The 71,340-nt window shown below is 48.3% G+C and overlaps 3 protein-coding genes across 5 annotated transcripts in view; all 3 read right to left on the bottom strand.

Annotated features, from left to right (window-relative positions):
• The window catches only part of LOC133137525 (clavesin-1-like), a 9,507-nt gene extending 6,795 nt beyond the window's left edge, over positions 1-2,712 (bottom strand). Inside the window, exons 1-4 of one of the 3 annotated variants that reach the window (XM_061255850.1) lie at positions 2,458-2,712; positions 2,023-2,141; positions 902-1,439; positions 243-417 (exon numbers count right to left, since the gene is read on the bottom strand). In XM_061255850.1, coding sequence (XP_061111834.1) covers positions 243-417; positions 902-1,302 — 576 coding nt within the window. In that variant the 5' untranslated portion in view covers positions 1,303-1,439; positions 2,023-2,141; positions 2,458-2,712. Of the gene's footprint in view, positions 1-242; positions 418-901; positions 1,440-2,022 lie in introns of all 3 variants that reach the window. The other 2 variants (XM_061255851.1, XM_061255849.1) reach the window with 2 other exon arrangements.
• Positions 2,713-8,222: 5,510 nt separating this feature from the next.
• LOC133136535 (chromodomain-helicase-DNA-binding protein 7-like) lies at positions 8,223-49,393 on the bottom strand. Its single transcript, XM_061254104.1, has 37 exons — positions 47,959-49,393; positions 39,608-39,990; positions 36,862-37,003; positions 35,387-35,506; positions 35,156-35,218; positions 32,264-32,319; positions 31,476-31,590; positions 30,588-30,671; positions 30,215-30,352; positions 29,720-29,841; positions 28,921-29,164; positions 27,806-27,982; positions 27,188-27,331; positions 26,192-26,474; positions 25,663-25,873; positions 24,809-25,004; positions 24,116-24,283; positions 22,560-22,739; positions 22,244-22,354; positions 21,435-21,640; positions 20,707-20,906; positions 20,223-20,382; positions 19,008-19,097; positions 18,709-18,812; positions 17,814-17,943; positions 17,637-17,706; positions 17,487-17,535; positions 16,810-17,038; positions 16,108-16,310; positions 15,069-15,878; positions 14,608-14,753; positions 12,869-13,078; positions 12,152-12,496; positions 11,723-11,950; positions 11,339-11,479; positions 10,622-10,726; positions 8,223-10,263 (listed from the first exon to the last, which is right to left on the bottom strand). The coding sequence occupies exons 1-37, from the start codon at positions 49,249-49,251 to the stop codon at positions 9,235-9,237; spliced, it is 8,685 nt and encodes a 2,894-aa protein (XP_061110088.1). The 5' UTR covers positions 49,252-49,393; the 3' UTR covers positions 8,223-9,234.
• A 12,982-nt stretch (positions 49,394-62,375) lies between these two features.
• The window catches only part of LOC133137795 (ras-related protein Rab-2A-like), a 13,674-nt gene continuing 4,709 nt past the window's right edge, over positions 62,376-71,340 (bottom strand). The window contains exons 2-8 of the mRNA XM_061256141.1: positions 71,222-71,293; positions 69,251-69,318; positions 66,408-66,490; positions 66,007-66,099; positions 65,370-65,481; positions 64,575-64,643; positions 62,376-63,748 (exon numbers count right to left, since the gene is read on the bottom strand). Of these exons, the coding sequence (XP_061112125.1) occupies positions 63,653-63,748; positions 64,575-64,643; positions 65,370-65,481; positions 66,007-66,099; positions 66,408-66,490; positions 69,251-69,318; positions 71,222-71,293 (593 nt within the window). The 3' untranslated portion in view covers positions 62,376-63,652. The remainder of the gene's footprint in view (positions 63,749-64,574; positions 64,644-65,369; positions 65,482-66,006; positions 66,100-66,407; positions 66,491-69,250; positions 69,319-71,221; positions 71,294-71,340) is intronic.

Raw genomic sequence — 71,340 nt, forward strand, 5'->3', positions numbered from 1 at the left:
AGGCAGGAACACAGTACATTTGTCAGTGTTAATTCAACTGTAATGTTATGTAAATGGTAATGGTGAATGGTTGGCATTTATATAGCACTTTAATTGCACTTTATCCAAAGTGCAATTGATGCTTATCATTCACCCATTCATACACACGCTCACAACCAATTACATTTTAACCAATGTGAGTCCACATGTCAATGTATGATACAGATTTTACACTCAGCTCTCACTGCGCCAGGCTGACCCACCTGCAGCCCCTCGATGGCCAGCTTCAAGATGCTAGGGGTGAGCTTGGAGGCCTGTTTGAAGGAGAAGTCGCTCCAGTCGATTATTAAAATGAAGCCGTTGATCTGCAGCTCCGGGTCCTCGATCAGCACTTCCAGGGAGAGGAGGATGGCCCGCAGGATGTCCGAGAAGGAGTTCCTGTGAAGGGTAGGGAGAGAAGTGTAACTCTCTGAAACTCGCACATCTAAGAGGAAGTCTCTGTCATATTCCTGTTCAGTAGTATAGAACAGTTAGTCACACTCTTATCAAACTGCTCACAGGAGCTGCAAGTCACAGCAGTAGCATTGTATCACAGAGCTAAAAACATCCTAAACAGTCATACATGGTCACACTCCTGTATCTCACTGCCTACATTAACTATTACATCATTGCAGTGCAGTGCAGGGCCTGATTCACCAAGACCTTCAGCAAAACTAATAACACAACCAACGACTGGTGCAAAACAACTACCATGACATTAAATTGATTAATCAAATGAATGTGAACTATCAGAACAGAAACTTGATCTAAGAAATCTAGAGGACCTGTGGTATGTGTCTGTTTGTATTCTTATGCCTCAGATGTCTGCAGTGCAGTCAGAATGAGACAAAAACGGAGAGGTAACAGTGATGTAAGCATTTACCTACTCTGGTCCCAGTTAGAAGCGAAGAGAATGAGGATCTTTCTCCCGTACTGATCCGCCGTTTCGAGGATCCCAGGAAACCCATCCATCAGTGCGCGCTTGATGCCAGGGTCATCGGCCTTGAACCCCTGGAACATCTCCAGGTTCTGCTGCCGGTACTGGAAGTACTGGGCCAGGAGCTTGAAGGTCTCCAGCTGGTTGAACTTGCGGGCCCGGAGGAACCTCAGGATGAAGGCGTCATCCGTGCGCAGGAACCCGATATCCGGCCGGGTTATGACCATGTCCCGTACCTGCTGGATGTCCTGATGGAGCGTGTCTGGGTTCTCGTTCAGCTCCAGGCGGGCTTTCTCTATGGTTTCGGCACTGAGGCCAGCCTGTAGGTGGGCCATTGCAATCCTCATAGAGGATCCAGTCGGTTCGTACTTGGAGAACCAGGCTCTGACAGAGATAATTAATATCCAGGCAGGAGGCTTCCGTTCATTTTGAAGTAGGTTCCCGCTATAAAGCAAGGAGGTGATATGACTGTGAAACCTGTTACCTGTGCGAGGGAGGAAGGAACGGTAAATGCCGGCGCATGTAAACAGTAATAGCGGTGTGAGTGTATCAATCTATGAATAAGTATGTAGTTGAACAATGAACACAACCAAGACAGCATGAATGATGTAATGTGTGTAATGGCATGCGAGTAGGCTACTCATCATAAAGTCATTCAGAGAGTCTGGTGTGTTTGAGATAAAACTGGGCTTTATCACAGCAGCCCACTAGTCAGACCTCAAATTTGATTCAGCAGCAAGTATTTCACATTTAGCAATTGCAGATTGTGTGGCTATTACCACACATGTCTTAAAACAATTGGTGCAGGTTTCGTTAAAGATCTCCATTTCACTGGCCACCCATTAACAGGGAAGTTTATCATTGTATATGGTAGCCCATTTTCACCGTTTTTAGGACAGCCGTTTAAAACGATAATACAAGCAACTCCTTGGTTTTAAAAATATTGTCTTGGACATCACTGAACACGTATAGCCTACATTATTATTTTCAGGCAAACTTGGTGTCTTACATAATTTTGGAAAATGGTGAATATGAAAATCACGTCATTGATAGTCTGAATGACTTACTATTGACAGTTTCCCTCTCGGATCCACTAACAGAACTTGGTGTCCAGACGTTGGAATGTACTTCTGAAGCACAGGAAAACCATTTTGTTGTCCAAGGTGTTGTTCGAAAGCGTTGTATCCTATAGCAGAAATAAGAGAAATAGCCTTTGAAACCAGCTCCTTCGCCTTCCGTAGCGAGCGCACGATCAGTCCAGTGACACCAGGTGATTTATTTTATGAATAAAAAAAAACAAACAAAAGTTAATAAGTGTCTCTGAAAAACAGAGAAAATGAATAATAAGATGTTAAGAAATCGACGCTAAGGGGTGGGGGAACGGTCGAGGAACAAGCATTGAAGCGTTGCAGATAGAGCGTTAATGGGAGCTGTCTGTTGGTGAGGTGCTGAAACAGTCCGCAGCGACACCAACATCCTCCGGCGGTGGAAATGGTACAAACCTGTTATGTCCTCGCTGAAAAAAAAAAGAAAAAAGGAAAAAAAAAAATCACCATCAGCTATTTCTCCCCACTGCGATCTTGCCTTGCCATTATTTGAAAGAAGGTATTTTGAACTGAAACCTTTTCCATCCCGAAGCCGAAAAAAATGCTACTGGCTGTATGCTATTTGACGTTACGTTATTATTATTATTATTATTATTATTACTTTCAAGGACACTACGATATGACCGTTTCTAACATGGACGGGAGCAGGTAGGCGTGAGCAATGCAACGCTGATTCAGTCCTCCAATTTATCCAGTCCTAAGGATGCTCCGAAGGTAATGCTTACCCACACAGCTATGTTACGTACATGAGTATACGTACTAACTCAGGCAAGGCAATAAACTAATAGACTACGTAGAAATACTCCAACAGAAAGAAAGAATATTGGCTATAGAATATATGCACAACACAATGTGAGGCAATGCAAGACAAAATGTGATTAACTGTGATGATGATGACGACGACGATGATGATTATTATCATTAGATTCATCCAAAATGGTGCTGCATATGCAAAAAATCTTTTAAATTTTTTTACATTTTTATTTATTATTATTATTATTTTTAATCCATTGTTGCCATTGTGAAGGAACCAGCCATTTTTCCCAAATACATATGGGGTATTAAGAGCAGTAAGAGCAGTCGTCTGGCAGTTGGAGGGTTTCTGGTTCGATCCCCCGCCTGGGCTGTGTTAAAGTGTCCCTGAGCAAGACACCTAACCCCCAAATGCTCCTGACGAGCTGGTCGGTGCCTTGCATGACAGCCAATCGCCGTTGGTGTGTGAATGTGTGTATGAATGGGTGAATGAGAAGCATCAATTGTACAGCTTCTCAGGATAAAGGCGCTATATAAATGCCAACCATTTATATCTTTTTTGCACCGGAAGGCATCTGTGGTTATCCTATGACAGGGCCAGAATGGACCAATAGGTCAGCTACCTGCACTGTGGGTCATTACAATATGTCAGTCGCTTGCCAAACAGCAGGAACTATAAAGGGTAACCTTGCATGACATCCAGTATCTGGCAGCCCAAGTTCAAGCATTCATGTTGGTCCTTTGGATTACTGTCACACAAACCTAACATTGGCCCACGGCTAACCAGTGTGGGGCCAGCTGCGTCTGCGTTTCGTGGGTAGCTAGTAGCTGAAACCCGAAATACTACATATAGCAAGCCAGCCAGCATTATTCTGTTAAAGTCAAAGTACCATCTGTGCCTTTGAGTGATACAGCAAAAATAAACAGGAAAATTAATGGAGCTTCTTCTCCTTCTTTCATGTTAATGTAGCATGACAAGACATCTGCTGCTTCAGTACTGTCAATGTGTGTTCACAGCTTTAAGGTGACAGCAACCAAGTTGTAAATCACAGGGGCAATTTGACATCACCATTGTAGGCTTGTAGCTACAGCAAAATTAAGCATAAAGCTTCCTAAAAGGGAAAATATTTTTTTCACACTTTTCTGAAGACTGCTTTACATACCCCAGTTTGGGAGCACCAGCTCTAGAGCTGAACCTGTCCATCTTTCAATTGTTCAGCCTGCAAGGACTGCACGTCCGTGGTGGAAGCCAGGCATTAATAAGGAGTAATGAGGAGTCCCATTAGTGTTCAGCCCTGCATTTTCACAAGTTCCTATCACACATCACCTCTTTTCACATTGCTCAATGTACATTTTTTGTGATTCTAGATAATGAGTTATGTGTAAGAAAAATAAGTGTTGGCAAGGATAGAAGACCTGGGGCTCATTCTAAACTGTTATTGTCACCTCCTTCTTCCTTTCCTTGTTCCAAACTCCTCTAACTCCTGCTCCTCTTACGGGCAAAAGGAGGTGAGGACAGGGAAATCGAGAACAGAAGCTGAAGTCGTGGAATCAAGAAAACGTGAAATAGGAAAATAGAATGTCCTTGATCCTTCATACTTCAGTTTGAAGCAATGTCAGTTACAGATGTAGCATATTAGTGGTAGATGGGGAGAGTTGGATCCAGAGGTTGATCATTTTTACGTCACGTATTACGGAAAAAAAAGAGGATGCGTTCGAGTTTTCTTGCTCAAGAAAACTTTGGGGGCATCCTTTCTCCTGGCCTGTAGTTCTTTGAAGGAACATTTAATGGATTTCAATTTCTTTAAATCTTTAAAGATGGTGGACCTCGATTGATTTCCAGGTCAGTCAGGGAAGGAGAATGGAGGTAATAAAGTAGCGATTTGACTGAGCCCCTGTACTTAACTAAGTGCCTCACTGCATATGTGCTGATCTAAAATGGGGTTCTCACCAGTGTCATAACCTTTTCCGCTATGAGTTCAAAAATAAAACTGATCCCAGACAGGCACTCTTACTCAGACCATAATTATGTCTATGATATGTCCATAATTATGTCTATGATATGTCCATAATTACAATCAGTCTTGTTGCTGTCTTTGCTGATACACAAACTTTGCATACAGTAAATCAAATCAGCTTCCAGTGATGAAAATGCTTAGGTTCATATTCATAACAAGTATTTTCCAGCACTAACAGGTGTTCTCTCTGTCCCAGGAGCATAATTAGGCAATACTTTTTTCCCTTGTTTATTGTTTTCCAATGTACAGCAGGCAATATAATGCATGAATTGCCATTTTAGTTCATTGCCACATTTAACCAGCAGAGGTCACCATAACATAGCACTTGCCTGTGGCAATGGCTCAATATCTGGAAACACACCCCGTGTCTTCACCACAGCTCTTTAGAAATATTGAGCACCAAAACCATTGAGAAAATTATGTAAATAAACACCTCAGTCCAAATGGCCCTAAAAGTCCCTGCACTAGAGGGAGGTGTGGACATGCTTTTCCCTTGCTGACCACCAGGGGTCTCTATTTCATAAGACAGTCTACAGTAAATCATAACACCACCAAGTTCCCCAGGGCTCTCAACCATGAATATCAATGTAAACACCTACCTAGCTTTGGTCATGTGACTCATGAGGCCTCAAATATAAGTATGTGGACTCTGCAGTAACACAATACTTAAAGCTGGCAAGTGCTTCCTGGTGGTTTATATCTACTTGTCAAGTGTTGGCTTTGATCTCAGCCACCATACAAAAAGACACCATACTAAAACATACCACGAGACCGTGAGAAACGACTGCAGCATACTAGCACACCATGTAATAGAACTGCTGCAAGTAAAATAACTTTGAGGAAGAATGTTCATTACATTACGTTACTGGCATTTGGCAGACGCTCTTATCCAGAGTGACGTACAGCTGATTAGACTAAGCAGGAGACAATCCTCCCCTGGAGCAATGCAGGGTTAAGGGCCTTGCTCAAAGGCCCAACAGCTGTGCGGATCTTATTGTGGCTACACTGGGATTCGAACCCCCGACCTTGCCTGAGTTCTGTGCTCCTCTTTGAGCATGAAAGTTAATTATTGCTTACTTCTAGTGTTAATTGGCTCTGAGTTTTAACTAGAAAATATCCTGGCAGGATGTCGTAGCTAACCAAGCCCCTCTCACTGACTCTGCCCCACCCACCCAGGCAGTGGATTTGGCAGGAGCCACTCCAGAACTCCCAGTTCACCCAAAATCAGAACCACCTGTGTGCACAGTAGGAGGGAGAGAAAGAGGAGCAGCTTCTGTTTGGGAAGCGGCAGAGTCTGCATACACACACACACACACCACTGAGGTATCGCTGGTCATAAATTCCTCACCGTTCTATCGGTTTCTAAACAGGAGCACTCAAAAGTACCATTAGCTTCCTCAAAACCATGCCCGGACAGTGACCTTCTGTGGAGTAGTAATTGATCATCCCCATTTGCTCCAAATGTGAGTATTGTAAAAGACCACCACGAAAAAGGAGTGTGCATAAACCCAAAACCCCCGAGGAACTGGGAGTGCTGCAGTCACCTAGGGCACGGATAAAAGTCCCGTCCTGTCATATTTGCCTGGTCGGTGAAGTTCTGGCCTCCCCAACATGACCTGTGGAGGGAAAAGAATGCACCCACATATGGCTTCCACACTCCCATCTATTTACTAACAAACGAGACATTACAACCTACTAATCTCCATTGTGTTTAGAGCAGTCTGTAGCCATTCTTTCATCTCAATTTGCAATGAGTTTAATTAACATTGCTCATCACTGAAGTTCAACTGCTAGCTATTGATCATTTTGCTCTCAAATTAAATGACCGTTTCTCTGTTTGTGGATGGTCCCGTAAAATAACTGCAAAAAAGTAATGTTCACCTGCAGCAAGGTTCAGAAATATATTCACAGTAGACAGACTAATAACTGAAGGCTGTCACTCATCCTGTGGTATCAGTAGGACCTCATCTGGAGCAGGCAAAGCAACCATCACCATAGCAACTCCCTCCAGATGCGTGGATACGCGCAGCGCAAAGATAGTGGTTACACGCGAATTGATCTTTATTATGGACTCATCCGTTAGCCATACATTCTTCCGTCTTAATTTGTCTAAATTAATGTCTTGCGGATTTGCGTTTTGGGAAAACTATTATTAAATTATTATTATCAAATTATCAAATTATTAAAAACAGCGAAGGGTTTTGATTAATGTAGCCTACACTATAGCCAACTAAATACGGATCCAGATGACCCACGTACAAAAACATTTGCATAAATTTGCTTCCGTATTCCAATAATAGCAGCCAAGGAAGTCTTACGGGCAAACCAGTATCAGCGAAATCAGATGGATTCAGGTGGCAACCAGAAGCCAGATATTTGGGGCTCAGCGCGATTCATTACTGCAGTTTTCCATTAGGCTAATTCGACTCACTTTACATAATTCTGGTAAAGTTTATCAAATTGACAGATTAACAGGACATCCACATCTGCGTCATAGTAGAATTACGGGGTCTGTAGTCGCACTGATTGAGCCTTGACCGTAACGACTCAAAGCCCCTCTTCCCAAAGCCAGTCGTCATTAATTATTGAAACCCTGGAAGAGTGGCCGGCCAGCGGTCAAGAGCCAGACTTTTGTCTGACTGGCTTTCCGTTCGTGCGCGAGAAGGGTCATTTGAAATCTGAAACGGCTGGACAGCCAAGGCTCATTGAAGAGCGCGCAGCACAGACGATGCCGAAGCCACAGACGATATGCAAGCTGAATAAAGGAGTAACGGAGACCGCGGCGGATGGTCTGAATGAAAAATCATGCTGAAGGCACAAAGCAGTGTGGATCCAGGCAGACAGCCAAAACGATTAGGACTCAAACACAAGATAATTCACTCCTCAGGCTTTCTTTATGGACAAGCGCCATTTTACTTTAAAAACCATATTAGGATGGTACGTGCAGTCGGGTTAAAGTTTACAGCAGTGTCACTCTGAAGGCTTTTTGTATTACATTGTTATACGCACAGTACAAACAACTGTCCTGAGAAAATTGCCTGTGCCTGGGTCATTTTCGAAACATCACCAAAGTAAAACTGAATAAAGTTTAGTTGAAATGGAAAAGAGGAAAGTAGATGTCAGGACACAGTCTTGGTAAAATCAGCAATGTAAAGATGTTTTTGGGAGTTATTTTGCGTGTAATGAAGGGACGAATGATTTGAAACAGCATAAATGGGCGAAGGTAGCACCTTGGTAACCAAACAAAATGGGTTTGCTTTTAAAAATGAAGATATAATTTCATATAACTATTCCGTCCATGAGAGTGATTTACTAACGGCTAAATATTCATTGTGCTAAGACCCTGCCAGTATTTTAAGTAATGGAAGGAAATCGACACTCAGAGTCCAGTTTGGTATCCTAGATGTATACGATGTGTGACTTTTTATTAAAAGTAGCAACATTACTACAGCATTTTACAGTTTATCATACAAAACGGTTTCAGAAAAAAAAAAAAAAAAAAGACGAGAACAAATCCAGACCCCTTCCACACACACAAAAAAAAGTCACGTCTGTAAACTTCAAGGCTAGTTTAAAGTTGAGGTAATGCTGTGCATCTTTGTGGCTAGAGTAACAAAACAAGTCCTTTCAATAGATAAATGTACCTGATTTATTTTTCATCAATAGTTATTACCAGTGCATAAACGACATTATCATGAGACAAAATGACTGTACTTTTTTCCCCCATTTTTAATATTTCTTGGTCAGTGTCCCGGTGGGGAGCCCTGAGGCTGGTGGGACATTCAGCAGCTGCCTGTATAACTTTATTCCTTATTGCCGTTTCCACAGGACAGAGGGGATTGTAGGATACCCGAGGGCGGTCTGAGCAATGCGTGAGAGACGTGCATCAGACATCCTGACCTTCACAGCAAAAAAAAATAAAAACTACAAAAGAACAGCAGAACAGAACACAAAACAGAACTTGACAGGGGGAATCAAAAATAAAGACATAAAAAGTTTAAATACACACATCTTGGTCGATCCTCTGCTTTAGAGACGCTGGTTGACAATGTCAGAGGCTCCCTCGACGGGAGGAAGAGCAGGTCGGAGCAGCAGGACCAGAGCACTCCTCCATGAAGCCCCGTTACAGCAGTTCAGTCGACTCTCTGTGGTTAGAACACGGCTGCGCAGCCCCTTGTACCCAGAATGCCGCTTTCTGGCATGTTGCGCAACAGTGATGCATCATCCGCTACAGTGTATGACAGTGGCTTTTCATCAGGCAGTTCATTTTGCTTTGGGAAAAGTTTAAAATAAAGAGAGTAAAACAGAAGGATAAACAGTGTCATGTACACAGTAGTGATTGGGTCTTGGGTCTTGGTGGGGTAGGGTGTGGTTCTTCGTTTCCTCGGTTACAGACGGGGTCCTACTCCGCGCTGGCGTCTCCGGGGGCTTCGGCGGTGCTGTCCGTGTCGGCGCCTGTGCCCGTGGCGCTCTCGGCGTCGTTCCCTGTGCCCCCGCCTGTGCTCCCGCCCGGGCTGCTGCCTGCGCTGCTGACCGTGTCGTTCTCCGCACCGGAGCCAGCGCAGTCGTCAGTGCCGTTTTCGGCGTTGCTCTCCGTGGACGAGCCCGCCGCGGCCTCCACGGCCACCCCTGCCATGGCGCTCTGCAGGCCTGCCAGGGCCTGGGGGAGGCCCAGGTTACCTAGGTTACCAAGGTTACCCAGATTAGCCAGGTTGGCTAGGTTACCCAGGTTTCCTAGGTTACCCAGGTTACCCAGGTTGCCCAGGTTACCCAGGTTGCCCAGGTTACCCAGGTTGCCCAGGTTGCCCAGGTTACCCAGGTTACCCAGGCCAGGGGGCAGGAACATGGAGGGGTAGAAGAGCCCAGGCGCCATGGCGGACAGCAGGAAGGGGTTGAAGGCCAGGGGGTTGGCGGACATGCCGGCCATGCCGGCCATAGAGGCAGAGATGGCGCTGGCGGCAGCTCCTCCCTCCGCCTCGGCATTCCTCTCCTCCTCCTCCTCCGCCTCCCCCTCCTCTTCCTCCTCCTCCTCTTCCTTCTTCTTCTTCTTCTTCTTCTTCTTCGTCTTCTTGGGCGTGGCCGTGGCCTCGGGCTCTGCCTGCCCGGCGGGGGAGGAGGCAGCGGCCGTGGCCAGGTTACCGAACAGGCCGCTGAGGCCCAGCATGTTAGGCAGCATGAGGGGCAGCAGGGCGGCGGCCTGCTTGGGGTCCGCCTGGGGGAAGCCCATGAGCCCGGCCAGCTGCAGGCCCTGCAGACCCCCCATCAGCCCCCCCATCAGCAGGGGGTTGAGCCCCGCGGGGGCCGGGGCCGACATGGGGGCAGGGGCCCGCACCCCCTCGCTCTTCGGCCTCCGCCCACGGCGGCACACCCCCTCCTCTCTCACCACGGGCCCCGACAGGAGCCCCCCAAACATGGTCTCTGGAAGGAAGCCCTGCAAAAGAGGGGGCACACACCCAACATTACCCGTTAATCACTACGCCCCCCTTTCTATTCAATACTCCAAAAGACGCTACAAATTGATTTGAAAAAGAAACTCAGGAGGTCTGTATAAAAGAGGTCCGCAACCCTGGTCCTAGAGGACCATATGGTCCTGAAGTTCTTGGTCTTCACTTTAAAAGGACCTAAATTGATCCTATTCCACCCAAGAAAGCAGTTTCAATGAGCAGAGATGGGTTCACACACAGCAAGCATCCAGAGCAGCAACATAAAGCAGCAGGCCCACCAGCTCTCTCCACATCCTGCTCCATAAGAATCTGAACCCAGAGAAAACGCTGGCTCATTTCACTCACCGACTGCTTGACAATGTCAGTCCAATCCGGAGAAACTGCGAAATCCGGGTTTTCCTTCAGCCAACGAGGCAAGTCCTTCATCGGCGGGGCAAATGACCCACCCAGCTGAAAAACAGAACACAAACCACTCAGCCAGCACCCTTTCACTGTGTGTAAGATCATTTTATCTGAGAGCCTTTCATGATTTCAACTATTTACCAAAGACATCCCATCTACAAAAAAACATTTATTTAGCCAAATTTTGAGATGGCGGCACAGATGGTGCAGTGGGTAGCACTGCCGCCTCACAGCAAGGAGGTCCTGGGTTCGAATCCCTGTCTGTGCGGAGTTTGCATGTTCCCCCCGTGTCTGTGTGGGTTTCCTCCGGGTACTCCGGTTTCCTCCCACAGTCCAAAGACGTGCAGGTTAGGCTGATTGGAGAGTCTAAATTGCCCATAGGTATGAGTGTGTGAGTGAATGGTGTGTGTGCCCTGTGATGGACTGGCGACCTGGCCAGGGTGTATTCCTGCCTTTCGCCCTATGTATGCCGGGATAGGCTGCAGTCTCACGGCGACCCTGTTCAGGATAAGTGGGTTAGGATAATGAATGAATGAAATTTAGAGATTTTTGTGGAGCCTTGATTTTTGTTCTGAGACTCCTCTCCCCTCTGGGGGGTGTTAGTGGGCTGAGGTTGAGGCTCCTCTCCTCTCTGGGGGCAGCAGTGGGTGGAGCGCTCACCTTCCTGCCACTCCGCCGGTTGACCACGGGCACCCTCTCCTCCCCGGTCAGGGTGTTGACGTCGATCTTGCTGGGGTTGCGGCAGCGATGTCTCTTCTGCTTCGGAGTGTGAAACGGCGAGAGGGGAAGCTCGTCCTTCTTCTGAGGGCAAGGAAGTGGAGCAAGAACGAAAGCGATCAGGTATGGAAACTACGCAATTAAACAACACCCATTTTAAGAGCATTTACTCCTGAAAATCGATGTGCGGCAACTGGAAAAAGTTAGGGAAGTTAATTGGGATGCATTAGTGTGCTCCTAACATTTTGGAGAAAAAGTCAGTTTAGAGCCCTGCACATAAGAAATGCAGTAGGCAGTCTCTGGATTGAGGGGAGAGGGGATTCTTACTGGCGAATAGCTTGCTGTGTCGCTGGAGTAGGCGGGGTGTCGTCCCAGCCACTCTGCCAGGTTCTTGTTGCCGAGGGCGCTGCCTCCAAGCACCCCGTTTCTGTCCACCAGGCTGTCCAGGGCAGCCTGACTCTTGGGGTCCTGTCCCGCTAAGGCTGGAATGTTCGGCTGTGTTTGTGGGGGCATCCGCACCCCTTCCAGGAAAGCTTTGGTCATTTCGGAGTCCTCCTGGGGGCACAGATAAAAACACACCTGAGTGCACCTGAATCAGAAGAAAAACTGAAGAGGCGAGTTTCAGTTGCACACATTCCAGGCAATGCTACTTAGAGCTGATTTGACCTTTTTCTGTCGAAACGCGACTATCACCACAGCACACGGCAAGCGGTTCACACGCACACCCAAACCGTGAGGTGAGAAGGGAAAAGGTACCGGGTTTGGAGCTGCCTTCCTGTGCTGGGCGAAGAGCAGGTCCAGCCCCTCCACGTTCCTCCGCCGGCCCCTGCGCCTCTTCATGGGCAGATCGTCCTCCAGGAAGGCCCCGTTCGGGCCGGGGGACTCGGCCCGGCCCCTCTGGGTGTCGGAGGGGGTGGAGGAGGAGGGCAGGGCGAACGCAGCGGAGGGGTGCGAGGTGGACAGGGTGCTGGAATGTGACTCCCTCAGCTGGGCCACCATGTCCATCAGGTGCCTGCGCTTGGCCACCCTCTCCGCCTCCACCTCCATCTTCCTCCACCCGCGCCGCTGAGAGGGGAGGAATCCCGCACTCAGAGCCTCGTCCTGAAACGCAGAGAGGCGCGTCCATTAAAACGAGCTCCCAACAGGACAAACGGGCCTGTGTGTTCACTCTCAGGGACAGAGATCAGCAACTCACTGTCCCAGAGGTCCAAGAGCTGCTGCTTTCCCACCCTCCCTTTACCTGGGAGGTGTGAAGACAGACTGGCCAATTAGTACCACTAATTACCTGGGAGAAAATAAGAAGGGCTGGATTTGTATTCAAGGGCCAGAGTTGATGATCCCTGCTCTGGGAGGACAAAACCTGGCAGTGACTCTCAGTGTGAGTCACATTAATGTGGTGTGTCTCACATACGTAAGGCAGAGTGTACTAGAGGGGTCAGGGAGGGGGAGGGCAGGGGGGCCTGTGTTACGTACCTGGGGGGGCAGGGCCGTCTCCTCGCTGCCGGACTGGCCCGCTGTGGCCAGATCGGCGAAGCCTCGCGCCCCAGGGCTCCCCGCCGCGGCACTCCCGTATCCAGGCAACTGCGTCGGCGGGAAGTCGAAGAGCTGCCGCCTGTTAGCGGGCCACTTCCCTTTCAGCACCGTCTCACAGATGACGTCCAGCCGGTCGATCACCACTCTGTCCTAAAGGGCACAGCAGAAACGCAGGATGAGGCAAACCGCAATAGCTGGGGGACTTGCAGTAAATAATAAATAGACATCCATTTTAAGAGCACAGTTTTGAGAAATATATATAACTATGTATTTCAATTCAACCATTTTTACATAGCTGTGGATTTCCCCGTTTGTACATAGTTTTGGATTTCCTTCTTTTAAACGTCCAATGATGCACTGCGTAGTACGGGATCCGTGTCAGGAATAAAGCATTGCGAACATTTTCTAAGCGCACTCCGCATGCTGCTTCGTTCAGGGAGCTGGGTCTGACGTGTTCACCAAATGAGATTACAGCCAGACGCGGCGCCTCCGAGCCCGTTTCCGAATTAATCAGCCGCAGCTATCTGATGAATCCTGACCTATCTGTCATTACTCTCCGCAGTGAAATTGGCTCCCCGCTGTGAGCCGTAATGGCTGCCCCACTTACGGCCTGCCATGTTCCATTAGGCTCAGCGGTGCTGGCCTTTTCAGAAGCCTGGCGCAGGAAATGTTTCCAGGCAGTTAGAATAGCGTTAACAACCAGTCAAGCCCGCACAATCAAAGCTCAGCCCGTCTGGTTTCTTTATTCTGTTGTTTTTTTTATTTTTTATGGCGTAACGCGAGTTGGGCACGCTCCCAAAACTGCTCCTTCATTTTAAAGGGTAGCCAACTGAAAAAGAAAATGTGCTTTTAATATGAAAGAAATAAAAGGCGGAGAATTCAGCCGGTGGGCGGTAATGCAAGCCCTTCAGTCTTAATAAAGAGTTTTTCCAAATTCACAAGGGATTTATAAGGTGATCTATAATATAATTTGTCAGGTTAAGTTCGGGGCGCAGGTAGAAATCAGCAAAAGGTATATTCCCAGGAATTTAGACAAATACCAGGAATACCAAGTATTTCTCTTTACTTATTTATTTTCAAAAACTTTGCACAAGTTCCAGGTAATTTCTGATCCACCACTCTTGGGGAAGCAACATTTAAGCAAATCTTAACTAACATTTACCAGCAAGGGGAATAAGTGATTTACAAACCTAGGACACATTAGAGAAGCATTTGAGGTGTTGTACTGGTCAAGAGATGGAGGCCAGTTGATATTATACTAACCTTGGGTGAGTTTGAGAGGTATTGTACTAAACTAGTACGCAATAGAGAAGCAATGGAGAGGTGCAAGGGGAAGCATGTACTCAGTGCTGTACAAACCTTGGGCCAGTGGCAGAATGTTAGTATGCAATTAGTGCTGTACTAACCTTGGGCCAGTGGCAGAAGGTTAGTATGTACTCAGTGCTGTACAAACCTTGGGCCAGTGGCAGGTTAGTATGTACTCAGTGCTGTACTAACCTTGGGCCAGTGGCAGGTTAGTATGTACTCAGTGCTGTACTAACCTTGGGCCAGTGGCAGAATGTTAGTATGTACTCATTGCTGTACTAACCTTGAGCCAGTGGCAGGTTAGCATGTACTCAGTGCTGTACTAACCTTGGGCCAGTGGCAGAATGTTAGTATGTACTCAGTGCTGTACTAACCTTGGGCCAGTGGCAGAAGGAGAGTGACCGGTCGTAGAGGACAGGAGCGTCCTCAGAGGGGAATCCGTCGCGAGTCTCGTCTAGCGCCGTGCTCAGGGAAGCGTTACTCTCCTCGTCAAAGGTCTTCTCCTGAGAGGTGGCGCTTGCTGTGAGGGACAAACCAGCCAAATGTAACTGAGCCAGCAAAATAACACATACACTGCTTATGCTGCTGTAGGCACCATATTCAACAGCTAGCTTTAGCTAGAAAACAAAGAGCGACGTTGTTTAGCAGTAGACTTGTGAGTAATGTGGGCAGCAACACAAATGGCTTATAAATGAGAAAAAAACATGTCTGGTTTAAATGTCGAAATCAAACTTTTTTTTGTTGTTGTAATAAACAGGTGGAAAAAAAACAAAAAACCACAAATTTCATACTGGCAGCTAAACTCTGTTCTGTACATGAACCAATCCTAAAGTACCTGCAGCCTGAGAGGACTCCGATTTATAATCTTCCTCCATTTTGTCCTCATCGTCATCTTCAGACCCTTTCTCGGAGCGCGGCTTGGGTTCAGATTTAGGCTCCACCTCCTCCCGTTCAGCTTTAGGCTCCTCCTCCTCTCCCTCAGCTTTCAGTCCCTCCTCCTGTTTCTCAGCCTTGGGCCCCTCCTCCTGTTCCTCAGCCTTGGGCCCCTCCTCCTGTTCCCCAGCCTTGGGCCCCTCCTCCTGTTCCTCAGCCTGGGGCCCCTCCTCCTGTGTCTCAGCCTTGGGCCCCTCCTCCTGTGTCTCAGCCTTGGGCCCCTCCTCCTGTTCCTCAGCTTTGATCTCCCCGCTCCCAGGGCCCCGCTTTCCACCGCCCGTCCCCTCGTCGCTCAGCTCCTCCTCCTCCATCTTCTCCTCCCCCCGACCGCAGCCGTCCTCCATCTTGCGCGAGCGCGGTCTGGGGGCGGTCAGCTCGTCTTTAAGCGGCGGGGCCGCGGCGGCGGCGGCGGGCCGCTGGGTGAACTTGCGGTGGGCCTCCAGGAAGCCCAGCTCGGGGTCGTTGAAGATGTGGTAGTCGGTGCGGCTCAGGCCGTGCTTGGAGGCGCCCAGCAGCAGGGCGCGGTCGTGCCGGGCGCACTCCCACCACTCGGGCAGGTCGGGGCTGGGCTGGCACAGCTGCAGGCGCTCCGTCGCGGCGGCGTGCGGCAGCACCTGCTCCCGGATGCGGCGCAGCAGCTCGATGCGGTACATGGTGCGCGAGGCGCGCTCGGCCGTGATGGGCTCCACCCACACGCTGGGGTCCAGCGTCTCTGCAAGGCAAGGGAGGGAGGTCCTCGTGAAGAGCATCGTTTATACCGCTTCCTGCGCGTCTACCGCCCCCGGAGGTTTTCATTTCAACACCAATTTGGCACACCTGACGCTACTAGTTGGGCAGCCCTGTTCTAGACATTTTGACCTAGACTAACGGTGTGGCCTACAGCGCATTCCCTGGATCGCCCCCCACCCCCCCCCCCCTCCCCCAACGGGCCGGCTCCTCACCGTCCTCTGGCCGGAGTGGCAGGTGACACACCCGTCGGCACATGGCCACGAAGGACAGGAAGTAGGCCTCCAGGTTGTGGTCGGAGCGGCGGTCGAGGCGGGCGAAGGTGCGGAAGTGCCTCCAGTCGAAGCGCGAGCCGTCGCGCAGCACGCCGAAGGTGGACACCACGCGGTAGAAATCCGCCTCCTCCCTCCGAGTCCACCTGCAGGGGAGAAGCACGCCAGTCAGCAAGAGTCTGGGGCCTTCAGAGCAGGAACCACAAACAGCAGCCCCGTCTGCAGGGTTTCAGAGCGTTTCTACGCTCCGATGTCACTGACTGCCTAATGAATCCACACCTCTTTCATGAGTGGCCTAAAATGGCTGCTGATCGAAGAGAAACAACAAAACTGATCAGTATTAGCCTCCCTGGCTAACGCTGGTGCATTTACAGAAAAGTTATTAATGTACACTGGTCACATCAACTGAACTTAAACTTTAAACCGGCAGATACTGTAACCATCCAGGACTGTAGGAGTTTGAGATGAAGAAGCCAGAAAGTATTTTGCATTTGGATATGTCATGTCACACTGTGTTCTAAAAAAGTGCGACACGACCTGCGCGTGACACCAAAAAAAAAAATTTGAACAAATTAGTCATAAATGAGAGAACAACTGGGGAGAGAGAAGTGAAGACTCATAGCTGTTACTCAGTGCGTGACTCACCTCTGCCGGCGGTCGGGGGTGACGGTCTCTCTCTGGGGAGCCATGGCCCAGGCAGGCTGCTGGGGGTGGTGTCTGTGGGCCTGGAGCATGAGCAGGGCCTCCTGTCGCTGCTGCTCCCTCTTGTGGCTGCGCTGGTACGCCGCGATCAGCCTCCGCAGCCGCCCGGTCAGAGCCGAGGTGCTGGGCCAGCGCAGCTTCCCTGGACCGCCATTTTGGCTCGACTGCCCGCCTGCATTTCAGCACGAGAGATAGAAATGAATACAAACCGTTTCACGAAACATTAAAAACCAGCGGTTCCCAGCCATGCTCCTGGAGGTTTTCACTTCAGCCCTAACAAAGCACACCTCATGTCGTTGAGCTGCAAATTAGTAGAATCAGGTGTGCCAATTTAGGGTTGAAGTGAAAACCTACAGGATGGCAGATGTCCAGAAATAGGGGTGGGAACCAGTGCATTAAAGGAACCCCAATATCACCAGCACCATTCAGAGAACCCCAATCTCCACTTTCTGTTGTTCAGTTTTTCAGCATGCACTGAAACTTGCCTCTGGCTCCGTTCACTATCAGAGATTCATAAATCAGCAGCTGATAAAGTTGGCTCAAAAACCCAAAACACTGACGATACATTGTTCCAAAAATATGTCAGGGATAAAATTTATTTTGGATAAAAGAAAATATACCCAGAGCATCCGTAGCCTCTTCATCACCCAGCGAGGAGTTTGTAAATTCCTGTAAAAAAGGAGGAGCGGGTAAATTCAGTGTTAAAGTGCAACCCTCCCGAGTTATCCAGACCTCAAACGGTGCCGTGATTGTGTGTGCACCAAACTTGCCTCCATTTCCTCTTTAAAAGCCATCCTGGCAGGTTTGTACTCAGGGTCTTCATCCGGGTCCAGATCTCCCCTGAGAAAGACAGGAGGCACAAATCAGGAAGGAGAACGATGGGAGGGGGTCATATATGTCATGTGATTAGTCATGTGATTAAGAGTCGGCGCCCCTCCCGCTCTCACCCCTCGGCTCCGTCGGCCGCCAGGTCTGCACCCCCCTGCTCCGCGGCGACAGCTTTGGGGTCCGGGGGGCCCGCCTTCTCCAGGAAGTGCAGCGCGGGGTCGGCACGCATGGAGTTGTACTTCTCATAGCCTGAGAGGGAAGAGCCAATCAGCTTCTCACACATGCCATCACAAGCCAGTCTTTATTATACATAAACAGCCAGCTAATACAACACTTTCTCACAAAGTTACTGGAATGTTTTGAATCAGCTGGGTAACATCACATCGCTGGAAATGATTTATTTCCTAAAAAGCTCCTGGCCATAGGCCAAGTCTGGGCCGTAAATGTGTCATGGACTCGCTACATTTGGCGGTTTACAGCAGCGGGATGTGGCTAGGCCTCGGCCTGCTACACACAGGAGCACTGAAGTTGGCCAGTGCTCCACGGAGACATGCCTGCTGGTGCTAAATCTCCTGTAGTGCGGTACAGACTGCAGCATGTGAAAAGGCGGCTGGTTTGCATGCGACTGCATCGGGTGGGGGTGGGTGTGAGCAGCGTGGGGGTAACTCAAAGGCACAGCCACCGATTCCAAAAGGAAGGAGGGGGGGGCAGTCACAAAGGCTTGCCAGCCGGACAGCCAGCTCAGCCAAAATGGCGCGCCATTGTTGTTTTGACCGACGGCCAACACCACATAGCTGTCTACATCAGAAACAACAACAACATTCATCTTCAGTGAGAAAATCTTCCTGGAAACAAAAGCCTTTGGACACATATGGGGCCTTTATGGCAGAATTCTCACTGTTAGACATAACGTGAATGCACACATTTCTAACTGCACGCTGTAGAGCGTGTACACAAACCCCAGACTGGTTTAAATGTTATCAGTGAGGTGAGGCAAGGTGTGCCGAGGCTTACCGTGTTTAAAGACACCAATGAGCAGGGACCTGTCCGCCTCCCTGTCCCACCAATCGCAGGGCATCTCAGCCAGGAAAGGCTGCGGGATCCAGATGTCTATTTCACTGTGAGAAGAGTCCACAACGGATTTCTCACACACAGAAGGCTGTTGATGTTTCACAATCAGATAATTTCATCTCAGGAATGCGGCTCTGATCGGTGTGATAACAGAGCTTTTAAAACAGATACAGAACGCCAGGCTGGCCATTCCAAATGAGGAAAAACAAGAGCAGAGATCCAATTCAGGACAAAATTCCAACCTGGAATCAGCCCCCTCCAGGATCTTCTCTGCCTGGCTGCCGATGACTTCCTGTCTCAGATAGTACAGCATTCGCACCCTCAGCAGCACTCTGGGAGAGGGAGAGATGGAGGGAGAAACAGATGGATATGAGAGGGAGAGAGACAAAGAAAAAGCAAGGGTGAAAGAGGAAGGTCACAGGGATCAGGGTGAAAGGTCAAGGAGGAGGGAAACAGAGTTGCAGAGAGAGAGAGAGAGGGGAGAGAGATGGAGGGAGAGAGAGAGAGAGAGAGGTAGAAAGAGAGAGAAAGAGGAGGGTAGAAAGAGAGAGAGGGAGAGAGAGAGAGCCTGGTTTTAAACTTTGCGGATGGTCACCGGTGGCAGTGTTTGGGCTGCTCACACCCTCATCCATCACCGTGCTGGAGCAGATGAACTTCACTGTGCGGCAGCCCGACAGATGGAGCCCCCCCCACCACACCCCGTACCCGTACCCCCCCCCCCCCCCCACACCACCCAGCAGCACTGCCTGGTAACCGGGCCAGCAGGCTCCAGCACCCTGAATTTGGGAAGCGCCCGGCCCCCTCCCCTCTCAGAGCCTGAGGCAGGACTGTGAAGAAAAGAGCAGATGGCGGGGGTGCTGCACACGACTCTGGACACACCTCAGACTGAGAGAGTGCGGACCAATCCCCTACTGCAGCACCGATCACCTGACCAACCATGTTTTTTTTCTCCTGAGAACAGGGAAATGGGAGCGTGACACGATTAAATCCAGGCACCAGCTAACTAGAGATATCAGCTCCATGCCTTTTTGTCAAACCCAAGCTTTAATGTATACGGTTTCAGTAAATCAATGGGGGAATATAAAATGATGCAGGCCAGCTGTCGCTGAGTAAACAGAAATGCGGTGCAGGGGGCAGCACAGCGCGTGTCCACCAAGAACTATAACCATAACTATAAATATAACTTTATAAATCGTTCTAACTGAAGTGGAGTCCTCATCACAAGTATACGGACAATGACAGTGATGAACAATATCGTTGGGATCACTTTCAGAGCGATCTTTTCCAGCTGTATGAACGATCGACAGCCAATCAAAATCAATCTGAAGGCTTCAAATTCTAAATGGCTATTTACAGGACGTTATCGCTCATCAATTTGGAAGCCCACGTGGTTATAGTCATCTTTTATGGGTATAGTTGTTGTGGAAAGGCACACAATGGGAGGAACTGGGGCTCACTTGTTGCAGTGGTGCTTGAGGTGCTTCTTGTAGCTGTCCTCCTGCAGCAGGGCGTTGGGGTTGCAACGGGCCAGCCAGTCAGCCTGCTGCAGGGAGGGCGGGGCCCCCTGGGCCTTCCCCTTCTTACCCTTCCGCCCCCGAGGGACAGGGGCCGACAGACCTGAGGGGACAAAGGCCGAGTTTAGGGATATACAGGTGTGGTTTATGCATGTCATAGGGGAGGGTTTAATTTGAAGCTGAATTCAATGTTGAGGTTTTGCTTGCAGGATATAGGGACAGGTGGGCATGGTTTAGGGGCAGGGGGTCGGGGATTATGGAGACGCAGGCGCATGGTTGAGCAGGTCGCAGGTAGGCAGGGTTTAGAGACAGGAGGGTGGGATTTATGGACAGGGGGGGGCTGGGTTTAGGGACAGGAGGGCGGTGTTTAGTGACAGGAGGGAGGGGTTTAGGGAAAGGAGGACGGGGTTTAGGGAGACGCACGCACCGGAGTGGTTGAGCAGGTCGCGGGTGCGCCCATCCTCGGTGGGGGTGATCAGGTCCCAGATGAAGCTCTTGATGTTTTCGTCGCCCCTGTAGTGCTGCACACAGTACACCAGCAGAGCCCTGCAGATGGTCTCCACATCCCGCAGAGACAGGGGCCGCTTGTACCGCCCGTGGGACAGAATGTCAGCCCAACGGCCCCAGCTACACCACGGGGAGGAGGGAGAGGGAGAGAGAGAGGGGGGAGGGAGAGAGGGAGAGAGTGAGGGGGAGGGAGAGAGGGAGAGAGTGAGGGGGAGGGAGAGAGGGAGAGAGTGAGGGGGAGGGGGAGGGAGAGAAGGAGAGAGGGAGATAGAGAAGGGGAGATAGAGAAGGGGAGATAGAGAAAGGGAGAGAGCGGGGGCAGGGAGAGAGACATAAATAGAGAGATGTCAGGTGCAATACAAAATGCAAATTTATTGGGTTTGTGAACCACCTGCATATCCTGAGACTCTGTGGTGACACCACATCCTCTCAACAACCCCTAATCTTTGTCATATTCTAACACCGTATTGCTACTCCATATTTCCTCTGTGTAGAAGAGGATAATAGGATATGAACAGAGAATACAAGAGCTTCATTGAGCCACCTGGTAAAACACCACCCTGCCCTAACCACTGGCAAACATACCCCACCCATCTCACCCTACCCCACCGTAAACCTTCTCCCCCCACCACACCCCCCCCCACTCACCCATACACCAGCAGGTTCTTCTCCACCCTGAAGCAGGCGCTGCGGGGGTACCCGTGGGCGCGGTCCTGGGGCCGGCGGGTCCTGGGGGTGGGCTGGTCCTCCCCGTCGCTCTCCAGGTCAGAGAACTCCAGCAGGTCGTCCTCCTTGGCGGCGCTGAAGTGGCGGGTCTGCTTCCGCACCCTGGGCGTGTCGATCACCAGCGTGTTCTGAGCACAAACACGCAAAATTACAACCACATTACGCACCTCTGGGACCACGACTCACTTTTAAACAAAGGAGGCATTGTTTTAACCTGCTGTATGTGGATATAAGTGCACAAACTTGAAAAGCAGAAGAAGCATTTCATCACCCCCACCCCTTCTTAGTGTAATGCATAACCTTTTAAAAGGATTCCCCAAGCCAAGATTAAACCCTCTCTCCCTTCCCCAGGTCTACGGCTTGTGGGGAAATGCATACATTAATTTTGATCATAGAGCAGATTTATGAGTATGGCACCTCTCTGTGTGGTGTACAAAATGCCCATGGGCTTCAAGCACTTCTACCTTCTGAAATTCCCCTGAAAGCCGTGAAAAATGCCAGAACCTTCCACCGCAAATGTCAAGCAGAAAGCCGGCCCGGGTTCAAACGGTAGCCGTGTCAAACCAGCAGAGGTCTGAGCTAGCTGCTGAAAGCATGCTCCATGACACCAAACCTGGCCTTTCCCCCACATGCCCCTCCTCCAGGGTGAACACGCCAATCCTGTCCCACTCTGATATCTCCGCCTCAGAGCCCCGCCTCCACACACGAGCCGCCCCAGCGGCGCCACTCACTCGTCGGTTTATCACGCTCATGTCCAGCTCCGCCTTCTTTGCCCACTTCTGCCAGAAATCAGGGTCCTCCAGGGAGATGTCCGTCCTGTTCCCGGCAGACACGAAGCTGGCCTGGGGGGGCGGAGAGAGGAAGGGAAAAGGGAGAGGTGAGAGGGCGACAGAGAGGACGGAAGAGAAGGAGAGGGAGTAGAGGAGAGGAGAGCAGAAAGGAGAAGAAGACAGAAGAGGAGGAGAGGGAGGAGAGTGAGTCTCACAGCAGAAACCGCCACGCGAACCGAGCGAACGGCCGGTCTTGGCGCTGAAACGCGGTCAGTACCTTGGCGAAGGTGGAGCCCTTCCCGTCGCACTCGATGGTGATGGTCTGTGTGCGCCGCTGCAGGATCTGATCGATGTCCTCCTCGCAGAACTTGGAGCCCTCGTCCTCGTTCTCCATCAGAGCCCCGTACGCCCCCTTCCGCAGGAGGTCCTCGATCTCCTTCTTGGAGAGCTGCTGGACCTGGAACAAGGAACAAGCACCGCCTTTCACACACCCCGAAAAGCGTTTTTACACACAGCCGCATGCGCGCACACAAACGTACACACAGCAAACTAGCTATAGAGCAGATGCGACATTCACATCACATATTTATCATTATCAAAACACAAATGAGCTTTGTTATCATTTAGAAAAGCAGAAATCCAATAAATACAATAAATATAATAGCAGGTTTGCCAATGCATTACATTACTGCAGGCAACTGACTGATGGGCCTTCAGTAGTAATGAGATGAGACCTACACATTAAGGCACATTTCCACCTCGACAAATAATCTAATAGTTTATATTTAATCAAAATATTCATTTGAATGGTGAAATGTACACACTTACTTCCAGAAACATCCAGCTATCAACACATCAGTAAGGTAATTTGCGGAAAATGATAAGACCACAAATCACCAGGGATGGTCTTAAGGGTCATTAGTGGTACACAGAGTCACTGCATTAAGGCATTACTTTTCATCCACTGTCACAGTAATTGCTTAACTCTCCACCCCAGCCACAGTGTGCTGAATGCTGGGGTAAAATGCTTGACGTGCTTCATGTCACAACGGTGCCGGTTTGAGGCGGTTTTCCCCCACTCACTGAGATGAAACGCACTCCATAAACGCAATCCTTTCCCATCCTCTGGTTGCTGAGCTATGTGTTTTCTAAGTAACAGGGAGGCAAGCTAACCCTGTTAGCATGTGGCTGAGCAGTGCGTTTTCCATTTTATTTTTTAAGCCTTTATTTTACCAGGAAGTCCAATTCAGATTCAAAATCTATATTTTCAAATGGAGGCCAGGCTATGCTGTAGGTCTGCAGGCTAACCTGGTAAGCATGCTGCACAGTAGTGTATTTTCTATGGTGTGGAAAAGCATGCTAGCCCTGATAACCTCACTCGGAGCTGTATGTTTTTCTTCTCCAGGGAAACATGCAAATCCTGTTAGCACATTAAAGAGCTGCGGTTTCTATGGTTTTCAAAATGCTGATGAGCTATGCCTTTTCTAGGGTGAGGGGAAACACTAACCATGTTAGCATGCTGCTAAGCTGTGCGTTTCCTATGGTGTTGGTATACATGCTAACCCCGTTAGCATGCTACTGAGCTGTGTGTTTTTAAGGTGAGGAAGCGCGTTGCTAAGCAGCGTTTTTCATGGTGTAGGGACGCATGCTAACCCCGTTAGCAAGCTACTGAGCTGTGTGTTTTTAAGGTGAGGAAGCACGTTGCTAAGCAGTGTTTTCCATGGTGTAGGGACGCATGCTAACCCCGTTAGCATGCTACTGAGCTGTGTGTTTTTAAGGTGAGGAAGCACGTTGCTAAGCAGTGTTTTCCATGGTGTAGGGACGCATGCTAACCCCGTTAGCCACGTTCTCCCGGCCGCTCATGGACTGCAGCACGGCCTTGTCCAGGCCCAGCTTCAGGCTGGCCTTGTCGAACATCTCCCTCTCGTACGAGTTCCTGGTGATCAGCCGGTAGATCTTCACCGCTTTGCTCTGTCCGATTCTGTGGCATCTGGCTTGGGCCTGATACACAGAAACACCACAGCGTTCAAACACCTCAACGCGTACAATTATCAACATTCACAAACCTATGCGCATTGTGTTTGCCATCATTCCTCCACATTTCCTGGGAACGACCCCTAATCAAAGTACAGCTTAACAAATGTATGAATCAACAAAATGTGTTCTTTATTGAACACATTTATCAAAAAGACTACAGGTAAATGACAACTATACATATATACAACTATATGTAAAATATACATCAGAAACATTTCTTTCTCAACATAAATATGCTGACCTGTCCCAACCCCTCTAATTAGGGAGACTCTCCTATACTTACCAGACAGACACAACCGATGCGTACTCCTAAATTTTGCTTTGCTGTGGGTGTTCACCGTCACAATTTACTGTTGTTCAACCCCATAATTTAAGCAAACCAACCAGACTATATCTCCCATGTCCAAGCCGTTTCTAATGGAACGTCAGGTCTCAGGGATCTTTCCCGCCGACCTCCAGGGCTTTGACCTTTGACCCCCGCACGCTCACCTGCAGGTCGTTCTGTGGGTTCCAGTCCGAGTCGAAGATGACGCAGGTGTCGGCCGCGGTCAGGTTGATGCCCAGGCCTCCCGCCCGGGTGCACAGCAGGAAGACGAAGCGGTCCGAGTCCGGGCGCGAGAAACGGTCGATGGCCGCCTGCCGAAGGTTGCCCCGGACCCGGCCGTCGATGCGCTCATACGAGTACCTGAGCAGGTCAACGGAGAACCCCAAGGATCACACACTTTTTAAAAGCTTACTGTCCTGCTAATGTTCTACTTCGATAAAACGCTTATTTTATTCTTCCTATTAGGAATAAGAACCTTGTAATGAGGGCAAAGGAGCTACATTAATATCATATTTGTTGTGTCGACTGCAACCATTCTGTTCAAAGAGCAGTTTAAGGAGAGCTGCTCAGTTCTCTGAAGTCGTGAAGGGCGACAGTGTTTCCTGGCTTCCAGTGTGTTCCTGCACCACAAATTCTTTTAAGTCACCGATTGGCTGAAGAGTCTACACAAGTTTCCAAGGCCTAAATTAGCTGGCTGACTGAAAGCAAGCCGGTAAAAACCCTGTGCAGACACAATACAGCCCTCGAGGATTTGAAACCGATCTAAACCAACAGGAATTACAGCAAGCATTTAATGTCCGGACACATTTTATTCCTTTTTATTTCTTTGTCCCTCCGAGCGATCCTGCATGTAGCCATTAGATAAGGCGTGAAAGCGTGGGGTAAAACAGAGGGGTGATTTATAGAGCACATGAATCAGCGCTAAACGGCTGGCCTGGCCGCGGGCGACAGCGGTGGGGCCAGCCAGGACTGTACCATCGCGTCTCCGTCCACGGGGGTGTGTGAGTGAGCGCAGTACCGTTTCTGGATGAGGTAGTCTTCCAGGATGTCCAGGCAGCGCACCATCTGGGAGAAGATGAGCACCCTGTGGCCCCCGGCCTTCAGCTTGGGCAGCAGCTTATCGATGAGCACCAGCTTTCCCGCCGCCTGCACCATGGCCTGCAGGAGCAGCTCAGGGCCCTCGCCGGGGTGCGCCTCCCGAAACTCCTCCACGATCTTCTCCTCCGCTCCTGCACCGCGGGAGAGGGAGAGGTGCAGGGAGAGAGGGGAAAAGAAAGGAGAATTAAGAGAAATTTAGGCAGTGTAAACAATGGTGATCAGAGCACTCACCCCTTCTTGGTATGTACCAACAATAATGCAGGGGTGGTTAAACACACTCTTGCCCTGTTGGTATAAACCAATAATATGGAACAGGTGGTTAAATGTGCACGCTACCCCTACAAGACATACCATTAATGCAGGGGCGGTTACAGTACTTATGCCCTGGTGGCACGCACCATTAATGAATTAGGGGTGGGTAAAGTACTTCTAACCTTGGTGGTACGTACCATTAATGAGGTAGGGGTGGTTACAGCACTTTCTCAGTTCCATCATAGTGTTCAGCAGGTTTGGGACATTGCCGTTGCCCCCTCCGCCACCGCTGCCTCCTCCCGACCCCCCCTTGGACAGGAAGGCAAAGTTTTTCTCCAGGATGGCGCGGTAGTACTTCTTCTGCACGTTGGTGAGCTCCACCTCGATGATGGTCTCCTGCTTGGGGGCCAGGTTCTTCTCCACGTCCTCCTTCAGCCTCCGCAGCATCATGGGCTTCAGGATGGCCTGGAGCTGCTGCACCTGCAGGGAGGCATGGGGGTGTGAGGAGGTCTCGCAGTGCCTGAACATGCCACCAGGGGGCACCTGCTCTTCAGTGATCACACAGCCATGATGTCACCTTACTGGTGGAAGACCCGAGAAGAGCTCCACCAATCATGGAGTGTGTTGGTAACAGCCAACTGAGCAATGCCAATGGTGATTGGTGGATACTTTTTTGCTGCACTTCTAGGGTTGCAGTGGGAAATACCAGGAGTCAGGAAGAATCTAGCAATTACAATAGACATTGGTACCAGCATACTCCATGATTTCGTGGGGCTCTTCATTTTTCTGGCGAGGTCATGATCATCTTTATCCCCATATAATTATTGTGGCTTGTCTCAGAGCCCGACTTGCCTTGTTTTATTTTGAAAAAACAACATTTCCCAACTAGCAGCTCTCACCCCAGCAATCGGACAACTGCCTGAACAACTGGCTCCACCTGAACTGATGTTTGAATGTGACTGTGCATATGGCTCAGACGTTTCACACTGGTGGTGCTCAGAATAACACCTTGCTCTGGGCTCCCTGGCTCTGAATAACCTCTTCTCGTCGTTTTCGGCTATCTCTTCCTCCTGCACCTGAAGAGCCCTGAAGCTACTAACAGAAGTACAAACAGCTGATTAATTCCTAACACGGTGAAGCATGCAGTCTTTACAACACAATCCCAGGAGGAGAAGGAGAGCAGGGTATGGTACCTGTTCCTCGGTCTTCAGGTCCCCGAATTCCTGCATGAAGGTGGCTTCAGAGGGAAAGCGCTGGGGCTCCAGGAAGTTGAGCAGGCTGAAGAGCTCCTCCACGGTGTTCTGCAGAGGGGTGCCTGTGAGCAGAACCTTGTGCTCCTGTAGGGGTGGGATTGGCCAGGTTTTATATACATGCACTTCTGTGCTGGCAACCCTGGGTGTGTGAGCATCCTAGCGTACATGTTTATTACTGATATTTGTGCTAGTTTTGTATGGCTATGTAAGCTGTTTATTATTCATATGGAAATGTGTATCATTCTATGGCATTGTGCTGTATAAAAACTGTTTTTAGATATATATTGAAATATCATCCATTGTCAGATTAATCAAACACGGAGGTCCTAGTCCTGATCTTTATTGCACTCTTAGCACTTGAAATTGTACTGGCCTCTAGGGACTTTCCTGTGCACTTGTTCCTGGTTATGGGTATGCACTTTGCACTTTGTTGTACATCGCTCTGTATAAGCGTCTGCCAAATGCAAGTAATGTAATGTAACATGTCCACCCAATGGTGTTTGTGTGTGTGCGCGTGTGCGCGTGTGCGTTTGTGTGTGCAGCAAGGGAGTCACTCACCATGTCCATCATCTTGAGCCCCTCCAGAAGCTTGCAGTTCCTGTTCTTGAGTCTGTGAGCCTCGTCTATAATCACACAGCGCCAGCCAATGGAGCGAAGCTCTGGGCAGTCTGTCAAGATCATCTCAAACGTGGTGATGATGGCGTGGAACTTATACGCTCCCTTTATAATAGCGCCCTGAGAGAGGAGGGGGGAGGAAAGGAGAAGTAAGGAGAGTGGAGAGGAGGGAGAGAGAGAGAGGAAGATGGGGAGTGAGGGAATAGGGAGTGGTATAGAGGTGTCATCATCCATCCACCCACAAACCATACTCCCAATTAAGCACATTACACATGCCCTGTGGACAGCAACAGCTTCCACAAGCAACAGCATCTATCCAGCCTCACAGGTCTGATTACGCAGCCTAATGTGAGAGCTGAGGCCAGTGCGCTTCACACGGACAGCGACACGGCGACAGGCCAGCTGAAACGTGACCGGCGAGGAGAAACACTGAATGATTCATCCACTGGGAAGAACACGGCACCAAAGCCTGCTGAAGAGGACAAGAATTTAAAAACCATGAAGCCCACAGCGCGCCTCTATTCCATATTGTTTACATGCCGTTAGAATCGCAAGTTTGGGGCGTTAATCTGGGACCTTTCACTTTCAGGGGTCAAGTTTGGGACGTTAGCCCTGGTCTGTGACATTCAGGGGTCAGGTCCAGGACGTTAGCTCTGGCCTGTGACATTTGGGGGTTAGGTTTGGGACTTTATCCCTGGTCTTTGACATTCAGGGGTCAGGTCTGGGATGTTATCCCTGGTCTGTGACATTCAGGGGTCAGGTCTGGGATGTTATCCCTTGTCTGTGACATTCAGGGGTCAGGTCTGAGACGTTAACCTGGTCAGTGACATTCAGGGGTCAGGTTTGGGACGTTAGCTCTGGTCAGTGACATTCAGGGGTCAGGTCTGAGACGTTAACCTGGTCAGTGACATTCAGGGGTCAGGTCTGGGACATTATCCCTGGTCTGTGACATTCAGGGGTCAGGTTTGAGGCGCTGGTCAGGGCCCTTTAACTTTCGGCCATTATGTTCAGGACTTTTTGCCCGGGCCATAGATTTCAGGGCATCAAGTTTTCCCCACCTCTGCGTCCCTAAAGTTCATCTCGTAGGCCTGGATGGTTTTGCGGCTGGCCTGGCTCCCGTGGTACACCACCACGTTGAGGTTGGTCCAGGTGCGGAACTCCCTGTCCCAGTTGGGGATGGTGGAGAGGGGGGCGATCACCAGGAAGGGGCCGTGGACACCTTTCAGGAACATCTCGTACAGGAAGGTGATGGACTGGATGGTCTTCCCCAGACCCATCTCATCTGCCAGTATGCAGTTACGTCTGAATGAAAACACAAACACAAAAAATGTAATCACCAATTTCAAAATGACAATTCAAATTTTGTCTGTGAAACACTGTCTGTACAGGAAAATAGGAGAACAGAAAATAAAGAAGACTATTCCTGAGCTATTCCTGAGTTCGCAAAAAAATTAAATAAGAAAACCCATAGCTCCCAACGGGAAGAAAAAATAAGTGGGTACATCAGCTATTCCACACGGGCAGACCACAAACTTACAGTCCGTTTACATCTCTATATCATTTTATAAGATTCAATAGCAGGATTCAAAAAGTATGAATGTATGCATTCGCTGCCAGTAGAATACATATGTGTAACATTATAAAATATAAGATGCATGTGGTGCCAATTGAGCATGTGTTGGATTGTATGATTTTTTGCATGTGTTGCCAGTTGAATACATGTGTGTTAAGATTATACGGTTACATGCACATAGTGCCAGCGTGTTAAATCATATGATTACATGTATGTGGTGCCAATGGAGTAAGAATGTTAGACTTTAGGAGTGCACGTGCGTGGAGTGCCAGGTGAATACATACGTGTTGTACCAGTTGAAGAGCAGCCAGTTCACTCCCTCCAGCTGGTACTCCCTGAGACTGTTGCTATTTTGATATTCCCTGGAGCTCTTCAGCTCCTGCCAATCATCCGCAGGGGGGCGTTCCTGCATGGGGGAGGGACAGTTCCCTTCAGTGGTGTCCGGGCGCTAACAGGAAAACAAATGTTCCCCCCACCACTGCAAAACCGCAGGGTGCTGAACGAGACCCTCACCCCCCTCTGTCGACTGATCAACGGGACGCCAAACCCTACCCTTTCCAACTCTACATAGCTTAGCGGTGTGGAACTCAACCTTACCCCATCTATAAAACATGGGGCTGCACACGACCCTTACCCCCCTCAGTGGATTGATCAACAGGACGTAAAATGCGACCCTTTCCAGCATAAGGGTGTGAATCTCCACCCCTTCCCCCCCTCTGTGAAACGGCAGGGGGGGCGTACAGCCCCTGGAAGGGTCAGGACTGGGCCGGGGGTCTCACCACTCTCCCCAGGTCAGGCTCCCGGGCCATCAGCCGCTCAAACTCCTGGATCTTCTCCTGGTCGACGTCGGCTTTGAGCTCCCAGGTGCTGTCCTCATAGGGCAGGGAGCACCACTTCACCAGGCAGTGAGTGACAGGCTGGAGGAGGACAGTTACCATGTGAGACAAGAGCAGAACAAGCCAATTCCCCATTTTTATTTATTATCCTTTATTCAAACGGGGCAAGTTGACTAAGCACGCATACTCTTTTACAGAAACGTTGCGTGAAGCCCTTCCCGAGGAGCCCAGCCTGCTTCAGTCCAATGCCAGTCCTGATGTAGTAAATACATTTTGAGCACAAATCTGCCCTCCCACAAAACCCCCCCAAACGTACCTCTCCGTTTTCATCAGTGCCCTCAGAAACGTCCAGGATCCGATCGGCTTCCACATAATCTGGGTTGAAAGGCTCCTCATCCATCTGGAAAAACAAAGTGAAGAGCGCAGATTCCATTATGGGCGGTTTAAGGCGGAATACCCAGATTACATCCACTGATTCCATGTCAGCAGTAGGCCGGTTCCTGAGGCCTGGGCTTCGTCACTACGGAGCGCAGGGAAAAGACGCTGTGCGAGCATTCCTAAACGGGGACGGGGGATTCCCACACAGGCAGCCCGAGTCCTTTCGGAATGCAGCGCAATGCGGACGCCTGGAATTCTTGGATGGGAGCACTGCTGACCGATGATGGAAATTTGGCAGAAGATAGGCCAAGGATTTTAAACCATGCATTGTGGCATGGTCTGTTCATTTACCCCCGCAAGGCACGTTGGTGTCTTAATCACGATCGGCAAAGTGAATCATGAGGACCGGACAAACGAGCATGCTAGCGTGTAGGGGGCCTGGCTTTAAGAACATTCTTAGATGAATGTATTGATTACATGCTGTCAATCACAGATCCCACAGATAGACCACCCTCACTGCTTCAAATAAGTGATAACACGTCATAGCTCCACCCACTCTGTGGTACAGCCCTCAGTTTACTAGTCCAATGCAAATGGAAGGCATCCCTTTCATCCCTTTTGAAAACTCCCAAGCGCTTTACAGTGGATAATGAGGGGGTGGGGGGGCATGCAGCCATTTTGTGTCAGAACTCTGAGGTCTGCAGAAAGGCACTGTGATGTTAAATTAAGCCGTAAGAAAAGAAGAAAAGGTCAGAAAGGTCACGAAACATAATGGCGGGAGGGAGGAAACAAAGGGCAGGACGGGGGGGAGGGGCCTGGCTCTCACCTCGCTCAGGAAGCTGTTGAGCGACTGCTTGGCCTTGAACCTCTTGACCTTCTGCTGGATCCGCTTGTCCTTCTCCAGCTCCTCCATGTCCGCCCAGCGACAGTGCAGATAGGAGCTGTGCAGCAGTCATACTATCATGTAACTCCAACCACTGATCCAGGATCAGCACACCACAGAAATTACAATAACTATTCAAAGGGCGGGAGGGGGGTGTTAACTGATCCTGGATCAGCTGCCGGCCAAAAAAAACTATCCGTCTACACCCACCAGACCTGGGTCAAATGCATATAAAATTGAGCAATTGTATTCATGGCCATTTGAGATGCCTTTAAAGCATTTTAGCATTTTAAAACACAATACTGAAAAGCATTGCAACTAAATATTTTAAAAGGATGAAATGTTTTACGATTTAATTCTTTAAAACGCATACACAGGCCAAAATTATTATTATTATAACACAAGTGTGAAAATGATCAGTTTCAATTAAGTAATGCGGTTTCCATTTTTTGCATACATACTGAAAACAATGCTTTTCATTTGCGCAACATGTGCTACATGTTTGTCATTCCAAATAATGGAGGAAAGTATGTGCAAGCATTTTCAAACATGCCTTAAATGAAATGCTTCTGAAACAAAACACTGCCACATACTTAACATTCTTAAAAAAAACGTGAAAAACGTTTTTTCTCTTGAAAGATGAATTTGTTTTGCAGCTGCAACATGTTGAAATTATTTTGATGACTCATTAATGGACAGCAGGAATGGAACAAACGTATAGAAAAACTCACAAGGCTTTGAATTTGACATAAAACTCCTCCACTTCCACCTCTTCCCCACAGTTGCTCTGCAAAGGAAAGAAAAACATGTATGAGCGTGTAGCCATGTCTGCAACACTGACTGTGTGTGTGTGTGTATGTCTGTGGTGTGTGTGTGTGTGTGTGCGTGCGTGCGTGTGCGTGTGCGTGCGAGTGTGCGTGTGTGAGAGTGTGTGTGTGTGTGTGTGTGTGTGTGTGTGTGTGAGAAAAACATATTTTCTGTCTGTCACATTCCCTCTAAATATCTGAGACAGCTATGCCCATGTGAGAGAATTCCATGGTGACAGGTGTAGCTACAAATAAATACACAGAATGTCAGTGTGAGGCATAGGGAAATGGCAGTAAGTGTCGTAACAGTTGTGGGAAATTGCGTTCGCAGCAAAACTAAAATGAACGGTCATTTCTGTACAGTGCACTGTGGAAATGGGTGGTTAGCAAGCTGGGTAATATTTGGGTTGAGAGCCTCCTTCAGTATTGTTTGGTTGCGTAATCAAATCCCAGCCCATTTCAGAAGAACTTTCATTTACAATGGAGACTGTTACCTAATGTGTCTGACCTAGCACAATCACGTTAAGAGAGGGCCGGAAACAGCCGAAGGGAGTGTGCGTGCGTGCGGGCATGCGTGTGTCTGCGTGTGTGTGTGTGCGTCTGAGGGAGAGCCACACGTGGGTGCCTGGGAGACGATCCCGCTGTCAGTGACAGTTGTATGTCTGCGTGTGAGAGTTCCTCAGCATGTGCATTTGAGGAAGTGTAAGATCTGTGAAAGGCCCGTCAGTAAGACAGCTCTCTTGGAGCCAGAGATGGTGGTCTGTAACAGCCACTTAACCCCAGCACAGTTTCACTCCAGGGCGCGACTCCTGATAGCCCCTCCTCTGACAGGGGAACACACGCAGTGCGTGGATTTATTTGGGGTGGAAAGATAGTAAAAAAGGAAAAATAAAATTGCAATCAATCACAGCTGTCTGTGTGTGTGTGTGTCTGTGATGTGTGTGTGCATATGTGTGTATATCTGTGTCTAAAGTGTATGTCTGTGGGGTGTGTGTGTGTGTGTGTGTGTGTGTGTGTGTGTGTGTGTGTGTGTGTGTGTGTGTGTGTGTGTGTGTGTGTGCCTGCCTATGGTCTGCAGTGCGTACGTGCGTGTCTCTGTGGTGTGAATACCTGTGGTCTGTGTGTACATGCGTGTGTACATGTCGGTGGTATGTATGCCTGTGGTCTGTGCGAGTACGTGCATGTGTGCATATGTGTGTGTGTGTGTGTGTGCCTGCGTGGTGGGTGAGTGCATGTGTGTGTGTATGTCCGTGGTGTATGTCTGTGATGTGATGTGGTGTGTGTGTGTGTGTGGTGTATGTCTGTGATGTGATGTGTGTGTGTGAGTGTGGTGTATGTCTGTGATGTGATGTGTGTGTGTGAGTGTGGTGTACGTCTGTGATGTGGTGTGTGTGTGTGTGTGTGTGTGTGTGTGTGTGTGTGTGGTGTATGTCTGTGATGTGGTGTGTGTGTGTGTGTGTGTGTGTGTGCGCGCACACAGGCCGGTGCCTCCTCCCCCTGCTCCTCCACATGCGGCTCCATTCACAGAGCCCTGCTGCGCTGAGGAGCCCTGGCCTCCCGCCAAACCCACAGAGCCCCGTGAGCGCCTGCAGCTGCGCTCCACAGCCACGCGCATTATTATTCTTGGCCGCCGTCTCAAAGGCTCGCTGCCGACGACTTCCCAGCCAGCACTTTGTCTCCGAGTCGTGGAAACGAGACAAAGCCACAGGCAGACAGGGGACACTCTGGAGGGGCGGAGCACGGCCGAGGACCATCCTCTTCCTCTCCGCACAGGTCAGAGTGCTATTATTAAGCTACAAAACCAATGTATTGCTGAAGAAAAACTGCAGAAATAGTTCTGCATTTGATTGACGGTGGGATTTTCACCAGAAGCAGGTCAAACTCTTTAAAGCTGCAAAAGAGCAAACAAGCCTAACTGAATAGTGAGACCTGCCAGAGAGAAGAGAATGCACTCGTTCTCGCGAGGAGCTGTCGATTTCCACCTCCTCACTTCCTTCACCCCCTCAGCCTGGCCCGATCCCTGCGGGACTGCGCAGCTGGCAGGCATAGCAAAGAGCCTGCTATTCTCTGCATGGAAACCAGAGTGCAGCTCCACCAATCACTGAGGACGTTGGTAGGAAGAAACTAGGGGATACTTCAGTTGATACTTTCTGGTTATTGGTGGACAGCTAGGTGGATACTTTTGGGCTATTGGTGGATAATTTCATGGATACGTTTTGTCTATTGGTGGACACTTTGCTTGATGCTTTCTGGCTATTGGTTGACACTTCAGTGGATACTTCTGGACTATCGGGGGATACTTTCTGGCCATGCTTCTGGAAGCCTGTATTCCCTTAAGCAACTTCCACATTACATTACATTACGTGGCATTTAGCAGACGCTCTTATCCAGAGCGACGTACAACAAAGTGCAAATCAATCACAAGAACAAGTGCAAAAGTAGACCTGAGAGGACAGCACAGTACCGAGTCCTAGTGTAAACATACAGAAATTCAGAACCCTTGAAGAGTACAATCAACATTCAAACTAGCATACCACTGTTGGCAGCTAGAATACAACAGCCAATAAAAACAACAATACCTATACAAGTAACGATATCTATACATAAGTCCACCAGTCCACCAGACGGTATCTACCAATTACTTTCTCGCTTTGTTGTTAGCAATATATTTATTGCAATTGGTAGAGAGCTCCTCTCTGACTGCAGACACAAAAGCGAGGATGCTATCCTGACTCTCCGATCCCTGGATAAGAGTTTCTCATGACAAGCCCGGTCTGGAAAACCGTGTTCATGGAAGACATGGTCGGGCAGCCTCACCGTTTTCTTCACCAGCCGGGCAGCCATGATCTTCTCCACAACGGGACCCTCGGCCCCGGCAGGCTGCGGGGAGAGAGGATCCACATGAGCAAAGGACATCGCGGGCAGTTCAAAGAACAGCACCAACAACAGCAGCTAACAAAAGGAGGGTAAATGGGATTATACACATCAGATGTACTTGGACACAGACACAGGTTTAGCCAGACAGGTGCGCAGTGTGCACAGGTGTACCTGCTCAGACTGAGCCGCTCGCCTGCCTCCCTCCTTCCTGTCACCCTCGTCGTCTGAGATCTTGAACTCCAGCTCCTCCGTGTAGCGTTTCCGCTTCACCTGCCTGCTGGAGCGCCGCTTCTGCAAGAGCAGGACAGGGTTAAAGAGGAAAGTGTACACTCCCTGGAGAGGGTTAAACAGGAAAGTACACTTCTAGGACAGGGTTAAAGAGGAAAGTGTACACTCCCTGTAGAGGGTTAAACAGGAAAGTACACTTCTAGGACAGGGTTACAGAGGAAAGTGTACACTCCCTGGAGAGGGTTAAACAGCAAAGTATACACTTCTAGGACAGGGCTACAGAGGAAAGTGTACACTTCAAGAACACTGTTCATCAGGAAAGCACACACTTCAAGGACGGGGTGGTATTTAGGACAAATAGCAGAATATACAGCAAAACAAATTAAACTAAACAAAAAGGTGTAGTTGCAGATGGAGGCAAAACCAAACAGAAATTCAGGCATAGCATTAAATTCACTGAGAGAACAGGAGTAAGACTACAAGCAGAGTGAGAGGCTGGATACTGGACCGACATGACCCAGGCCAGCCCTGTGCAACAGACATGACCCAGGCCAGCCCTGTGCAACAGACATGACCCAGGCCAGCCCTGTGCAGCAGAGTCTGAACAGTAAGACTGTAAGACTGAGTCTGAACAGTAAGACTGAGTCTGAACAGTAAGACTGAGTCTGAACAGTAAGACTGTAAGACTGAGTCTGAACAGTAAGACTGAGTCTGAACAGTAAGACTGAGTCTGAACAGTAAGACTGTAAGACTGAGTCTGAACAGTAAGACTGTAAGACTGAGTCTGAACAGTAAGACTGTAAGACTGAGTCTGAACAGTAAGACTGTAAGACTGAGTCTGAACAGTAAGACTGAGTCTGAACAGTGAGACTGAGTCTGAACAGTAAGACTGAGTCTGAACAGTGAGACTGAGTCTGAACAGTAAGACTGAGTCTGAACAGTAAGACTGTAAGACTGAGTCTGAACAGTAAGACTGTAAGACTGAGTCTGAACAGTAAGACTGTAAGACTGAGTCTGAACAGTAAGACTGTAAGACTGAGTCTGAACAGTAAGACTGTAAGACTGAGCCTGAACAGTAAGACTAAGACTGAGCCTGAACAGTAAGACTGTAAGACTGAGTCTGAACAGTAAGACTGTAAGACTGAGCCTGAACAGTAAGACTGTAAGACTGAGCCTGAACAGTAAGACTGTAAGACTGTAAGACTGTAAGACTGTAAGACTGTAAGACTGTAAGACTGTAAGACTGTAAGACTGAGCCTGGACTGTAAGACTGTAAGACTGTAAGACTGTAAGACTGTAAGACTGAGCCTGAACAGTAAGACTGTAAGACTGTAAGACTGTAAGACTGTAAGACTGTAAGACTGTAAGACTGTAAGACTGTAAGACAGATTCTGAACAGTAAGACTAAGTCTCTCTACCTGTGTTCCTCCATCATCATCCTCCTCCTCCGGAGAAGCAGGGGGGATCCTTTCTTCCACATCAGAGTGATCACTGCTCTCTCTCTTCCGTTTCACCTCTTTTTTTGCTACAGTATCCGTCTCTGGGCTCGCCTTCTTCACGCTGCAGAGACACAAGGCATTTTGCGTTATAGAGGTTCATATCATGCACCAGTTAAGTATAACTATAAACCCGAGCTACTGTATCTACACCACTGTTCGCTAGCTAAAGGAATTAGTGCATACCAACACTTTTGTGATTGGTCATCTGGCTTTACACAGTCATTGTTCTGAATTATAATTGGATATATTATCGTTTTTCTCCAAATGGCTGAAGGAACCAGGCCTTATAAGAATGCATTGGTGAGGGAAGATGTCACCAGACTGAAGCTGGTGTATTTACATGCTCATTATTAGTCCTGATGTAGATGCAATGAGCACACTTCCTTTCTCCGAAAAACACCGACAATAAAATTTCTTTGATTTCTATTCAGACAAATACAGGCTAACAAAACGCCAAAACTAACATTTTGCAAATGCAATTTCCCCACAGTCATGAGGGAACAGTCTGTAAAAGTAATAAATGAAAAGCAGAATTATTTTGACTAATTCCTGTAAGAAACATAAGCTTGTGTGTTCACCTCATCGTTTGGCATTGGAAGAGGTCTCGGGGGTAGAAAACCAGGAGAATTTCACCACTACTTAACCTCCAAAATATGTACAGCACACATACTAAAAATAAAGGCTTAAGTACAGAAGGACTGTAGATAAACCTGAAAGAGTATGCAGAAACACTGCTTTATCAAACACCTCTCAAACAGGAACTGAGACCAGACGGTTACTGTAATACAAGCCTGTCATGCTTTCAAACAGTCATCTCCAGATTAATTTTATGGAGTTCTTAACATATTGTTTCAGTTTTAAATGTGTTTTGGATTGGCCCAGACAGATTTTGTGTGCGTTGAAAGAATATTTTCGATATTTGCATAAGGTTCTGGCGAGCTGCCACTTTTGCAATGGGGGTTGTGGGTTTGTACATTGTATGCAACTCCAAAACAGCTTGAGAATACATTTTTTGTAGAATGATCAGATAATATCCACAAGTTAAACCTCTGGAGGTGTGACATCACTGTACAAACTGAGTTACATAAAGTGTTACATAAACTGTACTCATTTATTTATATATTTTTTAACTTTAAACCACTGATTAACCATATCCCAGCCAACTTTAAAGCGGTCAGGTTTTCCAACAATTCTTTAAATATTCTTCACTGAAAACAAAAGCAACACAAAAGTACAGTAAAACTGAAATAATATGAAAGGCAAGGGGTAATCCCTTTAGCCTTTGATACCAGGCTGAAATTTGCATGCTGCCAGTCTAACAGGAGTGAAAAAAGGAAGACAGAGGGAGAGAATGAGTGATTTAAAGACAGGGAAAGGGACGACAGAGAAAGAAAGAGACAGACATGGCCATGCAACACAGACACAGAAAACAGGAGAAAAACAGAATGAGAGAAAGAACAAATAAGCAAAGCAGAAACTGGGAAAAGTAAAAGTAAAGAAGGAAAGAGGGATGAAGACCCTTCAAAGTGAGACAGAAAGCAGGCCTGACCAGTATTCCCCTACTCTGCTCAGACTCAGTTAGTCCACACAGCTGGACCTCCCCCCTTTACCAAACACACACACACACACACACACACACACACAGATCTCTTATTTCCGCTCTCCCCTCCACAGATCACACAGAGCTGGAGCCAGGCCCAACCCCCCACCCTGCTCTGCCTTTCATCTGCACGCCAACAGCAATCACATCGCCCCGGTAACCAGCGGTCACATGACCAGCACCTGCTCCACTGGCTGGCTGCCATTGACTAAAGCCATCTGCCTGTGTCACCTCTTAGACACTGCTGTGCACCTGCACTGCTGTCTTCCACCAGGCCCAGTGCCAGAACAGCTCTCAATGGGCCTCTGCATCAGCCAATCACCCTGCGCCAGGCTCAGTACCAGCCAATCATTCATCACCAGGCTCAGTTCCAGCCAGCCAATGTCTAACGGGCCTCTGTGACAGCCAATCACACTGCGCCATGCTCAGCGCCAGCCAATCATCCGCCACCAGGCTCAGTGCCAGCCAATCACCCTCCATTTGGCATCCAGGCCAGTCGGTCTCGACCAATTCCCTGTAACAGCCAGGCACCTTTGAACTGCCTCCATAAGCCAATCACCTCCCTCTCGGCTCTGCCCCAGCCAATCAAATATACAAGCCTACAAACAACATTACAAAAACAAAGTAGCATTAAAGCAAGAGAACATAAAGGGAGGTAGGGAGAGCCTGGCTTTAAGGAGATGTTGAGGTCAGCCATCTTCCTTGTCAAGCACAGAGTACTGCTTCAAATTCAGTTAATAGGAGCCTTCTGGTCTGAAAGCAACCGTGTGGGGTACAGGCCAGATCCTGTTTAAACGCATCCTTACAGAGAGGATGAAGTTTAACGCGGGCAGTTTGCAGGAAGAGAGCCCAACTGCATCCAAGACAGCACTCCACAGTGTGTACAGTTAACAACACTCTGTGGGTGACAGGTACCAACCAGGCTATTCGCCCTTTCAGGTGCAGGGTCACAAATATGTGATTAGGTTATTAATACGTTCTTAACTTAATAGACAGCACCCATGCAGCAACCAGGCCTATCAGGGAATGAATGAAAAGCACTCAGACTGTAGGATTAGGAGGTACCTGGGCTTCTTGGAGCTTGGAGTCTTGGGCGTAGCAGGCTTCACCTTTTTCTCCTTTGGCTCTTTGGGAGTTTTAGGCGTTTTGGGGGTCTTGGGCGTTTTGGGGGGCTTGGGGGTCTTGGGTGTTTTGGGGGTGCCCGGCTCCTTGGCTTTGGTCTTTTTCTTTTTGGCCCCCGGTGAAGCCCCTTCCTCGGGTCCATTCACAGCATTCGGCTCCTTCTCCTTCTCCTCAGCTTTCACCTCCTTCTTCTTCTTCTGCTTCTTCTTCTTCTTGGGCTTCTGGTCCCCGTCCCCGGGGTCAGAGGTCAGCGGCTGGGTGCTGCTGTCCAGGGCGGGCCGCAGTTCAGGGGCTGGAGCTTCAGGAGACGGATCCAGCGGAGAAGGCTGGAGGAAGAGAAGAGAGACTCAGGGGGGTCAGAAACTGCTGTTTTCTGTGCAATTGACCACTAAACTGATTCATTTAAGCCACTTAATATTATTTAAATGCTGCTGAAGTCCACACCTTGTTCCCAAGGCCTAAAATGGCTGCAGGTTGAAGGGAAGCCAGAACAGAAGACTGAACTGGAATAAGCTCAAACAGGCACATCTAAGATTACAACAGGACACTCAAAATTGGTTGAAAAATTAACTGATTAAAAAGAGATTGAATATGAACTGCCATCACCCCCAATCTGTGCAATTCAAAATGGGAACTGGTGCATTTTGGACCACCTATGCATTTCCATAACAGACTATTTAGGCGAGAGAGATGCTAGATTACATTCTCATCATGTTCCAGACAGCAGTAATGTCAGAGTTATAAAGCCCCTTCTGGACTGGACTCCAGGAAAAATAAACATTCTTTGGCAGAAATGGGTTAAAGGAGAGGCAGTTCTTTATCTCCAGAGGCAGAAGCCTGTCTATGAGAACAGGCTGCCACAGACAGATGGAGACCGAGCGAGCCAGCGAACGCAGAACATGAAGGCAGGTGCGTTTCTGCTCCAGCTGTCTGTAACACCCAGGGCCCAGAGACGGGCTCCTCCCATATTAATAAATCATACCTGTACTTTATTACACAGGCTGAACCATCCATCTCCAATTCTCCTCACAGGCCTCAAGTCTCTACTGGCAAATAAAGAGTAACCCAGCTGCAACCCCTAGTAGGAAGTACATTTTGACAGAAAATTTCCTGGTGGCGTCAGCTGCCGTACCATAAAACGTGACCTCTTGGACTTGGACGGACTAAAACAGCGCCGGACAGTATATTTGCTGTGCTCTGATATCTGAGTAACATCTCACACACTCCAGCATCAGAGAGCGACTGCCCTCGGCTCAGCAGCAGTTATCGAGGCGCACGCTGAATCCCGATAGCCCAAGAAGAGTTCTCCAGTGGGGCACAGTCAGCACAGCCATGGATGGGGCGGCCTGTGGCATAGCTGTTACATGACTGGGACCCACAATCAATGGTTCGATCCCTGGTGTAGCCACAATAACATCTGCACAGCCGTCGGGCCCTTGAGCAAGGCCCTTAACCCTGCATTGCTCCAGGGGAGGATTGTCTCCTGCGTAGTCTAATCAACTGTATGTCGCTCTGGATAAGAGCAGGACCAGGATTGTTCATTACACGGGGGATTATAAAATCAGTCTGCTGGTCCTGAGAAAAAGGAAAACCAGGCGTGATTCCTGTAAGATCCCTGAACGACACTGTTCTTCATGGGATACTCCATTCACTGAAACCCATCTTACTAGCAGGATGAGCAACCTAGCCCAGGCCATACATTAGGCCGGTCAATTCAAAGAATGGATGTACCATCATCAGAAAAGGGGGGGGGTTTGGTTCATACCACCACATCCAAACCATTAAAGTCACCGCGGTCCAAGCATGGTCGCCCCCGGCAGACGGAGCAGTCTCTCCTTTAGGATCTTTACTTTGATCACTGGTTAATGCATTGCCATTTTGAAAACACATCCTTAAACTGTAAACATGCTTCCAGGCTACCAAGGACTGACCACTGGCAGCCCAGTGGGGCATCCGCCCGACGGGATGCGTGCAGGGGCGCGAGACGAGCTCATTAAGTCTCTGCAGCCTCCCCTGCTGCGGCCCGAAGGCGGGGAGGCTCCTTCAGCGCTGCTTAGAGAGGCCAAAGAGCTGCTCAGCGGGCTCCAGATTACCTCTGCTCAAACATTCATATTCATGCATTAATATTCATATGTGGCCGCGTCCGTGTGCACAGAGAGGCACTGAGCGATGTTCTCCAGCCCCCTGCTGAGGCTGAAGAGTGTGTGCGTGCGTGCGAGTGCGTGTTCAGCAGAAGTCACGTCATGCTTATCGGTAACTACCCATGCAGCAAGAGCCCAAAATGAGCCACCAGCCTGCCTGCTGATGCTGACTTGTAAGAAGCACCGCCCATGTACTGAATCCTGTCCAATTACAAGCGACTGCCATCAGGTAGACCCTGCCCGCATGCTGAATCCCACCCACTCACTGGAAGACCAATCATCAACACACAACCGGGTCCTGGAGGCTATGCCAGTGTTTACGGCGCTCACCTGTTTCAGCTGGCACACTGGATAACGCGCAGGAGGACGGGATGGCTGGGGGCCTGTCTGATGTCTACCAGCTGAGCCCAAACAAACACAGCTGAGCCTACGGGTCAAATCACACCCCTTCAAAGCCTCTGAGCTACTCAACACTGGGCCAGGTGACTCTGACATTCTGAGGGCTCTGACCACCATTTTGAATAAGGCGTTTGTGAGAATTCAAACCAAATCTAAAGGAAAATAAATAAATAAATAAATAAATAAAAAGATATAAGCTGATCTCCACCTTCAGTGGGAGACACCCCTTGTTTTCACATTCCAGTGAGAATGTTTGAATGTTTGAACAGGAAGATATGTCATGGGGAGGGTAATGGCTGGGGGTAGAGGCAGACAAAGAATTTCTTTTCTTCACCGCCCGCCTCCCCAAACCTTACCAAACATAAACACACAAACGACCAGATGGCTTTTCCTCAACAAATGACTGTGTCTCTGCAGGAAGTCTGTGTGCTCATCTTAATCAGTGAGGCCTTCCTCGGAGTCTGCAGTCTACAGACCGCGGCGTGCGCTAGCCACAAAGCATAACGCACCACATCCGCCAGGGGCGAGGCGTCGCGGCGTTACCACGGCGGCAGCCAGCGAGTGACCCGCCCAGGGCCCAGTGACCCCCCCCCCCCCCAGGGCCCAGTGACCCCCCCCCCAGGGCCCAGTGACCCCCCCCCAGGGCCCAGTGACCCCCCCTTCCCCCCAGGGCCCAGTGACGTGACCCCCCCTTCCCCCCAGGGCCCAGTGACCACCCCCCCCCCCCCCCCCAGGGCCCAGTGACCCCCCCCCCAGGGCCCAGTGACCCCCCCCCCCAGGGCCCAGTGACCCCCCCTTCCCCCCAGGGCCCAGTGACCCCCCCTTCCCCCCAGGGCCCAGTGACCCCCCCCCCCCCCCCCCCCAGGGCCCAGTGACCCCCCCCCCCCCCCCCCCCAGGGCCCAGTGACCCCCCCCCCCCCCCCCAGGGCCCAGTGACCCCCCCCCCCCCCCCCCCCAGGGCCCAGTGACCACCCCCCCCCCCCCAGGGCCCAGACGCAGAGCGGGCAGCTTTAGCACCAATGCGCCCGGCTGCAGGTGATGATTATCCCACAGAGCACAGGAGGAGTAAACAGCACACGCGTTTCCTGAATGAGACCAACCGCAGAGCACCGGGAGGCATCAGATCAACATCAGAGAGTGTGTACGTGTGAGCGCACAGTCATGCGCGTGTGTACACGTGTCCGCACATGTGTGCGCGTGGTTATGCATGTGTGTGTACGTTGGACGTGTCAGATATGTTTAGACGCCTGTCTTTAACACTTCACATTCCAGAAAAATATGGCACGGGCCAGTCCATACCAGCTCGAGGAGGGTGCACCACAGCACCTCTTGGGATCTGTATTTTTCTGTGTGTTGGCAATGACAATGATGAGAATGATTGGTGAATGTGTGAGCCTCATACGCCACTTCGTTTTGCCGGAAGAGCCATTTGAGTGTGCCAATAAATAAAAAAACGTGTTGCAGAATTTTTTGAGGTCGATAGCTTTGTAAAAAAAAAAAGCCTTTGTAAATTTGTATGTAGGGATCGAATTACATTTCTTTTTTTCTTTTTTTTCCCCACCAGGGACAAATTTTGGGGACTCATATCAACGTGTAAAGATAAACACGTTGCACATTAGTAGAGATATGACCCACGGAATCGTCCCATTTGGTAATTTTTGGCACATTTAGACCTGCCTGCTTGTCAGAAATTTCACACTCTACCGTGAATACCTGTATGTTGCTCGTCTGGGTTTTGTTTATACAACACGATCCTATCATTCTAACCTTCAATTGCCAGTATAGCCACTATGGGCTGTTCCACTTTTTAAAGGGGGTTTAATCTGTTACTGCATGCATCCCTGGCACCCCTCATCATTTTCATAATTATCAATCAAAGTGTACTCAGGTAAATTTGTTCACTTGTTCTGCATACTGGAAAAACAGATGCGTCTTTGAAAACAGTAATAATGTGTAGGGTGTAGAAGTGTTTGTGTGAGCATGCAGGAGTGTGCGTCTGTGTAGCATGTATGCGTGACAGTAGGCGGGTGCGTGAGTGCATATATACTCATTGACATGCACATAACATCTGTACGCCCCACACCCTGGCCGCATGCTCAGCGTTAGGCGAGTGCACTCGGTTCCTGCCGACCCCTGGGCTGCCAGCTCCACACTGGCCCGGCTCATTAGCCCCGGCGACCCGACATGCACACCCGGCCGGAAACAAAGCTCTGCCACAGGTGCATTATGGGACTGCTGTCCACCATGCGAGGAGAGCCCAGCGGGTCGCCATGGAGAGGCTCTTAATGGCTGGGATCACGTGACCACTCAGCCAGAGAAGACCCCCCCCCCCCCCCAAACAGAGACGCATCCTGCCACACGCCATTAACCCCCCCCTACTCTCCCCACACACACACACACACACACACACACACACACACACACACACAAGACCCCTGAGACACGCAAGCTAAACAGAGAGGAGAGGAGGGGGGAGGGGATGCTAAACAGAGGGGGGACGGGGCGAGAGAGAGGGAGAGAGAGAGAGAGAGAGAGAGAGAGAGAGAGAGAGAGAGAGAGAGAGAGAGAGAGAGAGAGAGAGGGGGGGGTTAAGGGAGAGATGACATAAGAAGGAGCGAGGGAGAGAGGTACAAGAAAGGGGAAAAACAGGAAGGGGGGAGAGGTGGGGGGGCTGACTGACCAGGAAAAAGGGAGGAGGACATAAGAGGAGAGGGAAAGATGAGTACTGAGATGAGGGGGCTGAAAAAGAGGATGAGACGGGGGGGGGATAGCTGTGCAGGAAGGGGATGGGAACAAATCAACCTTGAGAGGCAGAGAGGAAGGAGAGGGAAGGGGGGAGGAGAGAACGGGAGGAGACAGATTAGCGACGCCATGTCCACAGAAGTGTAGGACTACAAAGCACAGAGGAAACCAGAAGCAGGGAAAAAAGGAAATAAAAAAAATCTTAATCAGTTTGCGCATTACGCACTGGGAAACACACAGGCCTCAAAACCACCACCACCCCATCTCTCAACCTGCATCCTGTGGGCTTTCCGCTGGTAAACTGTAAACACCCCCACCCCTGGGATAATGCAAGGAAATCAGAGCATGGAGCTCCACCAATCACAGAGTACATTGGTGACAGCCAACAGAGCAATGGTGACCGTGATTGGTGACCCTTGAAGGAAGGCCGGAAGTACTGCCAGAAAGTATCGACCAATCAACATTGGCGTTGTACAAATAGCGGTCACCAACTTGCTTTGTGATTGGTGGAGCTTAATACAAGGTGTATAACACAACGTGAAGCTGTATTTATTATCAATCTAGACAATACATTGATCCAGATTTGAACCGATATGTTGATAGATTTATAGGTGCAAAGGGCAATGATCCAACCCAAAAAGTGTATTTGGTCCTGGCAAATCATAGCAAAATATTCAAATGTCCCCCCAACTCACCCACTGCAACCTTCAGGAATCTCCGCACCTTCTCTCACTCCTCCCACATCTTCTACTCTCTACACTTCATTCTCCTGCACCTTTCTCTAAACTGCCTGTCAATGTTTCTACCTTTAACTTTACCTCTGTCTGTTAACTCACTTTACCCTCTTGTATCCAAACCAGCACAACCATCAACCCCCTGTCCACGGCTCACAGACTCTCCTCTCGAACAGAACCTTACTGCCCACGGCTTACTGACTCTCCTCTCGAACAGAACCTTACTGCCCACGGCTACGTCTCTCCTCTTAAGCAGAACCTTACTGCCCACGGCTTACTGACTCTCCTCTCGAACAGAACCTTACTGCCCACGGCTACGTCTCTCCTCTAGAGCAGAACCTTACTGCCCACGGCTTACAGACTCTCCTCTCGAACAGAACCTTACTGCCCACGGCTTAGTCTCTCCTCTTAAGCAGAACCTTACTGCCTACGGCTTAGTCTCTCCTCTTAAGCAGAACCTTACTGCCCACGGCTTAGTCTCTCCTCTTAAGCAGAACCTTACTGCCCACGGCTACGTCTCTCCTCTTGAGCAGAACCTTACTGCCCACGGCTTACAGACTCTCCTCTCGAACAGAACCTTACTGCCCACGGCTTAGTCTCTCCTCTTAAGCAGAACCTTACTGCCTACGGCTTAGTCTCTCCTCTTAAGCAGAACCTTACTGCCCACGGCTTAGTATCTCCTCTTAAGCAGAACCTTACTGCCCACGGCTTAGTCTCTCCTCTTGAGCAGAACCTTACTGCCCACGGCTTAGTCTCTCCTCTTAAGCAGAACCTTACTGCCCACGGCTTAGTCTCTCCTCTTAAGCAGAACCTTACTGCCCACGGCTTAGTCTCTCCTCTCGAGCAGAACCTTACTGCCCATGGCTTACAGTCTCTCCTCTTGAGCATAACCTTACTGCCCACGGCTTAGTCTCTCCTCTTAAGCAGAACCTTACTGCCCACGGCTACGTCTCTCCTCTTGAGCAGAACCTTACTGCCCACGGCTTACAGACACTCCTCTCGAACAGAACCTTACTGCCCACGGCTTAGTCTCTCCTCTTAAGCAGAACCTTACTGCCTACGGCTTAGTCTCTCCTCTTAAGCAGAACCTTACTGCCCACGGCTTAGTCTCTCTCTTGAGCAGAACCTTACTGCCCACGGCTTAGTCTCTCCTCTTAAGCAGAACCTTACTGCCCACGGCTTAGTCTCTCCTCTTGAGCAGAGCCTTACTGCCCACGGCTTAGTCTCTCCTCGCGAGCAGACCTTACTGCCCACGGCTTAGTCTCTCCTCTCGAGCAGAACCTTACTGCCCATGGCTTACAGTCTCTCCTCTCGAGCAGAACCTTACTGCCCACGGCTTAGGTCTCTCTGCTCGAGCAGAACCTTATCTTCCCTCCTCATTCCTCCACCTCCTCCTTCTCACTCTTTCCGTACTGCAGATCGCTTCCTGGCCCACCTTAAGGGCAAGGTGGCTAGTATCTGGAATTTCTTCAGTCATCTGGTGATGCCATCTACTCCCGAAAGCACTCGCTGCAGTGACCTCCGACAAGATGTACTTCAACTCATCACAAACCATTGTGCAACCACTTGTCAGCTTCACCCTATCCCATCAGCTGTCCTCCAGTCTATATCCAGTGAGTACCTTCCATATCTGCACGCCCTTCTTAACGGCTCCCTTGCCTGTGGTAATGTTCCCAAGACTTCAAGATGGCTGGTGTTACCACACTCCTTAAGAAACCTACCTCTGATGTTAGGAACAATCGGCCAGTGTCATTACATTCTTTGTACGTCGCTTTGGATAAGAGCATCTGCTAAATGCCTTGTAATGTAATGTAATTACTGCCTGTTCAAAACTCTTGAAGGAGCTTCTCCACCCTCACTCCTCAGTGGTGAAACAGCCTCCCAAATCTTCAAGAACTGCTTGGCCACTGCCCATTTCCCACACCAGTCTGAAGACTGATCGCTTCACAATGTACCTTGACAACTATAACTTTACTCCTCTGCCGGAGAGCCCTAATCTAATCTCACTTGTGCATCACCCATCTCAATCTTTTTACCCTCTTGATGTACTTTGTATTTTAATATAGGACTGTTGCATTTGTAATCATTATCAATTTTACCTTTGTGAATAGGACCTGTTTTGTAGTTGCTATGAGTTGTTATGCACTTATTATACATCGCTTTGGATAAAATAATCTGTGATATTGCCAACGGTCAAATGGTTGCCTCAAGGATTTAAATGACATCATATGGTGATGAAGGTCTATAGCCCTACCCTCTGGCCAGGCGTGGGACTCACCTGAGCGACAGGCACTTTGTGAGTGACAGGAAGCTGGGGGCGAGGCTGTGTCCAAGGCTGCTGGTGAGGGGGCGTGGTCACATGGGGCTGCGACGGTGGCAGCTGTGGAACGACATCCCTTGTCCTGCTGCAAGGGATTGTGGGATGGCTGGCACTGAGGCATGCCCCCGTAAGGCTGAGGGGGGAGGGGCTGCTGGGTTTGGGACAAGCCCACAGCCCCCTGAGGCTGGAGAGGCACGCTGGGATACCCGGCCACCTCCATCCCCGTTCCCATGGCAACTCCCTGCGGGGGCGGGGCAGTGGTGGCACCTGTGGGTTGGCGACGCCCTTCATCGGGGACATGGGGGGGCCGGAGCCGTAAGACATTTGGGGGGGGCGGAGCCTGGTGCTGCTGCTGGTGGTGGTTGTGGGTGGGGCCCATTGGGGGCCCGTGCAGGGGCTGCTGGTGCTGCTGGAGGGGTACGGGCCCCTGGGGCAGGAAATCAGCGGCACCAGCGTATCCCTGCGCCTGCATCGCATTTGGCCCCGCCCCCACGCCGCCAGCCGAGCCCTGATTGGGGCTGGGGTAGGAAGGGGAAGCGGGCGGAGCCGTTTTGGAAGGTTATGGGGCACGGGCTGCCTGTGGGGGCTGTAGCCCATGCTCTGCTGATGCAGGGGGTGTGGCTGCGCGTTTGGGGAGAAGCAGCGACCGTGCGCCACGGGCTCTGGGTGGAACGGTCCCGGGGCAGGGTGGTGCGGAGGGCGTGGCGGCTGCTGCACTGGGTGACGCATGGGCGGGCCCCCCCATTCTAGGACCCTGCTGGGGGCCTGCGTTGCCCCGCAAAACGGTTGGGGGCCGGCGGGGCCGCCCTGGGGCAGATTCTGCTGGGTGTACTCCCCTCCGACTGCACCTGCGTACACCCCCATCGGCTGAAGGGGGGCATGGGGCCCGGGGGGAGGGGCCTGTGGGGGTGCGGGCGTGGATCCAGGCCCCACATGGTGCTGCCACCCATAAAAGGCTGGCCCTGCCTCTCGCCTGCATGCTGGGGTACCCGGCGTGCGGCTGAGACATGGGTGGGGGCCGGGGGCCGGGGCAGAGGGGTGGTACTGCTGAGGGCTCCCCAACATGGCGCCCCCTGGGGGCTCGTACTGGCCGTAGTGGTGGAACTGGTTCTGCTGCAGGGGGTCGAAGCCCGGCTCCATCGCCATCTGCTGGCCGTCGCCAGGATAGCCGCACTCGCCCAGGTCCCGCAGCCCCTCAGAGAACAGGGCCCCATCTTCCCCAAACAGGCTCAGCATCCCCTGGTCAGTCATGGCTGCTCCGCCCCCTGGGGCGCGGCAGGCCAGCCAATCGGGGCCTCCAGAGAGGGGCACGTCCCCCCCGAAAGCCTCTAATCCTCCAGCTAATCTCAGCCACCTCACTCCATTTCACCCAATGCAGTTGCAGAACAGTGTGCTGAACTGGGGGGGGGGGAGGGAGAGAGAGGGAGAAAAAATGCAGTGAATTAGAACTTTTCTGTGAGCAGCAGTGTGTGTTTGAGCAGAGCACTGATCTCCTCTCTCCCGACTCACACTCACACTCACACTCACACTCACACTCACACTCACACTCACACTCACACTCACACTCACACTCACACTCACACTCACACTCTTTACTGAGCCTCACCCTTGCACACAATGAGCCAGTCACAGTGCGCACAGGCACCAGCTCCAAATGTATTCAGTCCTTTACAAACGGCCCGATTCATTCTGCGCTCGGGCTGAACAAAGGGGCTGGAGTGTGGCATGGAACCCCCCCCCCCGTACCCGTCCCCCACGCCTCCATCTGCTGAACTCCAGCCCAGAAAACGCAGGCCCCCGTACCCCCACCAGCCCCCATCCTGGAGAGCGCAGTCAGTACATCAGCAGTGCTGTCTGGGAGAGCAGACGTCCCAGGTCCAACTCATCCCTCCTGTGCGCTTAGTTACAGCCTCGACCACAGCACTGGCCCCACACGCAGACGCAGACACACAGACACACAGACAGACGCAGACACGCACGTGTGCAGGGACACAGACAGACATATAAGGCCAGTTTCACAGACACAGATTAGGCCCAGACTAAGTAGTCCTTCTACTTTAAATGGAGATTCTCCATACAAAAATCTACCAGGCTTAATCTGTGTCTCTGAAACCGGCCCACAGAGACAGAGAGACACACGCAGACACATACTTTCTATTCTTTAAAATCCTCTATAGATAGCTGAACTGATCAGACAGCAAAAATGTTCTGTTAAATTATTCCAAGCCCCTGAATAACTTGGATGTCAGTGTTCTTTCTGTTGTTTTATGTTGTCCCCCTGGCAGACTTCACTCCTAAAATGACAGCCTGCTGCCCTGCAATCATTGCAGAGGCGTGCTGCCGGCCTCGCCCAAATCCTCCCAATCACCACCGCTCCTCAGACCCCATCGCTTCCTGGGTGTTGCAGACAGGAAGTTCAGCCAGTGGGGGGGGGCAAGACACTGCCTACACAGCAAGCTATCCGCATCGCTGGGACCAGCAGGAACTGAGATCACACACACGCCACAACTGACCCAGTTACACTCGACACTGACTCACTCAGCAGTCACTCACTACAGCCTGACTGCCCCCCAGCTAATGCCACACCCATGCTAATCTGAGATTCAACCCCCGTTCATCCGAGACCCCTCACACTGCCCAAGAACGGGTACACACCCGACTCATCTGTGCATTCCCTCCCCCGATCACTGCCCCCCGTCGACTGGAGCATACAACGGAGTGAAGAGATGCGACATCGCCAGGATCTCGGTCGATGACACACACAGCCGAGGCTTCAGACGGATTCAGCGAGATCCACCCACACTCACAAAGCCAACCTTCGCCTGACGCACGCACCGACAGAGCAACAATGCGCGCTCTGTGGGCTTCTACTCACCCGTGGAAGTCTACGTCCTTACACTGGGATCCTCACATAGCAGCCTAGCGTGTATGTGCACTGCGATTCACTTATTGCACTGTGACTGATGACAGGTTCACTACACCTAGAGCACTGACTCAACAAAGATTCACCTGCTGTCTTCTTGTTAGCTTTGGGCACAGCCTGCATCAAGTGTGAGAGCAGGTAGTCAGCATCTTTAACACTCATTTTCCATGTTTTTCCCCCACTTAGATTCTCATAGTACAAACTACCAGGGGTCAGACTGATGAGGCTGCACACGGACTCACAGCACAGTCAGGCTGCACACGGACTCACAGCACAGTCATGCTGCACACGGACTCACAGCACAGTCAGGCTGCACACGGACTCACAGCACAGTCAGGCTGCACACGGACTCACAGCACAGTCAGGCTGCAATCGGTTCTGGGCATCTCATCTGCACTCTGACTCCAGATAGGAGATTTAAACACTCGCAGGAAGGAAACAGGCTCTTAAGCATGCAGCCTTTCTGCAAGAGAACTATCGGAGAAATGCCCCTGCTCCTTCTCTGCCTCCCCTCTGTCTTCTCTCTTCACCTCCTCACCGTCCTCTCCTTCATTCAGCGCCTTCATACCTCCCCCTTTCCCGCTTCTCTCTGCCAAGCACACCTTGCTCACAGAAACACACACACACACACACACACACACACACACACACACACACGGTGTTCCGACGCTCTCGAGCTCCCCTGTCTGCAGCTGAATGTGATTTATACATGTGCTTAGCATAAGCAATCGACTGCGCCGTCTAGAGCACAAAGCCAGGCAGGATACGAGAGGGGTCAGAGGTCACAGCAGTGAGGCTCGGGGTCTGTGCGCATGGCTGACTTGTTTACAAAGGGGTTCCTTTAAAGAGAAAGAGGAAGAAAAATCTACAGCAGGAAGTGGAGCTGTTTATGCAGTGACTGATATTTCCCTGACATGAAAATTCCTGCCCAAACGTCAAATACAGGAGCGGAGGGGCAGGCAAGAGAGCAAACGAGTGAGACAGTCTGCTAGTGCTAAACGACTGAGACTAGCACTGTGCGAGAGACACAGGAGTGAGTATAGGAGAGAGCAGCACTGCCTTACAGGGAAATTCTCAGGCCCTCCTACAAGACAAACTCCATGTCAGGGCCACAAAGCCTTCATTCATTCATTCATTGCAGTGTGTAACTCAAGAGTCAGCAGGTAATGCCGTTGGCCATTAGGGATGTTAATTGCTAAATTACCAAATGAGTCACAGTGCGGGTAGCCTCTGCTTTGCATAAACTAGCAGCTCACCTCCTACACACACATCTCTACAGCTCAACATGTTAAAATCAGTGCTACTTTAATGGGCCTGGCAGCTACCTTCTTTTTACAACGTGCTCAACTGTCATTCGATACTGCAGGCTCAGACATTTATGAATTAATTTGCCTTAGGAAATCCCACCTGACTGGGATTAAGTATCCACAGAGCTGTGTGCTGGCACACACATACTGTATATTCAGCAGAGGGAAAGAAAAAAAAAAAACACTTAGCTATTTAACAGGGTGTTGGGCCACCAACATTTTTTATTTATTTTGCTGCTCTTGGTTGACTTTCGTGTTCAAGTGTTCTGTAGAAGTTGCCTGCCTACTTTGTCCTGAAACGTAACTGAACACAGACATTAGAGCCCTGAAACTACAACTTCAACCCAGAATTCGGGGCTGACATCACCGTGAACACCGTGGCTTGTGACATCAGCAGGAGGAGACTCTTGGTCACTGTAGGCCAAACCAATCTGTACAATTAGCCCTCACTGAGTGGCTGAGATTTCAGGCCCATTATTATAACGCAGCACCCCGTGCAAGCTGGGCTGCAGTTTGCTGCTTTGCATGTGCTTGTCCCGGGCTTGCTCAGGTGTTTCCGCTTTCTTCTTCACAGCAGACGGCAGACGTGCCCGCGAGGCCAGGGATGCAGATGACACATAGCCACACCCTCCCCTTCGCACATCCGACAGCCGTTACTATGGTTATGGGACAAAATGTTTGAACAGAAACCAATGGGGGGGGGGGGGGGTGCGACTGAGCTCTTTGATGAGACAGACATAGAAAGAGAGAGGCATAGAAACCGATACATAGAGGTGTAGAGGTAGGGGTTGAGAGGCAGCGATGTGAGGTATAGAGGTGGAGAGGTAGAGAGATAGAGGGGTAGAGAGAGAGGTATAGAGACATAGGTAGAGAGGTAGAGAGAGAGAGGTAGATGGGTAGGGAGAGAGGGAGAGAGGGAGAGAGGGACAGAGGGAGAGAGGGAGAGAGAGCGATGCAGGGCCGGGCCCAGGAGATGGCAGTTGTGACATGGCTGAATAATTCATGGGCTGCAGGTAAATATTAACACAGTGGAGCGTGTGCAGAGGAGGGAGGCTCTCCTGGGAAGTCCTACGGCAAGAGTCCTGCCAAAAGCCAGCGTCCGTTTCCCATGACGACCACCACAGCACACGGCCATGCCCTTGCCCAAGCCGCCAGCAGGACCGTCTCAAACGCAGGACAAGCACGCTCAGGACTCCGTATGACGAGCCCCACGCTCACACGACCACCTGCGGTCGCCCCAGATGCTGGGAAAGGAGCCTGAACCTCGGCTGCTTCCTTTGGCCACATGACTGTGGACACATCCGTCACTTACTCTGAAGGTGTGGGAAGGAGCACAAGCACACAACCTTACAAACACACAGCCTAAAACACACACACACAGCCTAAAACACACACACACACACACACCCAAAAACACACACACACACCCAAAAACACACCCTAAAAAACACACACACAGCCTAAAAAACACACACACACACAGCCTAAAACACACACACACACCCAAAAATACACACACACCCTAAAACACACACACACCCTAAAACACACACAAACACACAACCTGCATACACACACAACCTGAAACACACACACAAGCACACAACCTGCATACAAACACACACACAGCCTAAAACACACAAACAGCCTAAAACATACACACACAACCTACATAGACACACACAAGCACAGCCACACAACCTAAAACATACACACACAAGCATGAACACACAACCTGCATATAAACACACCCACACAACCTAAAACATACACACACAAGCAGGCCACACAACCTACATACATACCCATACACAACCTACATATACACACAGCCTAAAACACATACACGAGCACAAACACACAACCCACACACACACACAAACACAACCTACATAGAAAATCATGCATATGCATACATACAAACAACCACAAACAGATACACATAAAAACATGCTTGGAAAACAATGTGCACGCATACATACAAGCATGCACAGGAACACACAACCCTGCACACAAACACAAAGCCAAACACACCCTTGCACACACAATGATGCAAAATAAAGGCACCAGGCAGGCTGTTTCTTGTTTCTCCTCTATCCGAAGCATTTCTCATTAGCGATGCACTGTATGGGGGAGGGGATGGAGAGGGGGAGGGGGAGGGGTGGTTGGGAAGTCCTGCTTGCTTTTGTGCTCAACAGGCCACAGTGGGAGGGGGAGGGGGGTTATCAGCATGCTTGGCTTCAGCTGAAAGCACATTTCCAGAAAACAGAATAAAATGGCAGCCGTAAACTCACAGAGGAGAAGTGGTATCCTGTGCAATTAGGCCCTGCCTGGACTGTGGGAGGAGAGACCCAGGGCACAGAGCAGGGCAGGGCATTTAATCAGGACACCCGTGGGGTAACAACACTGAACACAGGTATGGCCAAATCTCTAGTGCCCATAACAATCTGAATCCTGTTTAAATACAGGACAGGTGAGATCTTAACCTGGACTGCTATGAAACAATATTTAGCCAAGGATTCACATAAAGGAAAGGGTACCCTCATAGTACTTCTGGGATACAGTAAGAGCTGGGGGGGGATACCAAGAGCTGTGTGGGTGGGTTCTGAAAAAAATGGTCGTGCTAGTTTTGAAAACTGGGTGGTGAAAAACAAACAACTTAGACTCCAGGTGAAGATCCGTGAGAAGAACCAAACAAACTACTTCCCAAAAACACTCAGCAGATTGTTCTGATCTTTAAAGTGTACTTCCCCTTTTATCACAGGAAAAAAAGACAGTAAAAAAACCTAACAAAGTACTTTAAAAGTACACAAAACAAAGAAAAACCAGTTCCTCCACTGCATGACAGCTGTATGTTAATGCAACATTCTTTCATTACTGAAATGAAACGGGCCACTTTGGAAATAAGTGTCACTAACCAGCACTGGCGGTTGATCTTAAAAACCTAAAAGGTGACAGACTTAGGCCAACACATCCGCGAGAACAGGCGAGCAACAGAAACTGTGGACCGCAGTACGGAAAAATCACAAAATTTTTAGATTGGTGTGGGGCTGCAGTGACACCTCTGAGCCACTGCCACACCTCCACCCAAACTATATCCCCTTCTGACGTCATCCCAAACGCAGAAACCCGCCCCACTCAGGCCCCCTCCTCTGGACCCCACTGAGCAGAGAAGAGCCAGATGCATCATCTAGCTTTTAACACATTGTGCAGACAGTGGAACTCCTTTTAGCCTTGTGCTCTTTTCCACCTGAAACCAATGCAAGATAGAACTAAGGGTACAGAGGCCGAATGACTCATAAATAGCCAAGCGCAGCACTTCGTGGACTCCATTTTGACAGGACAGAGTCAGAAAGCTGACAGCTAAAAGATCACATCTGTTTTTCAATACTTAAAAAAAAAAAAAATCTTAGTTTCCTGTCCCCTCAGCTCCAAGTGACCCAATGGGCAAACTGGAACTTTTGAATTGTTTAATAAACAAAGGATAGAAAAGTCCTCTTTCTCCTCCTTCAGCAAAGGACACAATCATGCATCCGTGGCGAAGATGAACGTTTGCTAGCTGGCTAGACAGCTTGTTAGAGGTCAGCCATCAACACAGCTGTATAGCTGTTACTAGTGTTAGCATGCTAGCTAACATTCACAGTTTTTGGGCCATTTGGTTTGAATTCTTCATGGCTTTTCAGGGGTTCGATGGGTATAAACACAGGACAGCCAAACTGTTTTATGTGACCTTCACTAAAGACTAACTTAGGGCCGGCCTGCAGAACCCTGCAGAAATGTCTGTATTTTCCAATGCCGAAGTGGGAAAAAGTGGAAACTGAGCTGTACACGTTTAACAAAAATTGCTAACCGATTTTTCAGAAGCTGAAATGGTAAGCTCAGTTTGATTAAATACATACGCTTTCACCACCAGTGACAAAATGCAAAAATTGGTTGGACAATTGAAAGAATGATTTAGGCTGCATGAAATAACTTCCACCAGGCTAGTGGTGGAAAGCAGTCTGCCTATTTCAGGGGGTTAGGAATGCAAACACCACAAGGAATTGAATGCTGCAGTATTAGTTATGAAATCATTTCTGTGTATTTAAGTCTACCTGTTGGTTCACTTATGGCATTTCTTGAGGTGCACAGAGGACTCTGTTTTTATTAGTTGACACGCAAATTGAAAGTACCGGGAAACTGAACATGGCTTTCCACTATGCAGTATATATATTAAAAAAGAATAATAATAAAGCAATACTGGACAGTAGGGAAGTTTAAAAATAAAGGCTATAAATACATATAACCACAGTTCATCATTTTATTTGCATGCGGTTTGTTTGCATGTGTTTTCTCAGGAGGAAGGTTCATAAATGGTGTAAACCAATGGAGAGGCAGATTTTTGTTACATGGATTTCCAATGAATGGTGATTGAAGTCCTTGTAGGTTGGCACCATATTGAAGTGAAATATGTTCCAACTTCAAGGCTTGGTTACAGAGCCACTGCGCTCACCAAGACCAGGAAGTCAGCTTCAAAAAGGCTCATAGGTTGTACCCATCGAGATGTATGAGAGCTGGAGAGTTCCACATACCAGTTCCATTGATTCGCATGGAGGAGTAGAGCAATGTTAAAAATTGACAATTGGGAAGTTTGCTTGTTTGCAGCAGAGGCTCCATGAACTACAATACCCATGATAACCGCTGGAGTTTGCAAGCTTCAGGGGAAGGTCAATCCTCGTCCTCTGGCTGTAGTGAAGATTTTACAGGATGACCCGTTTGGTTATACCTAGTTCTGTCAAACTGGTTTCGAAACTAGTGGTTGCATGCAATTCACCAAGCCTTGAAGTTGGAACATATTTCACCTCAATATGGTGCCAACCTACAAGGACTTCAATCGCCATTTAATGGAAATCCATTTGACAAAATTTGCCTACCGATTGGTTTACACGGTTCATGAACCTTCCACCTGAAAAAACGCATGCAAACAAACGGAGAAAAACGCAGCTGGAAAGGATTCAGCTTAAACAAGTTTTTAAATATTAACCAATCTTATTGTATTATTGACTTGTTCACAGCTTGGTAACCTTTATTGCTAATCCAATGTACCTGTACAGCCAAACTAAATTCGCCTATACAACTTATGTCGTGGATCCCATTCACACTGGGAGATGATGCGAATTGTAATGGAGGTCTAAATATTTTATATCAAACAAACTGACAATAAACGGTCAAGTTTATCCAAAAAATTCCGGAGAAGGTGAAGTGTACAACAGTGAAGACGCGAAACTGAGCATCGCATAGACAGCACCATTATGATCCCCAATCCTTCAGTATCAAAACTATGCACAGTCACGGGTTGGTGAGCCATACATACACATTTCCTATGATCTACAATTGGCAGTTCAGATACATCTAAATCCATCCGTTTATGACAATTAATGGAGCAGGCACCGATGACAGAGCAGGACAGCGAAGCACATCTATATGAAGATTGAGTAAGACCGACCATCTGTTCTGCGTCGCCTGGGGCCTCTGAACAGTTATGTCCATTGCGTGGCCCCGAGTCGAGAGAACTAAAGCTGCCATCTTGGGCTAAAGACAAGGTCCTTTCCATTATCGGAAGAACAGTGACCACAAATCAGAATCGTCTTACTTAATACTGCCTCAAGCAGTAAGCGCAAGCTAATTCAAACTTGCTTTCCCAGTAATAAATCATAAAGGCTTAGCTACTTTACTGCTGCACGGAGGGAAGTTACACGTGTTGAATCCACAGTAACACGGGACACATGAACAATTAGAAGAATCGGCTAAATGCTACATGGCTATAAATATTGAAATATTTTGACAGATAAACCCGTCACATGCTGCATCAAATGTAGCCATCTGGATAATCGGGCAATGGGAGGCTGGTAGAAGGTTATAATTCGATTTCGATCTAAGTTAGTTGGGAAGCTATTCAATGTAGCTTGTAAGCTAACTCGCTGTAGCCAATTTTCTATAACATAGCCAGCTACTAGCTACACGTTTAAAGTTAAGCGTAGGGGCGAATATCTTAAGTATCCCATGCCTTCCTAAAAAAATGTAATGAAAAAAAAAAAAGAAAAAAAAAAGTTTGTCCGGCTTAGCTAACGTTAGTCTTACGCTTTCTTCGCCTAATGTTAGCGAGCTGACCCTATCAAACCAAGACAAATGGGAAATTGAATGATGGCAGCTCCCTTCACACTTGTCCACTCCACAAACGACCACTGCACCTCACCCTGCCCCCTAGCTAACATTAGCCACTGCCTCGCACGTTGCAGTCCGAGAAGTAACCTAATTACCAAGCTTACAAATTCTCTCTCCCGCGGTCATCTACCAAATTTAATATAGAAAGAGCGTTTTGGTATTGTCATAAGAGCACCCAACATTTGAAATACATGTTGCGCCAACCATTCGGATTGAAATAAACAGCGCTTGATTGCCTAACCACAGAATATCCCCATATTCCGTTCTCAGGACTTCTATCGCGAGTTAGCCAATGGTTAGCGTAGCTTATATTAGCCATGAAAACCAATGAGGTTGCGATCATTAACTTAAATGTGTAGTAGCTATAGATGCAGTGGTAAAGTCTAGTCAACTGATTCTGCTTAACAATTTTAGCTACGTAATTACCCTGAAAAGGGAATATCCCTCAACTCTCCAGCGCACCTCCACACACTCCGATTCACCTCGTGTGTGGTTCATTCAGACTATTCTGCTCTTAGCTAGGAAAGGCAACTTATCGGTTTTGTTTGTGGGCGAAACATTTACATACTTTCCCCTTCCAAGTTATGTAAATTCTATAACGAAATCCCCCGTGCCACACGGACGACATTACTCACCTTGCTTAACGTAAGTTAGGCGGATAGGTAACGTTAGCCAGCGTTTTCAGGGAGTTCCCTTGTCTAGAAGCTATTACAAACTATGAGCTAATGTTAGCTACCGAGCTAATAGAGTGCCAATTACAGTATTCCCAGGTTTACCTTCTTGCCATGCCTGGTATCACCAATAAAAAAACTGTAGCTATCAATTCAAAACAAATCAATAAGTTACACTTAACTTAGCTCGCAGATTATTACGATGGATTCTAATAATGAAAACTCCGAGGATAAGCAGTCAATCACCAAGTCGACACTCTTAGCTAAAATTGTAGCTAGCCGTTAGCTAACTTCCACTATCCAATTAATTGCAACATCCTAGCTAGTAGTACCAACTACCTAGTTAGCCAACGTTAGCTAGTCGCAAGAGTTGGCTAACTAGCTTGATACTGCCTTGTAATCCATCACCAGTCTCATCCCACTCCAAGCACTCACTCAGCAGACCAGCGAACAACTTAACCTCTAAATAATCCAGGTATATAGCTGGTTAGCTACACAGCGTTTGGGAGTAAAAAGCTATCTAGCTAGCGAGTAAACTTACAACAAATCGCTCGGCAAGCACATTGTCCTAGCTAGCAAGCGCACACAAACCAACGACTATAAAAAAATAAAAGAACTCACCCCGAGTAGTTGGCTAGGTCAGTTTAGGGACTCAATTAAAGTAATATATTTCCAGCGGTATCTTCTTTCTGTACGTTAATAAAGCCAGTTAAGTCTTCAATTGTAAATCCAATACCAGTCGGTGCCTCTACTTTCGGCTTCTCCGTGTCCCTCGCCTTTGTGCTCATTTCACTCGATTCGAGTTTAATCCGATCGGACCCCGGCGGTCGCGCTCTCGAGCCGCCCGCTCACCTTCCACAAGCAAGGGGCGCGTTCACTGCATACACGTGCGTGCGCGTGAATCCCCCCCCGCTTACGCACATGCGTTTGTTGTTATTGTCACCGTAATTTTGTACGCAGATAGACTTTAGTCTTCATCTGTGCATAGCCTAAAGGTAGACTCGTTGGTGGCGTCTTCTCTGCTTTACTTTAGCCGACCTTATTATACTGTCAGTGAGCAGGAAGATCAGACCAACCTGGACAGACATTTTGACATTTTAAAGTTACTTTCCACTGTTTGAGTGGTGGTAATAGATGTGTTTCTTAAACGATCCTCAATCCCATGAAGGCCTTCCCCAGGAAAACATTTGGATACCAACACCTCCCTGATGGAAACCTGGCTTTTGTGAATGAAACTCACCAAACGGGAAGCACTTCCTGGGTACATTGCTGTTAAGTAATCTATTCTTGAAATGTAATATTAGGCCATAATAATAAGAATGATTAAGACATGCTGAATTAAATTAAAATTTCCCCCCTACAGTTTCTTTGAGAATACATCTGGAAAAATAAACTATCCAAAAATATGTTATTATTCATTATCCAATAAAATATGTTGGACAGTGCTGGTTCTGAAGGCCAGTCTTCAATCCCCTAGGTCAGGGGTCAGCAACCCTGGTCCTGGAGAGCCACGGGGTGTGCTAGCTTTTGTTGTTACTCAGCATTTAATGGATCAATTAAAGCAGTCGATTACTCAGTTAACTGGCCTCACCTGGTTTCTTGGGTATGAATCAGTTGCTGGTATTAAGGCAAAAACAAAAACCAGCACACCCTGCGGCTCTCCAGGACTAGGGTTGCCGACCCCTGCCCTAGGTAAAGGGTGCACAAGGGCTGATCCATTTCAGAACTGTATGCCAACTTCTGCTTGTAATTACTGAATTATCCCAATAATATCTTGATTTGAAGTATCAAATCACTAGCTACAGCCACAGGCTACAAGTGTGTCCTACAGATTTTACTATGTTCAAGTACAGGAGTGAACCAGCATAATTTATAGAGCTGTGAGAATACTACATTTAAGGTAAACGTTTGGAACAAACGGCAATACGAAGAACAGTCCTCCAGGATCGGAGCTGTGCACACCTGCCTAATGTCATGAAATTAGCGGCCATATTGAGTAGCCCTTAATCAATCTTTCATTACCAAGATGGCGATGTCTCCTCATGAAGCCCATCTGTTGAGCAAAAACTACCAGTCATCCAATTGTGGTAACTGAATCACTTATCAATTATGTGCCCTTGCATAATCAATAACTCCATGTCAATCTTGGCTACTGACACATGTAATTGAGATACTTTCAGTCAGTAATGTAAGGTTCGTATACCACACAACAATAAAAAACAGAGAAATTGTGTTTTAAATTAAATCAGACCAGATAGAAATTAATTATATTATTGTAAGCACCAGGTTTGTGCTCTTGCAGGCATTTCTACTAGAAAAGTATTGAAGTCTGAGTGCCACATTAATATGTCCCAGAAACAGGAAGACCTGCAATTCCAATAATTCAGTAAAACATAACCAAAATAACATTGAAATAACACGTTTTTATTTTTCATAGCACTATCCCTAACAATATATTTGATACCGTTTTACATCTCAATATTTCATGTGTAAAAAAAAAAATAAAAAAAAAAAATAAAAGTGTCACGGTTTAATCGCTGCTACCCCCTAGTGGTGAACGACTGTAGTACAGAATTATCTGCAGGTTAGTGAGGGAATGGCTGAATGAGGGAAGCTCGTAGTAGACAGAAGGCTTCCGTTAAATATGCCTCGAGCAAGTACGATGTGCTTCCGGTACTACATCAATATAATTATTTATAAAACATGCATAAGTCTAAGTTAAAGAAGCAAAAAACCTTACTAAGGAGTGTGCGAGCTTTGATGCAGGTATTAACTAATTATTGAGGCGCATAATGATGCATTGAACATGTTCAGGTAAAACTGAACATGATAAATGTTCGGCCAGAATTAAGTGTTCCAAGGCCGACTGTGAATATGGCAATCCTTAGGTTAGCATTGATACAGTGGACATGGGAAAGGGTCAATTTATGATCCCATTAGACACGCAGTCTGATAGAAATAATATTTTTATAGTTCACAGCCCCCCCCCCCCCCCCCCCCCCCCCCAAAAAAAACAAAAACACAAACAAAACAATAAAATCAAAATCGACCTAACTCAGTCTGTAAAATAACCAAAAAAGAAGTATGGACGATGTCATGTCAGTTTCTTCCGTTGAAGGCTTTATATTGAAACTATCAAAGCAGGACGAGTCATATCTCACATGGAAGGGCCAACTCTGAAAATGGTAACAATTCATGAAGAAGCACCATATATGCTACTATACGTGATTTAGATTTTTCATGCAAAATAAATCGATTTAGAGTTTCGAATCATTTAAACCACAGGATTTTTTTTTATTGTTTTAACATGTCATCTTAAGAAGAACCAACACAGCAAATAAAGTTGGGAGAGGTCACAAAGATGGTCCAGGTTTGGCTCTTACATACACTACCTTTCACTTTAGACTAGGTGTTCACCACACATCTCTGAACGGGCCGCGTACGGCCAAATAAATCCCGCCTTCGCAGTCCCGCTCACACGACTACGGTCACGTTCACCTGCGCCGGCGTCCATCACAGAGTAACCTGAACCTGAAGTTCTGATACGAAACGTAACATTTCCATATCGCGTCGTTAGTATCAATCCACTGCGATAATTTTTTATTTATTTTAATGTACCACTAAAATATCTGCTTTTTTAAGGCAATCAGCTTATTCTTCTCTGCGGGGAGGTGGTCCACTTCTGTAGATGTGATTACAGAACACAGGTAAACACAAAAATTTGGCATTAAAATAGATAGAATATTGAGCCATCGTCACAATACACAGAGCGAGTTTCGGGAGGAAGGGGGGGGTGGGGGTTGAGGCGAGGGGGTGCGGGTGTCAGAACGAACTAAAAGAGTGTAATGTAAAACAGGATTTTAAAAATGGTGTCAAAAGCAGGTTTGGGGACTACAGCAATACTGTTGCAGTTTCAAGCTCTAATTGTACAGTATATAATTTCAGCAAATTCATTAAAGAACTCTAGCTTGGTCAATATACACCAAAGCAAGAAATTATGACTATATATACAGAAGGTAAATGATAAATACAGAATTAAAATAGTCCTGCTTTTTTTCCTTTCCACTTCTTCATTTTTGAAAATGGCTGGAACTGCTGATGTGGCCCCTGCTGATAATTATTTTAGCCAGAAAGACTTCACTCACATGAACCCATTAAAATACTCAGATGACCTTGTAGTGTTTAATACAATTCAGTTTGGAAGTCAAAGAGGGCACAAAATAACAAGTAAACAAACAAAACAAAAAGAAATAAGACATGATGGATCACGACTGGACTGAGAAATCAAATGAAAAGCACTGTGAATCCTCAGATTTGTGTCTTGCGTGTGAACAGTAGCCGTATCTGCTGTGGGCCCGGAACAGACGTCCAGTTTGACGGGGGCTGCAGAGGACCGAGGCTTGTTGACGGACAGCCATCTGTTACGCGAGTGGTCTGCGCTGGCCGGGCGGTGGCGGGGAGGTTGGGAGAGGGTTACGGGGAGGTCTGGGGAGGGGGGGGTAGGTGAGCCCAGCCGGGAGGGGGGGGGTACAGGCAGAAAGAAGGGCTCAGCAACAACCCCCCCCAGCCTGCTGTCCCCCCTGACTGCTTGACAGCATGGCATTGGTGGCAGCGTGCTGAGGACCGATCTTAATGCCATTTGCCTGGAGAGAGAGCGGGGGGGGGGGGGAGAGAGAGAGAGAGAGAGAGAGAGAGAGAGAGAGAGAGAGAGAGAGAGAGAGTGGGGGAGAGAGAGAGCGGGAGCAAGCAAAAAGAGGGTAAATTGAGAAGACAAGAGGATGAGAGATGGATGGTGGGAAGAGAGAGAAAGAGGGAGGGAGAAAGAAAATGAGTCAGAAGAGAAAGGTTAACTTAGTGACAAACACACAAAAAGATAATATCTGCTTTTTGTTTCCCTGATGCAGTTTTTAGGAGACAGAGGTGTGTGAGGCAAATAAAACTAGAAGGCTGAAATAAGAAGTCACACGGTACCACTGATATTCTCTCCAGGATACTTGAGGTTTACAGCTTTTGGCAGGGTTCCAGAGGGAGCCCAGCTGTAATATCTCTCTGGAAAGCAGCTGATGTGAGAACCTTGTGATAAGGCAGGAAGGAAGACGCTTGTATTCTGCTAGAGTGGTGTAGTAGTTAGGGACTGGATGGTGGAGTCGTTTCATGTTCTAATCCCACCACATATCTAGCAGTGTAAATGAGTGCCGTGTAAAGAGCTTCTGAGTCACGCCATGTAAGAGTCCTTCAGCTGAGTACTCACAGTTATGAATCTATATCTTTACAATATGACAACCACTTTTAATAATAATGACAAAATAGTTTTGGCCCAAAGTCAGTCTAACAGACGGTATACCATCTAATGGGGGGGAACCCATAAAAATACATTTGTGGCTGAAGACAAGATATTTCTACTATATTCATCTACTATATATTTAAAGAATATAGACAGATCAAATCAGTAGAACAAGCTGTAGCTACCTCATTGTTTATGTCAAAGACCCCTTCCTGGATCTTCTCGTAGATCTCCTTGGCTGTGTTGATGAACGCCTAAAATGAAAGAGAAATGAAAGGTGCTTAAAGCTGCCTACACACTAAACCCGTCCAGAGACGTTTCAGAGTTACTGACAGCAAAAAAGCCCCCTTTGCCCCTGTTGCTGAACTAAAGGACTATGGATACAGGAGAGAAGGAGCTCAAACCAAAGTGCTAATATACTCAGACAGCCACATTACAATCACTCACAACAGGGAGTGAGGCAGGCCATACAAACTGTTACATTCAAATGGGAACAGAAGCTAATCAGACCTGGGTATATTATGTCATCGTTTTGGATTCAAATACTTTCCTGTGCTCTATTGATCTTGCCTGGTGCAATAAAGTCACCAAAGAGGACCAGAAGTATTTCACAGGTTCCAATACACCAGACAAGCTCAGGAGATGGCAGCAAATTATTTGAATCCAAAACAACTGCGTAATTGACGAGGTCTGGAGCTAATATGATTCCATTGCCTAATACATCTAAATGTCGTCATAAAATGAAAAAAAAGGTTCAATAAAAGTCTGAAGATATGTTGCTTGTAAATGACAAGGTAAGTTGATGTAATATTTGTGGCCACCAGTCACCCTCTAGTGATAGATTATGGACTTTACACCTCAGCTGTCTGCACTGAAATAAATGGAATGTTAATTTAAAATGATTTGATGACCACCTTTGAGAAGCTGCACATTAATGGGACATTAATCACTCAACCGTCACACAAGCCCCCTCCCCTCACCTCTTCTACATTTGACGCCGTCTTGGCGGAGGTCTCCATGAAGATAAGACCGTGTTCTCTGGCGAAGGCTTCACCCTCCTCCTTCTTCACCTCTCTCCGAGACTCCAAATCACTGCAAGAGCCCACAATTCACAGACACACACACACACACACACACACACACACACACACACACACACACACACACACACACACACACACACACACACACACACACACACACACACACACACACACACACACACACACACACACACACCACTTTAAGTCATTCGTTTCAGTGGAACATTCACTGCATTTCCAGATCAGGCTTGAGACGGTGCTGGGTGCTCACTAGACTGTGGGGAAAATGATGAGCCTCGATGAAATCTATGGCCACACAAAATACAGGAAGCAGAGACGCACCACTCTGACAGCCAGGTGTGACCCCAACAACAGAAGTGGTTATTGTGATTACGAAACCACTGTACATTACATACAGATGTGGGTGACCACAACCATAGACAGCTGTCTGATTTAGGGATATTGTGTATGCATTCAAGTAAATTGAAAGTGATCTTTTGAGCAAATATAACATTCGAGTCGTGCTGTAGTTAAAAACAGCTGTGAAAGGAAGGAAGGAAACAAACGCACTGACCTTTTGTTCCCTATGAGCATGATAACCATGTTGGAGTTGGAATGTTGTCGAGCGTCTTCTAACCAAGTGGTCAGGTGGTTGAAGGTGTCCCTTCTGTCAAATGTGCAAAACCAAAAATAACTTAATCACCAGAAACCATGGCCTGGACTGTTTTGTGCCCATTGACCTCAGCTTGCAATTAAAAGCTGTCACTGGTTTTTTAACACAAATGCAGTTTGGCAAGCTCATTTTTGTGATCTCATGTCAAACCTCGGGAGGGGGGGGGGGTACAACCTACATTTAAATGTAGTAAAAATGACGTGTAGTCAAAATGAAGGACAAATGGAAAGTGACTTTTCAGTGACTTACATGGTTAATGAAGAACAGTGTATGTGTTACAGGCATCTCAGAGTCAGGCGTACCTTGTGATGTCATACACCAGCAGGGCTCCGGCAGCCCCTCTGTAGTAGGATCTGGTGATGGACCGGAATGACTCCTGACCTGCCTGCAATACAGGTCACAGAGCACTGAGGGGCTCAGCCAATCACAGCGCATGCTCACAATGGAATCCTAGCAACCCAGAGCTGAGAGCAGCCTACTGCACGTAATTGGAACAAACTCCTCCCACTTGACCCCTGCACTGAATTCACCAATCGCAATCTAGTTTAACCAGACCTCAGACAAGATGAATGGCCTCCGTTTCAATAACTGCTTCACTGAATTATTTCAAAAGATACAAATATAAAGGATGGCACAAACCCAAATAACGTGCCGTGGATTGTACTCTGACCCTACCCTCTCATCCTAGTAACATACACCCACACTGCATCCAAATGCTGACACTCTCTCTCACCCCACTCACTGCAGTCGCACTTCCTTCCTGTGGAAGAATTCAGCGTTTATTCCATCAATGATTGACGCGTGATTAAAGCTGGTCTCATTATCAACACAAAGGCAGCCCACACATAGCAGCTGCACAGTACAGCTGAACACCATTAATAATGAATGGTGGGGTTGCCTCACAGGCTTTCTGTACGTGTACTAGTGGCCACAGTGTGGATGAGCCAAGAGCTGTCCTTCTGGCATCGTGACCAGACCTGGGTCAAATATGTAAAGGTTTTGGATTCAATTACTGTTCTACGCTTTCCTGAGCTTGACTGGTGTATTGGAACCTATGAAATGCTCTCAGAGAAAGACAAAGCCGCCTTCCGGCCTTCTGCACCAGGCAAGATCAATCGAATACAAAACAATTATTTGACCCAGGTCTGGTTGTGACTTGAAGACACAGAACTATAATTTTTTTTTTTTGCTTTTGTTTTTAAACCAGGGTTTTGAACTTTGACGAAACATGTCAAATGTGAAAGTCATACCACCTGACTTAAGTCCCTAAGGGCTAGATTTATAACCTTTGCTGTTAAAAAGCAGCACGATTTAGGTCAGAAAATGAATGGCAGTATGAAAACACCATAACATGAACATAGCATCATCTGAATATGTCGCGCAGGAATGCCAGTGCCTCTATTCTGGGGATTGGGCTCCCCCTAGAGGTGAGCAGTGATTCCAGCGCTTTAGGACAGCTTCAATTTAATCTGTTCCTCTACCCTGAGCCTCGGGGCACAAACAACGTCTATTCTAGTTTTCATTCCACCTGGGTTCTCAATTAATTAGGCTTGATTGTGCCAGTGAATTAATACTTACCTTCATTTGACATCTATATTTAATCTGCTATATATGATTTTTGAAAAGAGGTGCTGTTGAAAGTGTATGTGGGCGAATACAGAGGGAAGATGAACAAGCGAACCGGACCTGAACTCCCGGACACGTACTTAGAATTTTGCAAAAACAGCCTTAAGCTCAGCCATAATTCATACACACAGACCTTGTGGATACTTCGTAAAGTACTTCCAGTTCTGGTCCCTTTTCTTTTCTTTTTTTTTTTACACTGAAAGAAACCACTGCCCAATGATTTGTCTGGTTGAGTTGTGCACATCTAGGTTATGCCATTTATACCACATCACAAGTATCACAGTTCTCACAAAGGAGTATACAAGCTCAGGCAATCCAATTACTTTTGCACTGCTCCAAATATAGTTTAACCTTTGCATGCAAAATCTTTTCAACAGGTGAAGCACAGGAAATGTTCCAACCAATGTGTACTTTTCGATACAAAAGGCAAACCAGCTTGTTTAAAATGACTACACTGGTACACAGTTAGACCTCAAATTTGAAAAAGAATGGTTAAAAACTCATGACTCATTAGCCTATCAAAATGTTCCTTTCACTTTTGTAAAAATTTGATTACAAAAACAGGTTCCGCATGACACTTTCCCAAATAGCTTGACAACAAAAAGTATAGTTGGAATAGTTGGCTGCCCACTGTGTATCACCACCAATCACTGCTTGCAAAGAGATTTCAGCCACCCTGCAAACCACCAGAACAAATCTATGGAGCCAATTGTTCAAATACTTGTTACAGGACCTCTCCACTCTTCTCTCTTCACTGTAAACAGGAATACCTGTCTGTACAATTATTTGCTTAAGGAGTTGGAACACAATTTCAACAGCCAATATCTCTAATGGACATTACATTACATGTTATTTAGCTGATGCTTTTATCAACTTACAGTTGATTACAGTTGATTAGACTAAGCAGGGCAGTGAGGGGTTAAGGGCCTTCTTCAAGGGACCAATAGCTATGCGGTTCTTATCGTGGCTACAGCAGGGCTTGAACCGCCAACCTTGCGGATCCCAGTCATTTACCGAAACCATTAACCATTAACCATTATCCAGTAACAGCTCAACCCAACCTAATTAACTGGGCACTGGGCTGCACACAGAAGACCTAGCATGCAGTGGACAGTAAATACTGAATTTGTATTATTTCTTGATTAGCATACCAACATGCACTTTAGTGATGTTACACCGACACTTCTTGTTCTGAGAATGCTGTTACCCAGGTCAATTGCGGCAATTAGTCAATATAAATCAAATGAATGCACTGAGGTTTTCTCCTACATGGTGTGCAGTTGTGGAATGCAGCACCTGCCAAATTAATGCAATGTAATGTGCCAAGCTCTGCTGGGCCAAGCTCAATTTTCATGAGAATCTCAGGATCTCTGGGGCTCCCCAAACTCCAGTTTTGGAACCCTGGCCTTGAGCTATGACACACTGAGGTCACTTGAAGGCACACCGCAGTAACATTGTATATTAACACACTTACTGTTACACAGAACACTCCCCTAACACACAAAGAAACCATACTCACTGTATCCCAGATCTGAAGTTTAATCTGTTTCCCATCAATAGTGATCATCCGTGCCCCAAATTCAACACCTGTCAAACACAATTCAAACGATAAAGGATGATTATGAAGAAATGACATTTTAAATGGCTGAAATGTCCGGAAATAAAAGGAAGCATTGTTGCTCTAAAGACAGAAAAACACATTGACAGATGAATTTAGCTAATATGTGCACAACATATTTTACTGGCCACTACAGACTGCGTTTCTGGTCTAATTAATGAAATATCTTATTGTCATCTTGTTTGCTTTATACACTATATTGCCAAAAGTATTCACTCAGCTATCCAAATCATTGAATTCAGGTGTTCCAATCACTTCCATGGCCACAGGTGTATAAAATCAAGCACCTAGGCATGCAGACTACTTCTACAAACATTTGTGAAAGAATGGGTCGCTCTCAGGAGCTCAGTGAATTCCAGCGTGGTACCGTGATGGGATGCCACCTGTGCAATAAGTCCAGTCGTGAAATTTCCTCACTACTAAATATTCCATAATCAACTGTTAGTGGTACTATAACAAAGTGGATGCGATTGGGAACGACAGCAACTCAGCCACAAAGTGGTAGGCCACGTAAAATCACAGAGCAGGGTCAGCGGATGCTGAGGCGCATAGTGCGCAGAGGTCGCCAACTTTCTGCAGAGTCAATAGCGACACACCTCCAAACTTCATGTGATCTTCAGATTAGCTCAAGAACAGTGCGTAGAGAGCTACATGGAATGGGTTTCCATGGCCGAGCAGCTGCATCCAAGCCTTACATCACCAAGCGCAATGCAAAGCGTCGGATGCAGTGGTGTAAAGCACGCCGCCACTGGACTCTAGAGCAGTGGAGACGTGTTCTCTGGAGTGTCGAATCACGCTTCTCCGTCTGGCAATCTGATGGACGAGTCTGGGTTTGGCGGTTGCCAGGAGAACGGTACTTGTCTGACTGCATTGTGCCAAGTGTAAAGTTTGGAGGAGGGGGGATTATGGTGTGGGGTTGTTTTTCGGGAGTTTGGCTTGGCCCCTTAGTTCCAGTGAAAGGAACTCTTAATGCTTCAGCATACCAAGTCATTTTGGACAATTTCATGCTCCCAACTTTGTGGGAACAGTTTGGAGATGGCCCCTTCCTGTTCCAACATGACTGCCACCAGTGCACAAAGCAAGGGCCATAAAGACATGGATGAGCGAGTTTGGTGTGGAAGAACTTGACTGGCCTGCACAGAGTCCTGACCTCAACCCGATAGAACACCTTTGGGATGGATTAGAGCGGAGACTGCGAGCCAGGCCTTTTACATTACATTACATTATTGGCATTTAGCAGACGCTCTTATCCAGAGCGACATACAGTTGATTAGACTAAGCAGGAGACAATCCTCCCCTGGAGCAATGCAGGGTTAAGGGCCTTGCTCAAGGGCCCAACGGCTGTGTGGATCTTATTGTGGCTACACCGGGATTAGAACCACCGACCTTGCGTTGCCCAGTCGTTTACCTTAACCACTACGCTACAGGCCGCCCTACGCCCTATCCCGTCCAACATCAGTGTCTGACCTCACAAATGCACTTCTGGAAGAATGGTCAAAAATTCCCATAAACACACTCCTAAACCTTGTGGAAAGCCTTCCTAGAAGAGTTGAAGCTGTTATAGCTGCAAAGGGTGGGCCGACATCATATTAAATCCTATGGTTTAAGAATGGGATGTCACTCACGTTCATATGCGTGTGAAGGCAGACGAGCGAATATTTGTGGCAATATAGTGTATATGAATATATGGAACAACCAATAAAACTGATCCTATGGATAAATTGGACAATGATTTGTACATACAGTATGCAAGTTCCTTAATGTTTGTTTGTCTATGTCAGCATAACTAGTGTTCCACCATCATGGTGCTCTCTAAATACAAAATAGAATGTTCTCCAAAAAGAGAACCAATATGGGGGAAACATGTCTTACCAATAGTGAGATCGTGCACTGGCTGAAACCTCTTATCTGTAAACTGTAGTAGTAAACATGATTTCCCCACGCCTGTAACACAAAAGAAATTACAATGTTAATGCAGGAGGATGACAAAC

Source organism: Conger conger, chromosome 9 (assembly GCF_963514075.1).
Source record: "Conger conger chromosome 9, fConCon1.1, whole genome shotgun sequence".
In the NCBI taxonomy this organism is placed as follows: domain Eukaryota; kingdom Metazoa; phylum Chordata; class Actinopteri; order Anguilliformes; family Congridae; genus Conger; species Conger conger.

Excerpts from the sequence above, each read along its gene's own strand:
- LOC133136535 (XM_061254104.1), bottom strand. The coding sequence starts at position 49,251 with ATGACTGACCAGGGGATGCTGAGCCTGTTTGGGGAAGATGGGGCCCTG. Across the intron at positions 18,813-19,007 it reads CTGGAGGGGGCTGATTCCAG|TGAAATAGACATCTGGATCC; the intron begins GTTGGAATTTTG and ends CTCTTCTCACAG. Across the intron at positions 14,754-15,068 it reads GGAGTCCTCTCAGGCTGCAG|CAAGCGCCACCTCTCAGGAG; the intron begins GTACTTTAGGAT and ends TGTCCCTCACAG.